The sequence below is a fragment of the Peromyscus leucopus genome, chromosome 18 (genome assembly GCF_004664715.2).
Source record: "Peromyscus leucopus breed LL Stock chromosome 18, UCI_PerLeu_2.1, whole genome shotgun sequence".
In the NCBI taxonomy this organism is placed as follows: Eukaryota; Metazoa; Chordata; class Mammalia; order Rodentia; family Cricetidae; genus Peromyscus; species Peromyscus leucopus.
This window is the reverse complement of record NC_051078.1, coordinates 46,250,196-46,311,143: the sequence shown is the minus strand read 5'-3', so window position 1 is coordinate 46,311,143 and position 60,948 is coordinate 46,250,196. Positions and strand designations below refer to the sequence as shown.

Genomic DNA, 60,948 nt, shown 5'->3' with positions numbered 1-60,948 from the left:
GTTGAGGGGGAAGCTGGGGGGTGGGAGGAGGGAGGACGGGAATCTGTGGTTGATGTGTGAAATGAATAGAAAATCTCTTAATAAAAAGAAAAATTAAAACAAAAAATCCAAAAATAATAAATTTATTTTATATATTTGGCTTCCTGAATTATTCTTTTAGGTTCAGAACAAATTTATTAGCATTTAAGAGAAAACACAGTAAGGTTAGGTGCAGTGCCAGGAGGAGAGAGAGTCATACCTTCTAAGTTGGGTATAGACAGATTGTTAAGAAAGGAAAAGGCATGCTGAAGAACACAAGTGGCCTAGTGAGCAGAGGAAAGAGCCAGTTCCTGAGTCCTTGAATGCTTATGACTACACACATTGGAAGATTGAATTGAAGGAGCCTAACTTTTGAATTAACTTACAATTTCCTTACATTTTTTTCTCGTTTCCTTAAATTAGTGAATTTTACATGTGCAAGAGCTGTAACCATTACCTAGTCACCTTTCTGCTGCTGTGATAAAACACCATGACCAATGCAGTTAATAAGGAAGGCATTTAACGTGGTGTGTGGGTTCAGAGGGTTAGCGTTCATGATAGCACAGCAAAAGAGCAGCTGAGAGCTCACATCTTGGTCCACAACTACAAGATCCAGAAAGAGCACTGGGAATGGCAAAAATCTTTTGAAGCCTCCAAGCCTGCCCCAGTGCCTGCCACACCTCCTCCTCCAAGGCCACACCTCTTTATCCTTCCCAAACAGTTCCACCAACTGGGGCCTGAGTATTCAAACAGTGAGCCTGTGGGGGCCATCCTCATTCAAACCACTGTAACCATTATAATTTCAATGCATTTTTTATATAATAGAGACCTCAGAATTCTCATTTTTGTAAATTCCTTATAGAAAATATGCAGAGTAGTAGTCTCATCACATTGTTCCTCCTAAGTCTTTTTCTGAGTGTCAGGCCCTAGAAATGCACTGTGCCATGATGGCAAAGTCTGTAGCATTCATTTGATACAGTTGGCGCAGTTGAGGTAGTGTCTACTTTGGTTTATGGTGCGTGGGGTCATGCTCTTCCAGTAGCTGTGTGGAGCGGTGGTGGAAGCCTTCCCTGCTCTGGTGCTCAGTTCTACCCACCCCCCACTCCCTGCTCCACCCCCTCCAACAGTGACTGCAGAGCATGCAATTCCAAGTCTTGACTTTACAACTTCATTTTCATTTTTGTTTGGGGTTTGTTTGGTTGTTGTTGGTGGTGGTGGTGGTAGTGGTGGTGGTGGTGGTGGTGGTGGTGGTGGTGGTGGTGGTGGTGGTGGTGGTGGTTGTTTAGTTTTTTAAGACAGGATCTTACACTGTAACTCAAGCTGGCCTAGAATTTACTATGTAGCCCAGGCTGTCCTTGAACCCATTCCAGTCCTCACTTGTGGGATATATTGTAAATTTGCCTGAAGATCAGAGAACAGAACAAGCCACTAGATTAGACATGTAAGTCAGGCAGTGGTGGCACACACCTCTAATCCTAGCACTTGGGAGGCAGAGATCAGTCTGGATCTCTGTGAGTTCAAAGCCCCCCTGGGATTATGTGAGATTGACTTAGTATAGGAGAGAAACAGAGCCAGGCGGTGGTGGCACACACCTTTAATCCCAGTACTTGGGGCTCACATGCCTTTAATGCCAGCACTGAGATGGCTGGATGGAGAAAGGTATATAAGGCGCGAGGAGACAGCAACTAAAGGCTTTTCAGCAGAAGCATCCCTTTCAGTTCGAGGTTTTTTCTGCTGAAGCCTTTCCGGCTGAGGAAAGGAAGCTCATTCGGCTAGAGGCCTATCAGCTGAAGCTTTTCAGGCTGAGGAGTCCTAGAAGCAAGAGGTGGCTTATTCCTTTGTCTCTGATATTTCAGCATTTACCCCAATATCTGGCTCCATATTTTTTATTAAAAGACCATTTAGAATTTGTGTTATACTCCCTCTTCCATCTCTTGAATGCTAGGATTACAGATGTGATGACTATTCCTTTCTATGTACTACTGTAATTTCGTGTTCCTAAATGAGCATAGCACATCTTAACCATGGATCCCAAATTCTTGTTAAAAAAAAAAAAAGTATAATAAATCCACAAATAGAGTGTTGGCGTACCAAGAAGGGTTAGATACCCTGCCCATCTGTGTAATGGCTGCTCAGTTAATTCCAGAGTATCCTACAGAACAGAATTGATCTTGAGAAGTCAGGACTCTGCTACCATGAAACTGGAGGGCAAGCTGTTGATTCCTCTAAAGCCCACTGGGCATAAACCACAAGGCTACAATCAGATTTGATGAACATTTCCTGAGTTCTTAACTGGGCCAAGCACTGGTCTTGGGGACATAATCCGTAGCCACAGGCCTTGGCTCCATAAGAGGGGTGGGGAGGGCAGCCTCAGTATATCTCAGCCCTGTGTGTGAGGTCCTTAGAAATGGGATGAGGAGGCTCACCAGCCTGGGAAGCACCGTTTTCTGCAGTCTGCTCCGACTGCAGACAACACAAGGTAGCTCTAATTGTAATTAATATGTTGTTAATGTGAATTATTTCCTGTTTCCCCGCCCACAACCCTTGTCTTGCCGTCATGTACTTGACCCTGCTGCGGCAGGCCATAAACGTTGGTTGGTTGGATGGATGGAAGAATTCTGGCTTTGTTTGCTTTATGAGTTTGAGTATGACGAATGACTAAAATGTAAAGTTCTGGGCATTTTTGCAGGAGTATTTGGACAAAGTCATCTAGGAGGAAAAGGGAAGAACGGATTTAGGAAGTCAGCCCTAGCATTTACAGCAGCAGCGGTGGAGCGGGACAGGAAAGGCAGGTTTCAAAGTTTTAAATTATTCTGGAATTCTGAATGGCTCCATCTTACAAACAACAACTTCTGAATTACTGTTTTTCTTAACGAGTAGTGATAGTCTCTAAGGGCAAAGCGATCGAGCCGCCAGTTAGCTGAGACGGAAGCGCCAGGTGGCCCCGGCCAACAGAAGCCCTATTGTGTGACACGCCGATTCCCACGGGAGCGCGACGCGGCCTGTATCCCGTAGTCTAATTGGCTCCGCTGGGGGTGGGGCGTGGCTTCCTGCTCGCCAGTTTCCCGAGCTCTGATTGGTTACCAGCCAAGGGCAGAGCCCCGGGTTCCCTGCGATCTGTTTCCAGGGTGGAGAGGCCTGCGGAGCTGGGTGGGAACTCAGAACTCAGGGCTCCCCGCTGTGCTCGCACTGCCGCCCACAGGTGAGCCACCCCTTTTCCCAGCTCACGGGGTCAGGGTTGGCAGCTGCCCCCCCCCCGAGAGCGTCCCCACACACTCCAAGGGGGAGCACCATGGGTAGAACGTTTCTCCGGATTTCAAAGGCCCTGGCTGTGCTATTCCTCTGACCAGCTTATGGTTCTTTGCCTGCAAAATTGGGATTCACTTAAAACTGTTAGATCAGAAATTAATTGGTGTTATCGAGTGGACTGTTTTAGGTATAAAAATGTACTTCACACCTCAAGATTGCTTAAGAAACGTGAAACCGTAGAGAGCAGGCGACATGACCTTTTTACCAAGAGCGTCTTCTATACAAGGCCCCAGGGCCAAGAGTAGGACTCCGTGATCAGATAGGCAGCCTTCTTTGAAGTGGAGTGTGGTCTAGTGAGCAGTAATGTGAGGGTTTTTAAATGTTCTTCATTTCCCCTCCCCTTTTCTTCCTCCCTTGCCAAATGCACACACACACACACACACACACACACACACACACACACACACCGACCTCTTAAATTCATGGTCTTTATTTCTTTAATTGTAAAATATTTTGGGTTTTTTGTTTGTTTGTTTGTTTGTTTGTTTGAGACAAGTTACTTTGCAGCCTAGGCTAACCTGGAAAACTCAAGGTAGTCCAGGCTGGCCTGAAACGCATGCCTCAGCCTTCCTAGCACTGGAATGTCTAAAGACGAGCCTGTAGAGGGGACAGATAAGGGCTGAGGAGTCCTAAGAACAAGGAGAGGAGAGCAGCTTGGAAGTCAGAGAGAACATTTTGAAAAACAAGTGGTCGAGTGATGCTGAGAGCTACAAAAGCCAAAGAAACTAGGAACTGAACTACTCGTCAGCTGATTACAGGGCAGTTGCCTTTATTGAGAGCTGTGTGAACAGGAGGCGGCGGCCCTGCAAGAATCAGCTAGAGGATGGAACAGAGGGGCTCCTGTGGGAGCCGTGGTAGCGGGAGCATCACAGGAGCAGAGAAGGGTGGGAAACCGAGAGGGTGCAGCTGAAGCTGTAAATGTGAGTGCCACACTGGCCTGTTTGTCTTTACTGCTCTCCGTGGATAATGTGTTGGGTGGGGAGAGTTGAAAAAAGTTCTTAGGGGCGGTGGGGAGGCGGGTGCCAAGGTGCATGTGTGGTGCTGGAGAAGGGCTCAAGAAGCCAGTCTCTCCATGTTCGCCTCTGGGTTTAGTCACAGCAGCAGCCTTGGTGACAAGCACCTTTGCCTGCCGAGCCGTCTCGCTGGCCTCTCTTTAGTTTTTTTGTAGGGTACAAAGCCCTAGGATATGGGTGGACTTCATCGAAAATCTTCTGGAGAGGATTCACTACCCCAGTTGTTGTAAACATTTGTGGGAGGAGTCAGGATGTCACCATGATTGGAGCTGGGAGCAGATTCAGCCCTCTGAGGGGCTGGGGCTTGTGAAGGAAGGAAGAACAGAACGTGGTAGAAGGAGAGGTAGAGATGTGACTGCATTGTTCAGTCACTGGATAAAACTTGAGCAGACGTGGAGTTCTTATGGGTGACAGGAAGTGGTTACCCGAGGTGGAATCCATTCCCGGTGATGATGACGGGCAGCAAAGGACTTGCAGTCAGAGACTTAGCTGATGAAGCCCTTGGTCTGGCAGGCCTGGCTGTGGGTTTGAAACAGTTCTCGGAGGAAAATGCTATCAAACAGCACTATAGGCTACCAGGAAGTCTTTTGTGGAAAGGCCGAATGAAGCAGCAGACTTGTCTTGTTTTTTTATTTTAAAAAAACTTTTTTGTCATTTTACATACCAATCCCAGTTCCCCCTGCCTTCCCTACTTCCACCTCCCCCCACCTCCCCCAATTCCACCCCATCCACTCATCAGGAAGGAGGGTAAGGCCGCCCTTGGGGAGTCAACAAAGTGGCATACTAAGTTGGGGCAGGACCAGTCCCCACCGCCATCCCCACTCCCCTACCCCTACCCCCATCAAGGCTGAGCAAGGTCACTGTCTTATTTAAAAACTTGGCGGGGGCTGGTAAGATGGCTAAGCAAGTCAAGGTACTTGCTCAGCCAGCCTAATAGCCGGTGTTCAACACACACACACACACCAGTAACAAAACACTTTTTGTTGTTTTGTTTTTCAAGACAGGGTTTCTCTGTGATTCGTCTTGGCTGTCCTGGAGAATCCGCCTGCCTCTGCCTCCCGAGTGCTAGGATTAAAGGCGTGCTCCACCACCGCCTGGATTACAAAACACATTTTTGAAAAGTCCATTTTCAAGTCATCCCAACCTTCAGCAATCAACACTGATCACTCCACAGCCATCAGGGGAGACAAAGCCATCTGCCACCAAGATTACAATTAACAAAGGCTCAGAGAATCAAAGAGCATGTTTTAGCAATGGAGTTTTTGTTTTTTTTTAATTAGGGATTTTTGTATATATACATAACGCTACACACAGCAGAGTATAGAGTGTTGTAAATACAGCTTTTGTATGTCCTAGAAAACCAAAGAGCTGCAGGCAGATATGGTGTACCTGGTGAGGCAGAGACAAGGCAGAGGAAAGGAATGGGCAGGGCAGCGGCAGGCTGCAGATCAGAGCTGAGGACTGAGGTTGTCGACAGGCAGTGCAGCAGGGGTTTTCCACAGATGACGATGGTCTGACAGAAGAGGAGGGCAGGTGTGCAGCACAGGCCAGGCGCTGGATGGGGAAGGAGACCGTGAAAACAAAGCCCATGCGGATGTATGATAAAGGAGGTATGATAAATTAGGGGAGACCTTGCTCCAAAGAGGTTGGAGGGTGAGGACCTGTAACACCTGCAGGTGTCCTCTGACCTCTGTGTGGGTACCCACTCTCACCGACACCCAAACAAAAAATCTGTTGTGAATAAATGTGCCTTGTTTTGACACTTGGTGCAACATGAATGGACTTTGAAAACGTTATACTAAATGAATGAAAGAAGACATTTAAAAAAATGTGTGATATGGTTTCATTTTATGACCTACCTGTAACAGGACTGGAGCTAGAAAGTGGCGTAGAGATTTCCAGATGTGAGGGCAGGAATGCGGGTTATTGTTTCAAGGGTACATGCCACTGAACCACACATTTGAAGATAGCTGAAATGCTACCTAATGCCTTTGTTAACATCTTACCACAACTTGTTAAAAAGTGACAGCTCTAACTCATGCCTGTAACACCAGCATTTGGGAGCTGAAACAGAAAGGGCTATAGCATAAGAGCCCCCCCCCCCTTCTCTCCCTCTCTCCCAAAAAAGTGATTACTTTGAAATGCTAAAAGATAGCATCTGAAAGTGAACCAGAGAATGCAATTCTAGAAGAATTATGTTGTTTTTTCTTATAGAGTTTACACATGTTAACTTTTTACGATGTATCAAGGACAAAAAGGCACAGAAAAGATAAGGCCCCAAATAACATATTAGCAAAGGTCAGCCTCATAACAAAACACTCCACTGGTGAACTGTTTTCCACATTTCAGAATAACCAAGAATTATTCATGTAATAGTGCTCGTGTTCTTTAGGATGTCATCCAGGTTTTCCTGACTGTAAGCAGAGCAACCTTGCGGCTCTCCACTCTTCTGGGATTCTAGAAAGCCACTTTAAAGGGCAAACATGAAATGCAGGCCGATGCTCAGCGTGTAGCAAAACTGGAAACAGCATGGCCGCTCAGCAGGAGTGAGCTGTAGTCAGCACACCCGCCCGTCCCGAACGCTGTTCTCTCTAAGTTCTTGTCCGGCACCTTAATGCCGCAGTGAGACTTTAGAAGTTGTAACCTACACTTATTGTTCAGGTTTCCACTTTCATGCTACCTCCTCCTCTACCTTTCAGGAGGCAGAACTTGGGTCACAGCCTGCCCATCCTTTGCCTCACCTGATAGGTGCCTCTCTGTCAGTGGGAGTGGCTTGACATGGAAATGGACGCTGATGTTCTGACATTGTGCAAGGTGAGACCCTCACAGCAAGCTAGCCACTTTATCTGGAGCCTGAGCTACACAAGATCTGCCCCAACCTTCAAGGAACCCTTGGCTGTTTGCTCAGCACTATAGACAGAATTCCCATGTGTAGCTTTGCTCTGTATAAATAAGAATTATAACAAGGAAGTAAGAAAAAGAACCCAGTCAAATATGACCAGCTGTCACCAAGCCTGGAATTCCAACTCAAGAGGCTGAGGCATGAGTGCCATGAGTTTGAGGCTAGCCTGGGCTACACATCCACAGTGATATAGCAAGACCCTATCTCAAAAATAACCAAGTATTAAGTTACCTATAAATGGTGGGGTTGTAAGTTTTCACCTGCTTGTATCCCTCAGAATTCAGCAACTCTGCAGTGAGTGTGTATTAGTTTTATGGAATTATTTTGGAAGCAGACCTACTTAAACATCTTCATTTGCCTTTTGTAAATTGCACTTCTATCTAAACTCAGGCTTTGGGATTTGTTTGTTTAGCAGAAGAAAACATTTGGCTTTAGTGCATGTGGGCTGTTACAAGAGAGCAGCTTAGACTGGTTCATCACAAGTCCAGGCTTCTTACTCATCTGTTCTGGAGGCTGCGGAGCCAAGACGAAGGTGCCCGCACAGATGGCATCTTTTATGTGTCTCACAGTGAAAGGACAGCAATCTCGTCAAAGCCAGTTTTAAGTAAAGTTTTATTCTTTGAGAAGCTCATGCACATATACAATGTGTTTTGGTCATATTTACCCGACTCCTTACCCTAACTCCTTCTCCAGATCCACCCCCTCCAAATTCACATTAAAATTCAGTTTAAAGTTCTTTCCCCACGAGACTCTGGCTCCCTGCAATTCCCAGTGATAACTACCATTTATTAGGATGAGACACTTACTGGGTGCCAGGCTGTATCAGAGTACTTGCAGTGCATTTGACTCTGGCAGCACCCTGTAAGGTGTGGTGATGTTCTCATTTAGAGAGCACTGCTCTTTTTAATGCTCACGACAAGTTTTCCTTGAGGCATGTTTGAATTATGCTGAGTCTAAAGCTAACAAACTTCAAGATCACTCCATAAGTTCAAGCCAGGGCTGGGCACAGGCAGTTCAGCTACAGAACCTTGCCCCTTCCCCAGCATGTGGTCTAGATGAGAGGCCTGAACCTGTCGAGTAACAACAGTGAGAAGGGAGTAGGCCCCAGCCCAGATCTGCCTGGGCTCCGTCATACTTATGCCTCTTTCCATTAAACCTGAAAGCTCTCATTGAAGCTGTTTAAAATATATCTTTATCTTGCCTTACGGCATTAAGAATAATCTAAAGAAAACTAAAGTGTGAGTAAAGCACGCTGTGTCTACAGGGTTAGCCTCCATAGGCACCAGCAGTGAGCAACCACCACCAGGCAACAGTCCTTCCAGAGTGACCGTCTGCATAGGACAGGTCTTTAAACTGTCATCAGCCTATATGGCAAGGGCATTGGTAGTGGCAGCGATTGGAAATGGCTGTCTTTGCATTGACCCTGTCAAATCTATACACACAGGAAGCTGCAAAGGACTAAACTCTGTGTGGCAGGGCTGACACACCAACACTCCAAGGAACTAAAATTTTACCAAACCCTAAGCCATGTGCATATTGCCAGAAACAAGACACAGTGGTGAAGGAGGTGGTATATTAATACTTAATACCATGGCACATAGACTAACTAGTTTGAATTAAAGCCACTTGAAAATAGGTGCTGGGTCATCCTGACTCTTCTGTCCCAGAGCAGGTGAAATTGTTAAGGGAAAGCACCCTCGCTGTACTTGGAGGAGTACCACCCTTCTTAAAGATAACTAGACCGAGGCTTACTGAAATACCTCAGCTTTTAAGCTCCTCAGGTAGTGGAGCTGCTTCCTGGAATCTTACTGTTTGTCCACTTCAGCGCAGCCTGTCTTGTCTTGTATGGGTTTCCGTGACATGTACAACTTGTATGGGATGAATCTGCATGCTCTCCTGTTGACCATTCTATGTTGCTTTATCACATGAAGTGTTGTAGCCCCTTACTCTGTCAGACAGTGCGGCTTCTCCTAACAGGTGGAGATGGCAAGGATATGTGGGTGAACTGTGAGGTAGTGCTCCAATCACTACTGTCTATTATAGTGGGGTAGTTTTCCTTGCTAGCTTCAATTTTTCTTACTGCTTAGAACTCAGGTTTCTAAGTATCTGTTCTAAAAGTCAATGTTCCTTTAAAGTCTTCATCTTCCTTACAGGCACAGTGTGGACATTCTCAGTTTAGGATGTGGGAATTAGCCAGTGCTGCAGCATGTCGTGGAGGTTGCTGACGGGACACCAGCTCTGTAGGCTGTGTCTTTTCAGAAAGCCGCAACCAGCTCTGAAAATCAAACCTTCAGCATGTGTCAGCTATGAAACGGACAGCCAGTCCAACAAAGAAAACATGAGAACAGTGGAAAGGCTCCAGGCATGTTCAGTTGACATCAGGAAGATCCGCAGACTGAAAGCATGGGTGCTTCTAGAAGATGACACCTACGTTGAAGAGATTGCAAATATTCTGAAAGAACTAGGCGCCAACAAAACTGTGATAGCCAGTATATTAGAACGCTGTCCAGAAGCGATTGTCTGCAGCCCTGCTGCTGTTAATGCCAAAAGGAAACTTTGGCAGACGGTCTGCAAAAATGAGGCCCACCTAATCCAATTAATAGAGCAGTTTCCAGAACCTTTCTTTACTGTCAAGGACCAGGAGAACCAGAAGCTGAATGTTCAATTCTTCCAAGAGCTGGGACTAAAAAATGTGGTGATTAGCAGGTTTCTGACGACTGCCTCTAGCATTTTCCATAATCCTGTAGAGAACAACAAGCGAATGATAGGGGTTCTCCAGGACAGCTACCTAAGCTTAGGTGGCTCTCAGGCCAACGCCAAAGTGTGGCTACTGAAGTTATTAAGCCAGAATCCATTTGCTGTGTTAAGTTCTCCCACAGCTGTAGACCAAATACTAAAATGTCTTCAAGAACAAGGTTTCACAAACTCTCAAGTTCTTCAGCTTCTGTCCAAACTTAAAGGCTTTCTTTTTCAGCTTCAGCCAGAAAGCATCCAGAACAGTATTTCCTTCACTAAGACTACTTTTGAGTGCACAGATGATGAGCTGCGGCAGTTGGTTGTGAACTGTCCTGTGCTGCTGTATTACTCTGCCCCAGTCCTAGAAGAGAGGATCCAGGCGCTGCTGAAGGAAGGAATCTCCATGGCTCAGCTAAGAGAGTCACCAATGGTCCTGGAGTTAACACCACAGATAGTCCAATACAGGATAAGAAAGCTGAACTCTTTAGGCTACAGAATAAAGGATGGGCATCTAGCAAGTCTAAATGGAACAAAAAAGGAGTTTGAGGCTAACTTAAGCAAAATGCAAGCCAAGCAGGGAAGGCCACTATTTAACCCTGTGGCGTCATTAAGTGTGGAAGAGTGATGTGGAGCTTATTTCTAGCAGGCAAATTGACCAATTCACAAAGACTTAAGCAACTCAGCTTGTAAGCACTAGTGAGTATCAATCAGGACCTACTGAGCTTCTGAGTGGTGTTCAAGTACCTCATAATCGATGGCCTCCGACTCTTGCTGTATTTTAAAATATAAAATAAATATAAATTGTGTTTAAATAACATCAGTAACTTTGATATTGAACTATTACTCCAAAACATCATATAGTGTGATAGTTCACATGGACAGTTTTGAAGGAACTGCCAAGTACACACTCTTGATGGGTACATGAACATTTTTGTTCCTAGAGCTGCTAGCAAAGTGTAATTCCTCCCCACCAGCCCTGAGTCACTGAGGCCAATACCACATTCCTCTAGAGAGAACTAACGTCTCCGACAAGTGTCGCCCATCCTCAGGGATCGGTTTAGAGCGAGCTTCTGTGGTCAGTTTGAAATCTCTTAAGGAATGCACACATTCGTTATGAACCTGAGGTTCATGAGAGTCCAGATGTATTAAGATCTCAGTTCTGGTCAGCCTCAGGCACAGAAAAGATTCCCACCTTTCCCTGCACAGCACAAGGAAGGAATGCAAACAGACTGGGGGAGGGGTATGGAAACTGTAATTCAAACTTCATTCAGGCACTTGAACACAGCTTCCTAGAAAGCTTGAAAATCTACTTCAGGTGATACACTTTTAGTTGTAGTGTTTCCATTTCCATTTCTAAATCTTGTGCCAAGATAAACATTACCCAAATCAAGACTGGCTCGCTTTGAGCAGTACAGTTTGTAACAACTGCAACACTCACTGGTTGTAATGCACACCCAGTTGACTATGCAGTGTGCACAGCTTCTGAATACAATGAAAATGCGGCCATTATCCTTTGTCCAATCTCTTAGCAAATGCAAGTCTATCTCACTATCTAAATCTGTTCAGTTCCTTAGTTGGGATACTGAGTAGCAACAAGTGCTCAGGAAGTTAAGAATACTTAATATTCTACAGTGAAACTCAAGGTACAGCACTTACCCAAAGCACTTAGGACTGCCAAGAAAAAAGACCAGAGGCAGCTTAGTGCCAGAGTGCATGCTTCACCTCAGATTCAGTCCCAAGTGTGTACTTGAAAATACGAGTGAGAGACAGCACAGGCTTCATTCAGTGTAGCACAAATGAACAGCACCACTGATCCATCTAAAGAGCTGGAGTTCATTCTACGTGTGGTGGGGAACCTCTAGAGCACTGTCCTGGCAATCAACAGTAGTGCATGCACTCGCCTGCTCTCAAAGCAGGTTTGGAATGCATTACAGGCTATGTGGTCCTCTATAGTTACCTGTCAACTGTGGGGTGGTTAGTAACAGGCAAATGACCGAGTATGGAGCTGTGAGAAGTCGGAAGTGGAGATCAACATTAGCACCACTTGCATTACTGTAGCCCTTAAAGCTATGGCTGTAGATAAGATTGCCACAAAGAGGCAGCTAAGATGTAGAGAAGTGACTAATCAACTTGGAAAGGGCATTCACTGGTTGACCTTATCAACAGTGACTGGTGGAGCAGGGAAGCAAGAAGGCTGTGTGGAGAGGGTTGATAGGACACAGATCAGTCAGCAGAGCATTGGGACGTGAGAACCTAAGTTAGTTTTGATTCTGAGAACTCATATAAAAAATGCCAATGTGATGACACTCACTTGTAATCCCAGCTCTGGAGAAGTGGCATGGGATCCCTTCGGCAGCAATCTAGGTTGTCCCCCAACAATATACAGTAGAACAGTGCTCCCTAGGTGTAACTCACTGTGCTCACACTTGAGTGAGCCTAAGCATAACCCACCAAAGTTGTTAAAGTCTTGGCCTACCCTGCAGAGACTGAGCAAACTGAGATGACAAAACCTAGACATTCTGTTTTCAGTCTTAGTTGATTAAATTCTAGTTGAATTCTACTGTTCTGTCTGCATCCAAATACCATGTTTGTAAAGCATCACCCAAAACATTGGCTATAGCAATTCCTGAACTGCCATGTAACTGGAAGTTTTAAGAAGATCCTGTTCACAAACTGCCTTTATTTCTGTAGGTCTTTAGGAAACATTCCATCTTTGCAGATCATAGTCCTTTATTATCAGATTCATGTGTTCTTTCCCATCCCTTTAATACAAAAAAAAAAAAAAAAAAAACCCGCATTATTCAATCAGCTATTTTCATCTGACATTTCACTAAGTACAGTATTCATATGCCAACATTATTAAATCAGTTATTCAAGTGGATCACACAAATTTATCTTCACTGTGCCAAAACTCACTCAAAAAAGAAGCTGAATAACAGACACTTCCAGATGTACCCAACACCCATAGTTTCTGAAGTGAGCTAGTCCTGTTTAACAGGTCACACTGCTAGTCTACGTCAATAAACTGGAAGAGACCTAAGTATACAGCTGTACACATCATCAAATGGCAAGTTTATTTCCGTTAGAACACAGCTAACTGGACGCCTGTACAGTTAGTTCTCTGCTATTGTAGAATTGTACTTTAGCATTTAAGACAATTGAGAAAATTTACCAGGTGGCTTTTCTGTAGCAGAAATTAACTATAGCCATTTCCTCAAGTGATTTTAAAGACAAGCAAAGTTGAAAATAAATATGCAAGCATATATAAACTAAGTCTACACTTAGACGAATTCAAGTACAAAGCACAGCAGAGCCTTTAAGTTAGAAATACAAACCAGCAATGAATCAATAATTTCTAAATAGCAGGAATCAAGTTCTCCAATACCATTATTTAGATCATTGAGAATGGGTCTATTAATTTTGGAATTTAAAAAAATACCATTTGTTAAGATATTCCACCAGATGTACCAACAATGTCTCAATTATATTGCATGAACTAAATGGCCATTTAATTCCTTCTAAATTTCACTCCTCAGTGATTTTAAATTTTGTGTAAGCATAAAGGTTCCAGAACATTTATAGATTTGCTTGCAAGTCCTGCTGTTATTTATGAATGCTTTTAAAATTTCTATTTTTATCCAGTTGTTGATCCACATTACTATAGAATAGTCTTAAGAGTCACAAACATTTAAAACCTGCATGTTAGGGCGACGTTCTCAGGGACGTTCTGAGGGTCTTGACTTCTTTGTGTCAAGGCACCACTCCCGTCCTCTCTCCAGGGAGTTAGAAAGGGCAGAATGGAGACAGAGTTCTAGTTTTAGGTATAAAGAAAATTAAGATTTTTTTCAGACTTAGATTATAAGATAAATGCCAAACATAATGTCAGTTATTAAATTTTCATGAAACTGAACACTAAAAGAAAAAGAAATGAACTTTTGAGGTACGTTCTATGAGAATAAATGAGCTATGATGACACATTAAGACACATTTACCATGCATATCAAAAAAACGTCAACTCCCTATCTGAAACTGGCTTGAAAAATGGTATGTCTGCATCTGCTTTGAAGGGTTATAAGAGAACATATCTTAAAAGCATGAATAAATTTTGCTGCAGATGCAGCTCAGTTGGTACAATACTGGTCTAACATGCATGTAAGCCCTGGGTTCCATCCCCAACATCACATAAACCAAGCATGGTGTTTCATACATGCCTGTAGTCCCAGCACTTGGGAAGTGAAGGCAAGAATAGCTCAAGGTTTTCCTCAGCTACATAGCCAGTTCAAGACCAGTCTAGGCTACAGAAGATCCCATCTCAAAAACAAACAAAAAAAACTCTATATAAGTCACTGAAAGCACTTATGTATTTTTTTTATTCAAAGCCAATGTATGGAGCCCATCTCATTCATTTAAAGAGTCAATCCTCATGTATTTGTGGTTGCTTTTATTATATTTTTAAAGAAATTGCTACTAATAATTTAAGACATCCTAAAGACAGAATATGCATGAAGGATTATCTTAGATGCTTCAGATAATTATAAGAACTTAAAAATTAATACTTGTTCCTTAATATAAAACTCTTCCCACACAGCTTTTGATCAGCTAAGAAATGTTCCATAGGCACTGTGGGGTGTATTAATGATGGGACCATGAACCCAACTAAAGCATATGTTCGATGTTAACTACTGACAACAGCTAACTAGCACTATCTTACCCACTGACACCAGGAAACGCCTTTACCTCAATTCAATACTCCTGAGATTCTTAAGAGGGAAAACTAGTTTTACAACCTTTAAAAGAATTCACTGATAATTATATGAACTGCACATATTTAAGGTATTAGAAAAGATGTTTTCTTTTGTAAGGCATCAATGATTAAACAAATAAAATGTTTATCTAACAAAAAACAATTAACACTATCATAAAACCTTTTATCTTCTAAACTTTTGAATTCCTGCTACTTTTCTGCCAGCTTAAATAAGAATGCCTCTTGGCCTAAACCACTATAGTTATAAAAAACTAAGACATCTGAAACTATTAGGCACATCAAAGGTACAGTTTATGTAGTTCAAGAGTCCCTTTGTAAGGGTCATATGAGTTACCTGGCACACTGTACACATGGAACTGTAAAGTCATCTACTAAGTTGAACTTTCACATTTTTAGTCAAACTGAAAGACTGAGAGCAAATATTTAAACATACCATATCTTCAGTTACAACTGAGTAAGTGTAACATTTTACCAGATAGAGAGCTGAACTTAAGTATGAGAAGCCTCCATACACTGGAATGGTATTGGTCTCTTCTTGTTTTAGATGAAGCCAGTCATCGATACTTTCAACACAGCAGTTGAGCGGTTGACTTGGCTGTAGTCTGTACTTGAGCAGTTCAATGCCACTGGCATCATATGCTGTGGAGAGCAAGTGTGCAAGTGTGCAAGTGTACCTCATCTTAGTCAGACTTGTCCTTCTTCTTTCCTGATAAGGGCACTTTGTTTACAACAGCAGAACCAACAGCTGTCACACCTCCAGCCACAGCAGACACGCCTCCTTTCACCAACCCTATTCCCATGGAAGGCACAGTTGTAACAGCTGTTTTGGTCACCTCCAGACTCTTTCCACCAATCCAAGCCACACCACCAATGGTGGCGCCAACAGCTCCCTTTGTAACACTGAAGATACCTCCAGTCACACGAGACAACATGCCTGGCTGCTGCTGTGGGTGATCTTTCATCGACCCTAATGAGAGAAAATAGTATGATGATTAAAACTAAGAACAGTACAAACCATTAAGTAACCTTCCTTACAACCAGGAGCTTCATCTGATAAGGTCCACTATCTTGAGTGAACAGTAAGGAGCCCTTGCCTAAGTACAGCTGCAGAAGTTTTATATTATACCTTGGTCCAGAGTTAAGTCTTTCGAAGCAAGGTCTCGATAATATAGCCCTTGCTTTCCTCAAACTCACAATTTTCCTACTTTTGCCTCACAAAGACTCAGATTATAGGCATGCACCAGCACACTTAGTATTGTGTAGCAATTTCCTCACAGATTAAAATCTTCTATTTTGGAAGGAAGCTGGTTAAGACACAGAATATTTTACTAAAAGGGAGATGAAATATTCCATTCTGCATAGAAGCTCTTTAAGCTCAAAAAGTAAACAAATCAAAACAGCTTCAGGAAGTTCCTGAAACTGACCAGATTCACTAAGACCCTCCCTCCCCAAGCATATATAAATAGTAAGGACTGCTGAGAGACATTCAGACAAGCTGAGGTGCCTGGAAGAAGCACAGAGCAACTTAGAAAGAACACTCTCCAACCTGTTGATCTACCTTTAGGCTATATAATATGCTCTAGGTTTCCAGCCTCTGTGAGCTGTCACTCACACTGGAATGGACTTTGTTGGTGTAACTGTCTTTGAATCATTTCTACTCCTATAAGTAACCCCAATTAAACTCACTGGTTCACCAAGTTGGACTTTGGTCTATCAGTGGTTCCCTATTGAGAGTGAGTAAACATATGTCCATATGTACCCTGAAATAATATCACACAGCATGTGTGGCTCAGTGCTAAGTCTTGTCTATAACAAGAAATACTGTAGAGACTAAACCGCTTTCTACAATATAATCCTATACTAAAAGATATATTTTAAATATCTCCCTGATTTATAGTTATGTTAATAAAATTTTACTTTAAAAAGTATGAAAAAATAAAAATATAAACATATAAATCCTTCAATTTCTTATGCAGGCTTCAATCAATAATTAACAAAATAATCATTTTCATATAATGTGGGTCTCAAGATTCTCTGGGGAATCACTAAGGACTTTGGGGGAAGGGACACATGGCAAAAAAAAAATCTCTTTCAAAATAGTATTAAGATGGCATTGTCCTTTCACTTCATTCTCTCATAAATCTATAGCTGAGAGTTCCAGAAACTAGGAACACAACAGAGACTGATTGCAGAAGCAGCTGCAAGAATGCTGTCTGTCTTCTATCACTCCAAACGGTAAAGAGATTTACAAAAATATACAAAGAGTATCACTTAGGTAACAAATCTCTTACTTGAAAGTTCTAAAATTGAGCTTTTCTAAGACACAAAGCATAAGTTCATCTTAAGGCTTTTTTTTTTTTCATTGCTTTACATTCTAACTGGGAAAATCTTACTGATTATTCTAAATAGTGCATCAGGCAGGAAATAGCCCCCAGAATTAACAATTGGAACTACATGAAATTAAAGGTTATTGCACAGTACAAGGAACAATCAGAAGGGCAAACAGCTTACGGAACAAGAGAACATCTTTGCCAGCTGTACAACAGACAGAGAACTAATACCCAGATTTTATTTTCTTAAAGTACAAAAGTCATAGACATAAAAAGCAATAGCCAATCAAAGCATTTTATATTTTATGTCCTTAGCCCTCTGGAAAATGAAATTAAAACTACTGTGAGATACCATTTCACCCAAGTAAGAATGGCTATCATCAAAACTAATAAGGCCAGATGCAGTGGTGCATGCCTTTAATCTCAGCACTCAGGAGGCTGAAGCAGGCAGATATATACTGTGTAATCTTTTTTTGTTTTTCTAAATACTTATTTTTCACATTAACATGCAAAGTATCATTATGGCATTTGCAAGCAAAATCGGTTCTGATTTCCCCCATCAACATACAAAGCTCCCAACCAGTCAGGGTTACATAGAGAACCTGTCTCAAAACAAGCAAACAAAAATAAAAACTAATAGCTGATGTTGGTGAGGATTTGAGGAAAGAGAAACCCCTGTTCACTGCTTGAAGGGATGCAAACCAGTACAGCCATTATGGAAATTAGTATGGAGGGCTCTCAAAAAATTAAAAATAAAACTATCATATGACCCAGTTATGCCATTCCTGGGCATATACTCAAAGATAACATACCATACCACAGAGCTACTTGCACATTCATATTCATTGCTGCTCTATCTACAACAGCCAAGAAACAGGACTACCCTAGATGCCCATCAAGAGATATTGAAAATGTGGTGCATATGTACAGTGGAATTATATTCAGCTATAAAAAGTGAAATTAAAAAATGTGCAGGAATATGAATGGAGTTGGAAAGTATTATATTAAGTGAGGTGACCCAAACTCAGAAAGAAGTAACTGTATGTTCTCTTTCATATTTAGATCCTAGCTTATATGTGTATATACAAGTAGGAGGAAATGCAAATAAAACCTAAAAATCTAAAAAGGAAATCAAAAGAGGGCACAAAAAAAAAGATGCTGAGGAAAAAGAGGACATGAAGGCAAAGGGATACATGTGACCGGAAAAAAACAGAAAGGAGACAGAAAAAAGGAGGTGAGAAACGGGGAATGGGAAATGAGCTAAAGCAAATTTTGCTCAAAAATGCCATGATACTTGTATGTTAAATATGGAAAATGAGTATTTAAAAATGAACAAAATATTACACGGGTGTAAGATACAGCCATTGATAGATTTGTTTTTAAAATTCAAATATTAAAACTACTAAGTATAATACATTTTAAATTTTTAAATGGTTAAAAATAAAGGATGTTGTAGGATGTTTTTTGCTCTTTTGGGGGACCCTCCACCCAGCTCCCAAATAAATCACACATGGAGGTTTATTCTTAGTTATAAATACTTGGCTTTAGCTTGGCTTGTTGCTAGCCAGCTTTTCTTAAATTATCCTGTCTACCTTTTGCCTCTGGACTTTTTCCTTTTCTTACTTCTGTGTATCTTACTTTCATTCTTACTCTAAGGCTGGCTGGGTGGCTGAACCCTGGTGTCCTCCTCCTTCTCTCACTCCTAGATCTCTCCTCCCAGATTTCTCCTCCTATTAATTCTCTCTGCCTGCCAGCCCCGCCTATCCTTTCTCCTGTCTTACTATTGGACACTCGGTTCTTTATTAGACCATCAGGTGTTTTAGACACTATCACAGCTTCATAGAGTTAAACAAATGCAACATAAACAAAAGTAACACACCTTAAAATAATATTCCCCAACATTTCCTCCTTTTTGTCTAAATAAGAAAGATTTTAACTTTAACATAGTAAAACTATACACAACAAAAACAGTTGTCAAGTAACAATTAATTTACAATATTCAGTTCACTTACATTTAGCACATTCAGAGAAAATAATGCATTATCTACCCTATCTTAGTGAATCCCAAGTTTTACACCTAATTTACTCTCTATCATAACTAAGGAAAACTGCAACTATAACTATCTAGTCTTCAACTCCATCAAAGACCCAGAAAGAGGAATTATCTAACAAAAGAGACGTTTGGCTGCCTGGACAGTCACACTAAATTCCTCTGCAACATTGGTGCATCCATCTTCAGCCTACAGGCCCACAGTATCTGGCAAACTTTTCAATGAAGCAGGAAATTTGAAAGACTCTCCCAACTATGTTGGCATAGTTTGTCAGTCCCTTTTCCTCTGTGTCCTGTTGAATGTCTGGCAGTTCCTTCTGTGAATCAGGAATGCTGAAGGACCATCCCGCCTTGTTTTGGCAAAGTTCAGCAGTCACTTTCCTGTGGGTCCTGTATGTCCAGTTTATACAACATACTGTTCAGCAATCCAGGCAAGAGCAGCTTCTTGCCCAAATGGCTAGTCTTGCCACATTGAAAGCAAACGCCACAAGGAGTTTCTTCATTGCCCATCATCTTTGAAGTAAATTGGTGCTGCCAGGAACAGATGTGTCTCATTGTTATAAAAAAGCCCTAAGTTAACTAAATATTTTAAATGCCATATTCTGTAGGTCTCTGAAAGTTTTGAAGACCATCTATCTATCAAAAATATATCTCTATATGATCTGGAAGGAATACCTAACATAGCTATAATTTTGATTGTTATAAATGACTAACCACTAACCTATGATTCCTGATTATCCTATATAGTTTATAATAATAGCTTTCAAAATCTAGAACTTCACCCTGCATTTCCAAATGAACTGCATAGGCACAATACCTCAAACAAAAATAGAAACATACATGCGTTATAACAAAAATAACCTTAAATTTTTATAAATACACAGAAATCCTTGAAACAAGAATAGAAACATATACACAGTCTTTAAATTTGTATCAATATTCTATATTCCCCTAAATGATAGCAAACATCCATAACCCACCAAATAACCAAAAACCACTCATAACCCCCAACTCTTGGGAATGTGGGCATAGTCTTCTCTAGACTGCTTCCTGCTGTCTATGGGCAAAACAGCTTTAGGGCTCCAGGGAGAAAATTTGAGATAATGACCAAGTCCTGGGAAGACCAGCTAGAACCTCTGTTGATAGATACCACCTGTCAAGGTTCAGGAGGTCTCCCCTGGTCACACCTGCTCACTATTATCCCTGAAGGAGTCCACAGTCTCCTGTGGGGACAATACTCCAAAGCATTTTTTATTTTCATTTGAAAAACACATTTTTTGACTCTTTTTAAAGTTAAGATAGCCCTGAAGTATCTAGGTTGGTTCAGTTTTGTAGTCCTGCTCACAATCCCATGTCTGTCAGCAGCTGTCATTTGCTCAACATTCAAAAAATTCAAAATCAACACAATAACATACAGGATCCAGACTCCCTGTTATTTCCCATCTCTACATGGCTTTTTCTTTTTTATTATTTTATTTCTCTATTTAAAGACTTTATTTTTAAACTATTCATTTTTTTTTCCCTATGGCTATACCCTTTTTCTTTTATTAAGCCTACACACTTTGTTAAACACACTGTAACCTGTTTAGAAGCTTTTCTTTTTCCTCCTGGACCTCTTTTAGCCTTTTTTACCACATGAACAAACTTTAAACTGCTAAGCAGCATGGACCTCTGCCTGCGGCTTTGACAGCTGACTCCACCTACTTCTTGGGGTCAGGAAAGTCAAGCCTAAAGCTCAAAACCAGGTCGAAGGCTTGTCTGACCAGGAACTGCATTCAACCTTCTTAGAGCTCTAGAATGCTGATGCTTGCACTGTAGCAGGCATTTTTACTTAGATTTTTGTTTTTACTTAAGATATAAGCTGCTCAAGGGCTTGCCAGCAGGCAGAAACTCTTAAAGGAGCCATATCTTTTTTTTTTAAAGCTTTCTCAGGCACTATGGAAATTCAAGCCCCACATTGGGTGCCAAAATGTTGTTTGTTTTTGCTCTTTTTGGGGACCCACCACCCAACTCCCAAATAAATCACACACAGAGGCTTATTCTTAATTATAAATGCCTGGCCTTGACTTTACTTGTTTCTGGCAAGCTTTCCTTAACTTTAAATTAGCCCATCTATCTTTTGCCTCTGGGCTTTTCCCATTCTCTTACTTCTGTAAGTCTTACTCATACCCTGTGGCTTCCCATGTAACTGAGTGGTTGGCCCCTGAAGTCCTCCTCCTTCTCCCTCCAAGATTTCTCCTTCTATTTATCCTCTCTGCCTGTCAACCCTACCTATTTCTCTCTTCTGTCTCACTATTGGCAGTTCAGCTCTTTATTAGACCATCAGGTGTTTTACACAGGCACAGTAACACACCTTCACAGAATTAAACAAATGCAACATAAACAAAAGTAACACACCTTAAAATAATATTCTACAACAAAAGGACTTAAGATACAGTTAAGCACTTGAATATATTAGTTATAAAATTTTATTAAATCCTAAAAAATAAAGCAAGGAGCTCTGTGTCATCAGACATGCCTGTAATTAGTGTACTGAGGAGGCATGAGGACCTCAGTGTAACGTTAACCCAGGCTACATAAGATAACCCTGTTTCAAAAAATAAGTATGTTTAACTTTATTATAATACACAATCTTTTCCTGAAGATGAGGATAAGGGAATAGTGGCACATACTTGTCAGATAGAAACCCTGTCTCCAAAAGACAACAAAAGAGGTGTTTTGTTTTGTTTTTCTTTTTTTGAGATAGGGTCTCACTATGTAGCCCTGGCTGTCCTGGAACTCACTATGTAGACCAGGCTGGCCTTGAATTCAGAGATTTGCTGCTTCTCCCTCCCAAGTCCTGGGATTAAAGGCATGCACCATGACACCTGGTTTTAAAAACCAAAACACAGAAATAGAAAACATACATTGAAAAAATATATATCTGTAAATTATGTATTAAACATATACAAATTGTTCTTTTTTTAAAAAAAAAAAATAAAGCAAAAAATTGAGCTAATAATTTTCAGGTTATTTTTCCACTAAACTAAATTAAAACAATTAGATAAGATAGTTCCTCTGTGTATGTGGGCAGGGGGAGAGGTCTCACTATGTAGCCAAACTTGGACTTGATACCTCTGGCTTCTGCCTCACAGTGCTGGAATTGCATGTGTGAGCCACCGTGGAGGACAAGTGCGTCCACCTTCTCTGAAGCTTACCTACAAGATTTTTATGTTATTTTTAAATTTTGGAGGTCTTTTGTTTTTATATCTTCCCAGAAATGTGATTTGTGCTTAACACTGTGGGAAGAAAATGCAAAACATAGAGTTCGGACATCTAGCCTAGGGGCTACATGCAGCCCTAAGGAGGCTGTTGTTTATGTTAAGCTTAGAAAGTCTATACCAAAAACATGAGTAAAACATGACTACAGGCATTTTCTGTACAGAGTCAGGACACTGAGGGACAGGAGGTAAACAGTGTTTCCAAAGCTTTTAGAAGCTAGTATGAGAGTAATTCATGTTACAATTTTCAAGCTAAAATAGTTTGATTTAGAAAGACAAATTAAGCAGAGCCCAAGATCATATATGAACACAAAGAGGTATCAATTATAATGTAATGAACAATAGGAATTTTTAAAATCTCAAGTCTTGGATTAGGTGTAGTTGTGGGCAGGACATCAAAAATAAACAGTCCATCCTGTATGTCCCACACCTTTGTAAATGAAGATGTTTTTGCTTGTGAAATGGTCTTAAAATAAAAGTGCAACAAAAAAATAAACCTTAAATAATGGAAATTGTGTCTAACCCCCCAAGGTCTGTGCTTTCTTATTAAAGGCTAAAAACATTTATTTCAATTATTTTTGGACCGTGTTTATTGACCAGATAAAAAGTCTATGATTCTTTATATTTAATTTTTTTAAATGATCATAGCTTTAATTTACCAGTACATTCCTTTCATTCTTTGTGTCAGGCACATGCTTACCTTCTGGTGGTTCATCACTAAGATAAGATGGAATTTCTTGATTTTTATCTGCCTGATTCATGATCACCTATAAAACAAAACATATTTCAGAGTAAGACTACCACTTCTCACATGCTGTATTAAATTAACTTAAGCAATTTTATTTAGATAGAGAACATTTTTAAATATCTACCACAAAAGTACCTCATCCTATCTCCTATTTCAAACTGTAGAGTTTACAAAGGACTTGAAATTATACCAACGGACAATAGGAATTTTATCAGAAACACTAACGAAGAGCAGCAGCGATGATACAAGTTTTCCTTTGTTTTTTTTTTTGTTTTTGTTTTTTTTTGTTTTTGTTTTTCGAGACAGGGTTTCTCTGTGTAGCTTTGCGCCTTTTCCTGGAACTCACTTGGTAGCCCAGGCTGGCCTCGAACTCACAGAGATCCGCCTGCATCCCGAGTGCTGGGATTAAAGACGTGCACCACCACCTCCTGGCATCCTTTGTTGTTTTTACTGTGGAACTTCAACTGAAAATTGCTAGTGAAAGAGAGCTGGACAATAATAAAAATTGGAAAAATAAAATCTCTCTCTATACAGATAAATACCTAGTGTGAGTCAGCAAGACTTGAATGTTTTTTGTTTTTCTTAGAGTTATATACAGAAGTAGTGACAAGCCGGGCAGTGGTGGCACACGCCTGTAATCCCAGCACTGAGGAGGCAGAGGCAGGTGGATCTCTGTGAGTTCGAGGTCAGCCTGGTCTACAGAACTAGTTAGTCCAGGACAGACTCCAAAGCTACAGGGAAACCCCGTCTCGAAACCCCCCCCCCAAAAAAAGTAGTGAAAGAATTGAAAAACCTGTGGAAAAATAAACTATGTTAATTCTAAGTAAAGGTATGAAAGAACTTTAAGAACTAATAAGCTGTGCTAGGATGAAGAAACTATGGTTAGAATTCCTTTTCCCAATTCCTTCATAATCTGAAAATATCTGTTTTTTTGGTTGTGGTTGTTGTTGTTTTTAAATGAACATGACTAAGTAAAGGCAAGACAAGATTGGCCTAAAATTGTTCTTTATAATATCCTATCTTGCTTGGAGAGAAAATAAGGACTGATTCCAGCAGTCAACTAAGTATTCGTCCTGTGTCTCTACAGCTACAGTCAACTAAGTGTTCATCCTGTGTCTCTAAGGACTAAGTTATTATGTCTATGCATAAACAAGGATACTGTGAGGAGGCCAGGCTGAGGGTTCAGTCAGTCAAGTGCTTACACAGAAGCACTGAGGACCTGAGTTCTGAGTCCCAATACCCACTTTAAAGAAAAAAATTAAAAGCTGGGCACATGCTTACCCAGAAGTGATGGGAGACCATGTCTCGAAAAAAGTAAGGTGGAGAACTAACTGAAGAATACAGCAAATACTGACCTCTGGCCTCTACATGCACACACATACTTGTGCTTGCATACCTGTAGGCCATCAAACACACACAAACATGTACACACCAACACAAAATGAAGAATTTTAAGACAATGTGAAAAGAACAATGAACTTATGAACTTTAGAACACTGATTAATAAGTAGTGATTAAGCTACACAATGTCCAAGGTACAAAGGGCAATCAATCCCTGCCATAGTGAAACAGTCACACTAGTGGGGGACGATAATATATGAATACTATAGTGTATGTCAAACAGTGCTAAATGTTCCAGAAGTGGAGGAATGGAACAGACAGAAAGGGGTGTTTTACATGGATCATCTGTGAAGGCTTCATTTCAGGTGCATCCCCCAAAAGTAAGATATCAGATATTTGGATGAAGGGTCCTCAAGCACAACAAACAGCAAGAAAAAGGGCCTGAGGTGAAAGCTTATCAGGAGCAGCAAGTAACAAGAGCTAGTAAAGCATCAAGATACTACATCAAAGGGTGACAGACATGAAACCAAAGAATGGGGTCTAGGGCATACAGGCCCCTGAAGGCAGTGGTAGAAATTGGCTTTTAGCCAAGTCAGGTGGAAAGTCAATAGGATGCACTGAACAGAATAATGAGGTGTTCTGAATTACTTTTATTAAAACAGGTGTGGTGGGGTTCAGGCCTGTATTCATAGCACTCAGGAAGTTAAGGCCAAAAGACCAGGAGGAATTCAAGGCAATCCTTAGCTATCCAGCTATGCCCTACCAAAAAGAAAGAAAGGAAACAAACAAACAAACAAACAAACAAACAAACAAACCTTCTGAACTGTGGAAAGCACAAAGAGCAGGAAAGCTCAAGCAGTTGCACAACGACCTGTACACTATTTCAGTAACTCACGCCAAAATACAGCAAAATGGTGGCCTGGGTATGGGAAGCAGAGCAGACTGTAGAAAGTAGAGACTTTCCACGGTAATTTCAGTTTCATGTGTTATATCTTGCTATGGCTTTACAACCTAAATCCTAAAACAGACTTCTGTGGGCCTAAAATCCAACAACACAGATCATGTGATTGATAAATATCTTCTAGTTGCTCTGGTCAAAGTCCTGACTCAAGACACTTAGTAGCAGCACTTGATCTGGTCTGATTTGTGAATTTAGCACATCATTTCATATGATTAAAAAGAGTAATAATATAATCTTGTACAAAAATAAAACAAAACAAAACAAAAGAGTATCACTTGGTAAATTACTCCAAGACGAAATTCCTGACTAACTTGACTTAATTAGAAAACTCCCACAAACTAGAAAGCTATATTTATTTCCATTTGTATCTATAATCATGGTAAGAACATAACAAATTTTATAGCATAATGTTCAAGACTCTAGCATTAGAAAACCTAAGTCTGAATCCCAACTGATATAAAATATATGGCAAAGGAAAAAATAAGAGATTTAAAATAGTAACTAAGATATTCCAGTCCTAATCCTAAAATGAGAATATAACACACAAATCTATATAAATATACCTATATACATAGAAATATGTGGCTAACTGACTGATGGTCAACAGATCAATAGAAGCTATAATAATCTATACAGAAATTTGAAAATTACATGCAAACATACATCTTATTTCTTTTTTCTTTTTAGGCAGAGTCTCCTATGTACCTCAAGCTAACCTGAAACTCAAATCCTGCCTCAGTCTCACAAGTGCTGGGATCACAGGAATATGCCACCACCCCCAGGTTCATCTTACGTATTTTAGCTGTAATTCAAAAATATGTGTGAATGTGATTCCAACTGTATTCATTTCAAAAGTGTCCCTATCTCATAAATCCCTACTAATGGCATTACATTTTCCTCCTACTAGAGAACACTTTTAAAAAAATTATTTTTCATATTTTATCTATGTTTATCTTACATCCAATATAGAATATCACCACATATAGATCATAGCTGCTTTATAATAGCCTACAGACATGAACATTAATATAAACATGAACTGATTTCATCCATCTGTGGATAGGCAATGAGCAATCACGTGCAGAATAACAATGCCAGATCTGTGCTTTAAAAAATTAGCTAAGAGTTCTTGTCCATAACCAGGTGAGAAGTCTCTGCTACAAGTTTCCAATACCATTAATTCTGCCATGCTTTTCTTGCTATTATATACCCTACAAATCCTTGAGCAAAACTAAACTCCTCCTCCCTTTAAAAAAAAAAAAAAAGCCACTAGCTAAAATCTTTAACACATCTAAGGAAACACCAGCAGACTGAATAGACACCCTACAGAAAATACATCATATAGAGGCTTAATGTCCAGAATCTATAAATAAAGTTAAACACCGAAAGAACAAATAAGTGGGCAAGTGAACTAACCAATTTCCAATATATGCATTAAAACGTACTCAACATCCTTAGCCATCAAGGAAATGCTAATCAAAACTGTAGATTCCCTCTCACCCCAATCAGCATGGCTGTAATCAAGAAAACAACAAACAAATGCTTTCAGGGTTAGGAGAGACTAATGGGACCCTGTATAAACATCTCCTTATAGATCTCTAGGCAAGCACTCTCTTCTACTCTACCATTTTTACTTTACTGATTCCTCATAGCTTTTATTATCACTTAATATATATTTAAGTGTATCCCTATTAGAATGTAAACTCGTGAGAACAAAGGTTTGGGTTTTGTTCACTACTTCCTCTTCAGATCTTTCATGTCTAACATAGTCAAATACTTGAATTTTTGTATAAAGCCAACTTAGGTATTAATACAAGCTTACGGGAAAGAGCTAGGGTGTTAGGTTTCTAGTATGAGCAACCAAGTATGCAGAAATGATAATGAAGACAGGATATATTAGAAAAGAAACCATTTCATCAAAAGATGAAGGACTTCTGAACAAGTTGTGTTCGAACATCCACAGGAAGTTTTATGAGTACCTTCAGGGAATCCACAGAAGACATTCATTAGGCAATTGTACTTAAGAAGCTGAGCCAGTCTGAGACAAGCTGATTTAGACAATGGCGTTGTTAAGTGATAACCATCTATAGAGGGTACTTGATGTGATCACAATAATGAGTGGTGAGAATGGACTTAGAGCCTGCATTAGACTGTATTTAAGAGCCATTTGAAGAAGAGAATTTATCAAAACAACCCTTCAAATGAATAGACAGTATTCACTGAATAGTTAATATAGCTTCATAGAGGGCAAGAAAGAAATTTATAAGATTCCTAAAAACTTAATGCAGGCATTAGAATAATTTATCAGGATCAAATGCTGGAGGGAAGTGTTAATTACCACAGAGATTAGTATAGAAGATACTATCAAATGATAATGCTCACAAAGACTGAGTCCTGAAGTTTTAACTATGATTGAAGTAGGAAGCCAGGTGTTCTGCAACCCCTGGAGACGGAAGCAGGACTACCATGAATTTGAGGCCAGCCTGGCTACAGTGAGCTCCAAACCAGCCAGAGCTAGAAAACAAGACTGCATCTCAAAAAGAAAGAAATATATAAAAGTTACCCGTTACCATCCAATCCCCTGGAACAGGAGTCACAGCTGATTCTGAGCCTCTGTGTGGGTGCTAGAGGTTGAACCCCCAGTCCTCTAGAAGAGCAGCCAGTTCTTTCAACCACTGAACCATCTCTCCAGCCCCACAAATTATTGATTTCTATACAAGCCATTCTGTTCTGAACTCACTGAGTCGTTGGTTTAACATACACTTGAACCCTATGTACTGCGTCCTGTTATGCATTTAGACACACACAGGTACTACTCTAACCCAGAACTAACTAACTCACATGGGAATACACTTTCCAAGCAATTACCACTTTGATCACTGCTTAAGAAACAAAATATAGTATCTGTTTTTTAGGAGCTCATGATGCATACAAGTTAATAATGCATACGAGTGTCTAGTTATAAAAGAGGACAGTGATGACAACAGCCTTTAGATCAAAGCAAATCATTTATTTTATAAACATAACCAGTTCCATCTTTTGGTCCTGACATGGACAAACCATTATAACATCAACTATATGGACTTCTTTACTACAGACATGACAGCAGATGCAGCAGCAGAAAACTTTAATGGGAAAGGGATAATTCTTATCTAGTACAAAATACTACAGCAGCTGGCAAATATATTGAGCAAATATCAATACCACTATTCCCTAGAGAGTAGTTTATTCCAATAATAGAGACAAGTAACCAAACACCTGTTTGAAACATTTTCCTCTGTTGTGTGTGTGTGTGGGGGGGGGGGTTAAGAAAATCACTTGTGAAGAAATGTTGTTTGTGAGTTTCAGTAACATTTTATATAAAACAGGTATTTTGAAAAGCCTGTGAGTATAATCCTCTAAAGTCACACAAGTTAACCGTATAAAGCTCAACTACAAAATACAGTGTACAACACTTTACCTTCAAAGTCACTTCAAAACATGTTACACAAGTAAAGTAACAGTCTTGCTATATAAGAAAAAGACTGAGCTAGGCATGGTGGCTCACACCCATAATCTCAGCTCTCATGAAGCTATAGTAAGACTACCTCTAGCTAGGCCGGCTAGCTACATGGTAAGGTCTAGACCAGCCTAGGCTATAGAGTGAGAGCCTATTTTGGAGAGAGGGAGGGAGGGAGGGACAGAGGGAGGGACGGAGGGGAGGAGGGAAGGAAGGAGAGGAGGAGGGAGGGAGGGAATTCTGCATGTGCTCTACAGAAACTGCCACATCCTCACTCTTTTGCCAACTAACTTTGAGGAGTTTCAAAATTACACATACACTAACAAGCAGTGTACAAGAGACACCACCTTGCTGTCTATGCTTCTGTGGCTAACAATACTGACCACCGCCTGTATACAGAGTGGCTCCTGCCAACTAAGTTAACAGCAAATGGATAGAGGAAAGGCAAGAGTTTGTCAAGTAAGAAAAATGTATCAGTGAAAGTTTTAAAATCACACATAAAGAGACAAATAACAATATAGTCTCAAAATAGAAAATTTTAAGTGTTGTCCTTAAACGAAACATGACATAGGATTAAAATATTCTGCCAAGCCAGAAAACCAGTAAGTACATCAGTCATCCTCACTAAAATATACTTCACTGCTTCAATAGACACTGGCACCCCTACTTTGTGCCAGAGCTTGTTGAGACAATGAATGAACATACACACAGAGACTCTGCTCTTAATTGTATGTAATCTGATGCAACACCATCAGGACGTAGGCAAAGAGCAAAAAAACTCAAGGATGGAAACAGGAAAGTTAAGATTTTCCCAGAAATAATAATTAAAAAAAAAAAATCAAATACCTGACTTGTGAGTGTACTTTGCTAATGTAAAAATCATTTAAGCTATATAAGTGCTATAACAAAGACCAAAAAAGTGAAAATAAAAAATGAAAGCATATCTATATGACTTTATTAAACATTGCTAAAGCAGGAGTGGAAACACACTTACCTGTTGGCGTGATAGCCCTTGAGGGCAACAACTAGTAGACGTTTTAAACCCTAATCAATAGCAGATACAAATAACCACAATGTTCCTTTTGGATTAGCAGTGTTCACAAAGACAATATCAAATAAGATTCCACTTCCTAGTCTAGGTGTTCCTCACTCTTCCCAGAAGCCTATTCTCCCCCTCACTGATCCACCTTTAGCCTTTAGGCACAAGCCTTTTTTTTTTTTTTTTCTTTAGCAGAGGGAGTGACGTGGCAGGAGAGGCAGAAAATGACCCTAGAGGCTAGCGCTGACTTGGGCACCTCCTTCCTCCTCTCCTTCGCTGTCCACTCAGCACACCCTAGCTCCTGCAGAATCCCCAATGTAAAACGAGTTGGAGAGAGACATCCAATCTGATCCGGAGCTTCCACTCCGGGGCCAGTCTAGAAGCTGCGTGTGCCCGGCAGGCTCGGTTTTGGATTAAGCCTGGGGTGGGCAGCGACTACACTGACGGGTGCTCCTGGACTCCCCAAGTCGTTCCCTGACACTGCCAGCGCCCCCTCCATCCCCACACCTGCGGGTTTAGAGCCGGCGTGGGAGGGGAGTTCCCAATTTAGGACGAGCAGCGGGAATCTCCGCTTGGAGCCCTGGACTTGAACCCACCCGGCCCGTTTATCAACAGGTCACAAGTTAAGTGGGGCGCGGAAGCGGGCTCCTTCTCGGACGCCCCCACCTCGTCCTCCTCGTCCACGCCAGCCTGACCCAGGTCAGACCGAGGCTTCCAGGAGCGAGTCCCCATCTCCCAACACCGCGTCCGCGAACTCGCGGCCCCAACCGGGGTGACCCGGCCGCACAACCTCCATCCAACGACGCCCCTCCCCTCCCCCTTCCCGCCCAGTGCCCCCCAAAAAGGCCAGGCTGGGGCGGGCAGGCCCGGGGGCGCGCAGGGGAGGTGCAGACGGGCTAACGGAAAGGAGCCGGAGGGCGGCCAGCCAGGCCCGCACCCCCCACCCCCGACACTCACCGCGGGGTCGGGGCCAGAGGTGCGGCCGGGCGGAGGGAGGGAGGGAGGAAGGGAGGGAGCGGCGGCGGCGGCGGCACCGACGACTGCAGCGGCGGCCGGGGCAGCAGGGGCCGTGACGCGGTCCGTCCGGGGCGGCTGCAATCCGGATGCTTCTCCTCCTCCTCCTCGGGGCTCGGGAGCTGGCGCAAGGCTGGGTCCCGGGCGGCGGCGGCGGCGGCCTCCGGCTGCGGACGTGGCGCCTGACGCGACCCGCCCCCTCCGCAGCCTCCGGAGCTCCCGCCCCCTCCCGCGCCGCGGGTTCCTCCGCGCACGCGCGCTGGGCGCCCCGGGCCCCCCCCCCACGTCCCGCGCCCACCGGTCGCTCGGCGCGCGCAGCCCTCCCAGCAGCCCCCGGCCCGCCTGCGCGCGCCTCCTCCGCCGCCGGGGGGGGGGGGGGGCGGGAGGTCTCCCCGCCCCCCTCCGCCCCGGCGTCCAATCAGAGCGGGCGAGGGGCGCGCGGGCGGCCCCGGCCGGCCCGAGTCTGCGGGCGCGAGGGGAGAAACGGTTATGGGGGTTTAGAGCCGCTCCCCCGGTCAGCAGAGTCCCCCTCTCAGCTTCGCCCCCGGGGCGCCATCCTTTAGCGGGAGTGCCGGGCGGGGCCTCTGTCAGCGCTGCAGGAGCCCGGGGGACGGGGCACCGGGAGAGGCGAGGCCTTGCTGCACGGTGTGAGCTGTGTGGTCCCCTGGTCCCCTGGCTCCTGCCCTTCCTGCAGCCCGAGGGCTTGGGAGTTAAACATCTGCCAGGCTTGCGCCCTCATCACACAGCGCTTCAGGAGGTGCCAAGGCCTTGCAGGGGGCCTTGAGCTTGGGTGACGGAAAAGGTTCGTTCTTGGTGGCGAGACGTGAGCTGGAAGGGAGAAAAACTGTCCCCGTGTCCCTCCTAACCAGGGCTCCTTCGGGGTCCTGGGACGGAGGCCGCCCAAGAGGATGCTGTCTGGGGAGTCCTGCAAGTCCAGCCCTGCCTCGGCTGTGGTGGGAAGCGGACACTGAGCTTCAGAGGGACCTTGTACTAGCCGACTATGAGGCTGTTTGGGGGAGCACAGGAGATAGGTCGCTCAAAGGCTGCTGGACTGGCTAAATGCTGTTAGCTTTTCCTTGAACACGTTTAAGACAAGACAGTAAACGCACTTTAAGCTTTTTGAGAGGATAAGAAGACATGGTGGATGTAAAGGGGCTTTATAAACTGTGAAGTCTTTCCAAGATGTGAGATTTATCTTTTCACGATCTAATTAGCAAGTGGAAAAAAAACAGGGTGCAGGACTTCAGTTTTTAAATGATAGTTGGCATGGTGTAACTGGAGAGTAAGTGTTGACAGGACTCAGAAAAAGGTCTGCTAAGAAAAAAATCCTGAGAGGGAGCTAACTTTCCTCTGGTTCTTAAATAGAATGGACTAGAGTATGACTTAATCGTTATCAAATTAGCGAATTAAATCCATTTAGATCACTGTGCTGAAATTATGATAATCTTGTTTTACAGAACTTAGTTGTATGATTAGGAGAGTCTGAACTGTGGTGTTTACCAAGCATTATCTTTTACTGTCACGGAATCCTGAGTTAATAGGATTTTAATAGGTGACTTTCAAGACTGAAAATTACAATGTGCAAAATTACACTTTATAGGCCGGGCGGTGGTGGCGCATGCTTTTAATCCCAGCACTCGGGAGGCAGGCGGATCTCTGTGAGTTCGAGGCCAGCCTGGGCTATCAAGTGAGTTCCAGGAAAGGCGCAAAGCTACACAAGAGAAACCCTGTCTCGAAAAACCAAAAAAAAAAAAAAAAAAAAATTACACTTTATAACTTTCTTCCCAAAGTTGACTTATGGTTTTGCTAGTTATTAAGGCTATAATTCAAAGCAATGATTCACTCTATTTCATAAACTAATGAAGATACCGGGGAGCTTTTGGTTCCTTCTGAAACTATAACTATAGGTAATCCTGTATTTCTTAGAAATCTGACCCCGGTCATTTCTTACTACCTCAGTCTCCTTTTATCTATAAAAATGAATAGCATTGGCCGGGCGATAGTGGCACACACCTTTAATCCCAGCACTCAGGAGGCAGAGCCAGGTGGATCTCTTTGAGTTCAAGGCCAGCCTGGTCTACAGAGCAAGCTCTAGGACAGGCACCAAAACTACACGGAGAAACCCTGTCTTGAAAAACCAAAAAAAAAAAAAAAAAAAAAGAATAGCATCTCATTCAGTTCTTACCTACTCCTGTCTATAGGAGAATATCTATGAAGATCTTGATGAGATTGTTTCTATCTTGATTTCAGATACCTTGATGCAACCAGAAGAAGCCCCAGTGAAATAGACCCTATTTATTTTATAGCCTGATCTCCATTGTAGTTTTGTTGTTGTTTGTTTGTTGAGACTGGGTTTCTCTGTGTAAGCCATGACTGTCCTGGAACCTGCTTTGTAGACCAGGCTGGCCTTGAACTCAGAGACCTGCCTCTGCCTCCCCAGTGCTGGGATTAAAGGCGTGCACCACACCCAGCACCATTATAGTTCTTCATCTTATTCTGTAATATCTTTATTTCTAGGTAGTATCTTGAAAAAAAATATGTCTTCAAATGAGTTCTTAAGCAAAATTTTCAACACATTATAAATTGTAGCTGAGCTTATGACTCAATTTAGAGCACTTGCCTAGTATGCCCCAAACTGCACCACCACCACCTAAAAAAAGTAAACTCGCTTAAGTGGCTGAGTTTTACTCTAATTGGTTACATTCAGAGAGTTATTTACCTTATTGAGACACTGGAGGAATAACAAGTGACATTACTTAACAGGGTGGGGTGGTTCAAAATGTTAAGACCAGAAAGTAGCAAGACAGAAGACAGAACTGTGAAAGCAGACATAAGTCATTTATATGCCAAGAGCACTGAGGTTGAAAAGGTGGTCCAGCCTTCCACCTGTGGGAACCTGGTCCAATTCTGTGCACTCCGCTCCTGTGGTGGTCCAGCCTTCCACCCGTGGGAACCTGGTCCAGTTGTTTGCACTCCGCTCCTGTGGTGGTCCAGCCTTCCACCCGTGGGAACCTGGTCCAGTTGTTTGCACTCCGCTCCTGTGGTGGTCCAGCCTTCCACCCGTGGGAACCTGGTCCAGTTGTTTGCACTCCGCTCCTGTGGTGGTCCAACCTTCCACCCCCTGGGAACCTGGTCCAGTTCTTGACACTCCGCTCCTGTGGTGGTCCAGCCTTCCTTCCACCCGTGGGAACCTGGTCCAGTTCTTGGCACTCTGCTCCTGTGGTGGTCCAGCCTTCCACCCGTGGGAACCTGGTCCAGTTCTTGGCACTCCACTCCTGTGTGGAGCTCCCATCACCTTGGCAATGTTTCCATTGGACTTGATAAGACAAATTACTCAGTGTAAGGGCAACTTTTTTTTTTTTTTTCTGAGATAGGGTTTCTCTGTACAACTCTGGCTGTCGTAGAACTAGCTCTATAGACCAGGCTGGCCTTGAACTCACAAAGATAGCCTGCCTCTGCCTCCCAAGGGCTGGGGTTAAAGCCATTTGGCACCACAGCCCAGCAGCAACACACTTTTTTATGTTTCTTGTGTAATACATTCTTTTGGTGTTTTGAGATTAACTGAATGATAGCAGCTTTGAATAGGTTACCATCCAATGTAAATAATAATGCTTTCCTATTCTCACATTCTTTCTGGTGTCCTGGCACAATCACTGAAACTGTTCTTTGTTTTTCCTTCCCTTGACTCACTATCCCTTCTAATTTGTGATTTGACATGAGCTGTTAGGTTTTGTTATCTCATTTCTGTCAATAATGAGGCAGACACTTCTGTACTCATAAACAGAAGCAGATCTGTTAATTTAGTCTATCTTTACAACTGTTGAAGATAAAATTCTGCAATCCAATTTTGTGACCTCAACCCAAGTTCTTAACCATCATATTCCTGTTTTAAGATGAGATCTCTATCGCTTCTGGGCCTTTTGGCTAAGATCAAGTGTAAGATGAGATCTCTACATAAGCCAGGTTGGCCTCAAACTTTTGATCTTTCTAAATGCTGGGCTTAAGGTAAGTCACTACATTCAAATTTAACCAGTATATTCTGAGAGGAAAGCAGTCCCTGAAATCTAGCAAATGTCCCATTACAAAAGAAGGCTGTAATGTTGGTAGGAGCTGGCCTGACATAACAAACCTTGGCATTTTCTAGTTAAAAAACCTCAATCAGTAATGGTCAAAACAGAAATAAGACCACTTTCTAATACTTGAACAAAATCATGACTACTGTCCAGGTCACCAAATAGAATACACAAAGTGAGAATGACAAACTAGTAAGTGGCTGTTGTTTCTTCACTGCTTACAGTTTTACTCACTCTAGCCTTTCCTCTTTATAGGTAACATTTATGAAGATAACGAATCATACAATCATCCCTGCTTCATCACAAAAGTAAGGCAAGAAGGTTCTACTTCCTTAAACCCTCCTTCAGAACATCTAACTCAATCCTAAATCTAAATAGCCCTGCTTTACATCCTATGACTGAGATGCCATCTGACTCACTGTGATATGTGTTCTCCATTTCTCTGATGAGTGATAATCTCAACCTGTCCAGCTTGAAGGAATTCTTGGTAGTCTTTGGCTAAAGTACACTGGCAATTCTTTGTGTTATCTGTACCAACTATTTCTATGGAGTGGAAAACATGCTGTGAGGTAAAAGAGTAGTGGAACTGGGAAGAGTGGTCCTAGAAGACAGCCCAAGCCCTCTTCCGTTTGTACAGCCTGATCAGCTACTGAAAATCCTAGCTTCATATCCACCACCCAGTGGACAGCCTACACAGCTGCATGGGCAAGCATCTCCAGGCGCGGCCCATCCCGAACACTCCTGTTCTTGGCACATCCAGTGTGAGGTCCCCCCAGCTATAAGGCACCATGTCTGAGAGGCTCAACTGCCACTACTGCCAGGATTCCTTGCAGGGGAAGAAGTATGTGCAGAAGGATGGTAACAACTGCTGCCTGGAGTGCTTTGACAAGCACTGTGCTAATACTTGTGAGCAATGCCGCAAGCCCATAAGTGCAGATTCCAAAGAGGTGCATTATAAGAACCGCTACTGGCACAACACCTGCTTCATTTGCAACAAGTGCCATCAGCCCTTGGCCAATGAGACCTTTGTGACCTGGAATGACAAGATCCTGTGCAACAATTGTGCCACTCATGTGGCCATCCCCAAATGCAAAGGGTGCCAAAAGGATATTGTGGCAGGAGATGAGAATGTGGAGTACAAGGGTACCATCTGGCATAAAAACTGCTTCACCTGCAGCAACTGCAAGCAAATCATTGGAACCCAAAGTTTCTTCCCTGTAGAGCAGGAGTTCTACTGTGTGGCTTGCCATGAAGCTAAGTTTGCCAAGCATTGTGTGAAATGCAACAAGCCCATTACATCCGGAGGAATCAGTTACCAGGATCAGCCCTGGCATGCTTCGTGCTTTGTATGTGTTTCCTGCTCTAAGGAGCTGAGTGGGCAGCGTTTCACTGCTGTAGATAACCAGTATTATTGTGTGGATTGCTACAAGAACTTTGTGGCCAAGAAGTGTGCTGGATGCAAGAACCCCATCACTGGGTTTGGTAAAGGCTCCAATGTGGTAACCCATGAAGAACATTCCTGGCATGACTTCTGCTTCAACTGCAAAAGCTGCTCTGCAAATCTGTCCAACAAGCGTTTTGTATTTCATGAGCAGCAGGTGTATTGTCCTGAGTGTGCCAAAAAGCTAACGACCTGACAAGGGCTCCTATCCTGTAACATGGCATTTGAACCATGATCTGTGTTCTTACTCTCTCTGCCCTGCACCAACATAGGGGAACAGTGGGCTTTCACCTCTATCAAGTTGCTCCTCTGTCTTTTCTTACATTTCACAGTATTATTCAGCTAAGGGCACAAGTGATCATATTAGGACTCAACATAGAACAACCTTGCAGCAAAAGTAATTTCTCTGTTGCTGCAATGGAAAAACAAAAACTTACTCTTCTACATGTTTCTTATAGATCAGAAAAGTAACCATGTAGCCACATGATTTAAGCAAGAAGCATCAGCAATAAAGCCTCCCCTGAGACGTTTCCAGGCTCAGTTAGGATCCACTGTGCAGTCACACAACATGCAAGAGGTGTAGCAATTGCTCCAACTCACTGCTTACCCTCTTCTGTGAACAGAAAAAGAACTTTCCAGAATGCATGGTTTAACTTCCTCATCAAAACTTTTGTGTTTTCACATTACATGAATTTCCAGAAAATAAACATTTTGAGCCAGGTGGTGGTGGTGGTGGTGGTGCACACCTTTATCCCAGTACTGGGGAGGCAGAGGCAGGCGGATCTCTAAGTTTGAGGCCAGCCTGGGCTACAGAAACAGTTCCAGGATGGCCAAAGCTGTTAAGAGAAACCCTTGAAAAAAAGACAACAAGCATTTTGAATTTAGCTGTAATTCTCAGCTGACCTTTTCCACATTCCACATACTGACTTTCTTCTGCATGTTTCTTATAGATCACAAAAGTGCTAACCATGTAGTGATTAGGGACATGGAAATCAAAGCGATGGTGAGGGGTTAAAGATGGCTCGTTTGATATTTGCTTGCCATGCAAACATGAACACTCCTGTGAAAAGCTGTCTAGCACTAGAAGATAAAGGACAGCTATATTGGTGGTGTGCTTTTGTGACCCCAGGGCTGGCATCTCAGAGACAGGCAGATCCCTAGGGCTCATTGACTAACCAACCTAACCAATCAGTGAAGAACAATCCAGGAAGATGCCAGAAGTAGATCTGTATCCTCTGCATGTGTATATTTGCATACACTCACACATACATGCCCCTCAGTGAAAATCTACTTGGTTAATTTTTTTAGTCTAAATACCATTAATGGAGAGAAGGCAAAACACTTAATAGAAATGTAGACTTGAACAAACACTTGGAAAAATGGCTTGAGAGTTTATTTACAAAATTAATAATACACTTACATTATGACCCAGATATCCCACTAGATATCAACTCAAGCAGATATACATATATACAAAAACAAAACATAATGTTTTATAACAACTTAAAATTAGAAATGTCTAAGTACCCTATAATTAGTGAATATATAAACAGATGTTGATACATATGCTCAGTGGAATCTACTTGGAAACAAACTACACAAAATGAATAGGTACCATTCTCAGTGAAAGACTAAAGACCAAAAAGTATACATACAGTATGAATTCATATATATAACACTGTTGAAAGACAAAAACCATAAAAAAAAAATTTGTTGATAGGAAGTAGGAATGGTTGACTAGAGGGCCTTGAAGGATTTGGGGGAAGCAGTGGAACTATTCTGTTTCTTGACTGTGATATGAGTGTACAATGTATCTGTCAAAACTATGCTAACAAATTAATGATACTTCAGTAAGCTTGATTTAAAATAGAAAAAAGCTGAAATGGGAAAAATACAGTTGAAATGATGTGAGACCACCTGGCACCATGAATATTAAGGCTCTTCTAAAAGTAGACATCCCCTCCATGCTCCTAATGGACAACCCTTCACAGGAATATCAATAATGCTGCTAAATTTTAAAACGCTCCATTTGCTCTTAGATTTTTGCATAATTGTTCATCAGATTTGACCACAGTTGGCTACTTTCTGCTCTCAAATGCCCGTCTATAGAAACAGAGAAATTTGAGTACCACTGTTGGAGTCTGGCTCTATCCTAGCATAGTGAAACATAAGAGATGCTACAGTAATTCTACTACAGGTCCTGTTTTCCTGTGGACTACTGCCTGGGCTTTGTCCACATTCCATTTCTGTAATCTTCCTTGTTACTTAAGGAAGTTTTCTTGTAACCAGGATAATCTAACCAAAATACGGAGTATTTTTACATATTTCCCATGTGTTTAGCACTTGATAAAGGACAGATATTTTAATGTTAAAGAGCTTACTCCGTTAAAAAAAAAGACATGTCAATAAAGCATTATAAATTATATTAAATATGATACAAATAAACCCTAAAATGAGTAGTCAAAAAAAGTTGGGATTAAGCCAGGAGGTGGTGGCGCACATCTTTAAGCCCAGCACTCCAGAGGCAGAGCCAGGCGGATCTCTGTGAGTTCGAGGCCAGCCTGGGCTACAGTGTGAGTTTCAGGACAGCCAGGGCTACACAGAGAAACCCTGTCTTGAAAAACAAAAAAAAAAAAAAGGTGTGATTGAATGAGTGCATGAAAGATAGTTATGGGGGACCAGAGAGATAGCTCAGTGGCTAAGACCCCTGGCTGCTCTTTTTAAGGACTAGAGTTCAATTCCCAGCAACCTCCCCAGAGGCTCACAATCATCTGTAATTACAGTTCCAGGAGTTACAGTGCCCTCTTTGGCCTCCAAGGATATAGGCATGCACATGTTACATATACATCCACGCAGGCAAAACACTCATATACCCAAAAAGTCTTTTTAAAGATAGAGGGGTGGAGAGATCTCCCAGTCTGCAAAGTGCTTGCCTTGCAAGCATAAGCACCCAAATGCAATCCCGAGGGCTCATTTCTGTTTTTAACCACAGTGCTGGGAAATCAGAGATGGAAGAATTCCTGGGGCCCATTGACAGTTCCCAAGCCAGTGTCAGTGTCTCAAAAAAAAAAAAAAGGACAAGCATCTGAGAAATGACACCCACCCAAGGTTGTCATCTGCCTGCACATGCACTTACACAAAGATAAAGCTATAGATGTGAGTTGAAAAAGAATCTGGATAAGAAGGGACTTAAAATTTCGAAGGCAGACATCAAGATATAGCACTAACTTCTCAAACATTCCACCCTATTGCTATCATAGCCAGCTTTGTCATTATCTTTTAATAAGTGTAAAAGTCGAGCTGGATAGTGCTAAGTCACCACAGAAGAACCATTACTGTTACCCACATAAAAAGAGGACTGACATGAGCCTCTGCATAACCTTGGAGCAAACAACTCCAAATGGTCAGAACTTACACAGCATTAGCTTTATCAATGGTGTCTTAGGGTTTCTGTCAACTGAAAATGGGCATAACTCACCCAGCATTAGCTTATCAACGGTGTCTTAGGGTTTCTATTGCTGTGAAGAGACACCATGACCACAGCAACTCTTATAAAGGAAAATATTTAACTGGGGTGGCTTACAGTTTCAGAAGTTCAGTCCATTATCATCATGGCAGGATATGGTGGTGTGCAGGTATACTTGGTCCTGGAGGAACTGAGAGTTCTACATCTTGATCTGCAGACAATAGGAAGTGAATTGTGTCACTAGGTGTGGCTTGAGCATAGGAGAACTCAAAGCCCACCCCCACAGTGACATAATTCCTCCAACAAGGCCATACCTACTGCAACAAAGTCACACCTCCTAATAGTGCCACTCTCTAAGGGGGCCATTTTCTTTCAAACCACTGCGTTCCACTCCCTGGCCCCCAAAGGCTTGTAGCTATATCATAATGCAAAAATGCTTTTAGTTCAATTTCAAAAGTCCCCATAGTCTATAACAGTCTCAAACTTAAAAGTCTAGTCAAGTTCAAAGTCTCTTCTGAGATTCATGCAATCTCTTAACTGTAATCTGCTCAGCATATCATGTACTTCCAACATATACTGGCATAAGAAATACATTACCATTCCAAAACATAGTGAGGAAATACTGGACCAACTCAAGACCAAAAAACAGCTGGGAAAATTCTAAACTCTGCCTCTCTATGTTTAATATCAAAATATTCTTCAGCTCTCCAACTCCTTTCAACTTTGTTGACTACAACACACTTATTTCTCTTAGGCTGGTTCCATTCCCTGTTAGCAGCTCTCCTTAACAGGTATCTCATGGCTCTGGTATCTCCAACATCTTGGGGTCTCCAAGGCAATTCTGGCTTCATCACAGTTGCACATGATGGCCTCTCTAGGCCTCCATTCAGGGACACCCCTGACACATGCCTAGCCTCAGCAGCTTTCCTCAATCACTCCTTGACTATAAAGCCAGAACTATGTGGCCGAAGCTGTCAAGTTCTGCTGCTTACTGGGATTGGAGCATGGCACTCTTGTTCAATTACAACTTCACCTGCTATGGGATAATCCTTTCCTACACTGTGAAATGTGTTGCTCTCAAAAGTTGATTGGCCAATGGCTAGGCAGGATTTTCAGGAGAGAGAGAGTGTGCTAGGAAGAAGAAGGGTGGAGTCTGAAAGAGACACCATGAGAAACAGAACAAGCAGGATGGGAAGTATAGACATAAGGTAAACCTTTGTGCATCAACATAGATTAATAAAAAGCTATAAGAGCTAGCTAAAAATGAGCCTAAGCTATCGGCCAAGCATTTATAATTTAAAGTTTTTTGTGTGGTTATTTGAGAGCAGCTGGTAGGACAGAAAAGTCTACCTACCATTCACCAGCTCTCTGTCTTCCTTGATTTCCTTCACGGCCTAAGATTGGTTATCTTGGAACTTGTTCTGTAGACCAGGCTAGGCTTGAACTCAGAGAACTTTCAATTATATCTTCACCAGCTTTCTGTTTTCAATGGTTTCCTTCACTGCCTAATTTCTGCTTAGCTGTTCTGGAACTTGCTCTGTAGACCAGGCTGGCCTCAAACTCAGAGACCCACTAGCCTCTGACTTCCTGGTGCTGAGATTAGAGGCATGCACCATCACACCTAGCTCTAGGCTTCTCTTTAATTCCTTTTCACAGGTTGGAAACTTAGCTGGGTGGGATCTTGGGTACCACTTGTAAGCAAAGGCATGAGAGTCTGTGAAAAGGGTATGAAGGATTTATTAAGATATAAAATGAGGAGAAAATGCACCCACGGATACAGAACAAAGTAAACAGCCAGCATGGTCCTCTGTTCTGCCTGTGAGTGAATGGAACCAATCTCTGACCACCACAAGATAGGTCAGGCATGCCTCTATCCTCAGTTTTAAGCAGTCACATAAACAGCTAAGAGGTCATGCCCTAAGGCTGGTACTCCAAAGCTATTGGTTGAATCAATACCCACTACACTCCCTTTATTTCTTTTCTTAATCTGTTTATTTCCTTGAACACAAGATGTAGCTCCTTTCCACTTTCTGGTGTCCCTTTTCAATCTCTACATCTTATATTTTTACTTCCTCAGCTTGCTCCTTTTCCTTATAAATCTTCATTAGAGTTAACACCAATAACTACATGACAGAGTCATTACCAGGCTATTTTGAGATTTTCTCTGCCAACAGAATTAATCCAAAAACTCTTCAATTTAGCCTCAGGCAGACTTTTCAGAGAAGGGCACATTCTTCACCAAAACATGCTAAATTCTCTGAAACCTCTTGATCCAGGCCCCACAGTTCAAATCACACTCAGCACCACTGTCTTCCATGCTCCTACTTGTATGGCCCATTAAGCAGCACTTAAAATGTTCGACTGCTTTTCTATTCCATGATCCCAAGGTCTATATTCCTTCAAACAAAAGCATGGCCAGGCCTAGCACATCAATACCCCACTTCTGGTATCACCTTCTGCCTTAGTTAGGGTTTCTATTGCTGTGAAGAGACACCATGACCGTGGCAACTCTTATAAAGGAAAGCGTTTAATTTGGGTGGCTTACAGTTTCAGAGGTTTAGTCCATTATCATCATGCAGGGACCTGGCAGCATGCAGGCAAATATGGTGCTGGAGAAGGAGCTGAGAGTTCTACATCTTGATCTGCAGGCAACAGGAAGTGAGACTGTGACACTGGGCATAGCTTACATATAGGAGACCTCAAAGCCCAGCCCCCAAAGTGACACACTTCCTCCAACTAGGCCATACCTAATCCAACAAAGCCTACACTTCCTAGCAATGCCACTCCCTATGGGGGCCATTTTCTTTCAAACCACCACAGAGAGGAAAAGGTTTATTCCGCTTACACTTCTACAGCATTGTTCATCACCAAAGGACAGGAACTCAAACAGGACAAAAACCTAGAGGCAGGAGCTGATGCAGAGACAATGGAGGAGTGCTGCTTCCTGGCTTGCTTCACATGGCTTGCTCAAGCCTGCTTTCTTATAGAACCAGGACCACAAGCCCATGGATGGCTCCACCTACAATTTTCTGGGCCCTTCCTCACCAATCACTATTTAAGAAAATGCCTTACAGCTGGATCTTATGGAGGCATTTTCTCAATTGAGGCTCTCTCTCATAATTCATAACTCAAATTGACATAAAACTAGCCAGTACAAATGGTAAAGGGATAAATGGGGATTGGTGAAAAACAGCAAGATGGAGCTTTATTTTAAAAAAAGAAAAAAATCTTTCAAAACTAACCCTCAGAGTCTTTTGTTGCTGTATGCAGTAGCTGATTGTAAAGAAGGGACATGGATGGTCGTCTTGAGAAGCGAGACTTACTGATGTAAGTTTTTTTTTCATGTGATCCCATGTCATGAAAACTCCCAAGTGAACTTTAAGTAAGAGATCTTCTTGGTTTGGCCTCTACTTATGAGCAGTTTCCCATCATCTCCTTTAGGCATTGGAGTCTGCCTTCTAAAAGGCATGGTCTTCCTTGTACAGTAAAGGCTAAGTATCCCTAGCATCTTGCCTCGAGTCTAGTTGGTGGGGATGGATTTCCACTAGCCTGAAACACTAATAGAATCTGCAGAGGCAAATGAGTCAAGGATGGTAAGAACTCTGTTTTAGGGTATTTTTTAAGTCTGCCCTTCATATTTACATTGAAATGGGGAGGAAGCAGCAGCCAATCCTTAAATGAGTGTGAAGAAGCCAACATTAATACCTCCGAGCTGAAATTTACGTCAGTGATGACTTGGCCTCCTTTCCTTCCTTGCCTTCAGGGCACATCCTTATATGAGTCTAATCATTTCTTTTCCAAGAGAACAATTACTTCCAGCACCTCCGTGCTGTGCTAGTTAATAGCCCCAGAATACAGCAGTCATACAGCGGCTGTTTCATAGAAGGCTAGATTATAGAAACAACAGAATTGAAGGAGAATATACAGGGCAGCACTTCTACACTTAGAAAATACTTTAGCTTCAACTTCTTTGGTCTCCTATCAAGATTTCCGGAGCCTTGAAAGGATGGAACTTGAGTTTCCTGGTAACATGATTAGACAACAGGGCCCGGACACAGTCCAGTTGCTAATAACCACTTTGGTTTTGCATCATGATTCTGCTGCTTTGGTCAAGTTTGCTGCTGCTGTTGTTGGTTTGTCTTTGTTTTTAACAGGTGTATATGTTTGTGTGTGTGTGTGTGTGTGTGTGTGTGTGTGTGTGTGTGTGTGTGTGTGTGATCCTCAGTAATGCTGCTCACCTCCTTTGAGACAGGGTCTCTCAATGGCCTGGAGTTCACCAATTAGGCCAGACTGGCTAACCAGTGAACCCCAAGGATCTACCTATCTCTTCTTTCTCATTTCTGGGATTCCAAGCTTAGCAAGTTCACATGGATTCTGGGACCCAAACTCAGGCCTTCATGACTGTGAGGTCTGAGCCATCTCCCTAGCTCTGGTCAAGGTTCTTAACTCATCAGGACTTCTTTTCTCTCATTTCAGAAATGGGAGCTAATAGCCCTCATCCCCTAGGAGTGTGGTGATGATTAAATAATATAATTGTGTTAGTCAGCTTTCTATTTCTATAACAAACACTGGAGATGATCCACTCATAAAGAGAAACAATTTGTTCTGACTCATGGTTTGAGAGATTCTGGTCAATAATTGGTTCATCCTGTTGTTTCAAGCTGGAGATCAAGCACATCATAGCAGAAGCATGTGTCAGGGAAAAACTCTCAACTCATGTCTGTGAAGCAAATGAAAGGAAGAGGAAGAGATAGAGTCCCACAGCTCCTGTCAGGGGCAGACCTCAATGACTTAAGACCTCCCATTTGGCCTACATTCTGAAGCTTCTTCCAACTACCAGTGCTGCCTGATGAGCAAACCTTCACCTTATGACTCTTTGGGGGACACTTGGGATCCAAATTACAGGAATAATGTGAAGGGAAGGGCAAGGTGGAGCTCAGTGGTAGAATGTTTGACCACAGAGAAAGTATTCAGTATAAAGTAGCCATTTTCCGATGACGGCAGGGAGATCAGTCTGGTTTTGCTAGTTATTAACTCTTTTCTTTCTACCATAGAGAGGCCTTTCAAGGTCAACTAGACCTTTTTAGAGATAAATGCTTTGTCTTTTACAGATGTCTTCACTTTTCCTTCCCAAGCTTCCTGCTTTTTATAACTGAGTTCATGACAACGTGGACAGGGTGAATGGATTCTTGAACCCTCCCCTCAGACCTCATTGGTCTTCTGGACTTCCTCTGACTTTCATGTTAGTGCCTTTTCACCCTGACTTCTAAACTTTGTAGAGCCCCAGGGTTCAGGTGTAGACACCTTAATCAAAGTGATTAGTTGCCGGGCGGTGGTGGCGCACGCCTTTAATCCCAGCACTTGGGAGGCAGAGCCAGGCGGATCTCTGCGAGTTCGAGGCCAGCCTGGGCTACCAAGTGAGCTCCAGGAAAGGCGCAAAGCTACACAGAGAAACCCTGTTTTGAAAAAAACAAAAAACAAAACAAAACAAAACAAAAAGTGATTAGTAAATTCCATCCATTACATTGCCCCCATCTTAGTACTATCAATTTAAATATTCATGTTCTGGCTACTCTTAAATCTATAGCCATAGTCCATGTCTTTGACCTGAACAACAGATTTCAGGTATAACTGTCTACCAGAAAGTTTCCACTGAGGTCTATGATTGGCATTTCAAACTTAAAGTACAAAATTCTTGACCTTACTCCTCAAATTTCATCTTCTATCAGACTTTTCCAACACAGTTGATGCAATTGCATCCTTGTAACTGCTCAATTAAAAATCTTGGAGTGATTCTCTGGTCTCTCTTTACCCACACCTTTTATCAACTCTTTGAGGAAGTCCAATTACATCCATTTTCAAACATATTTTGCAGACTCGATCAATTCTCCCCACTTTGGCTATTGTGACTTAGGCTCCTACTATTTCTGTCTGGACTATAGTCACAGCCTCCTAAACAGTCTCAGTACTTTTTTTTTTATACTCTGTTTTCAACAAGGATTCAATGTGAACTTTTCAAAAGCTACATCAGATTACATCAACTCATCTGCTAAACATCTTTCTGTGACCTCCATCGAATTCAGAGAGCCAAACCCCTATGAGACTTGGAGACTTGGTACTCCTTCCATCTTATCTGCCCTTGACTTGTCTTCTACTTTGCTCCTCCTAAATGACCCTGCTCTGGCCATTATGGCCTCTGATAGCCTTCATACTCAACAAGCATTCTTCTTACTCAGGGCCTTCATACTTGATTGTTCAAAATCATATGTGAAATCACACATATGAAAATGGTTACTACAAAAAAGGGGGGTTGGGGATTTAGCTTAGTGGTAGAGCGCTTGCCTAGCTAAGCACAAGGCCCTGGGTTCGATCCTCAGCTCAAAAAACAAAACAACAACAAAAAAAAAAAAAAAAAAAAAAAAACCAACCCACAATGCTATGGTGCTTTAGTGAATGCCTATTGCTCTCAGAAGGCTGAAGTCTGAGGCCACCTGGACCACATATGGCAAGAGTCTATCAAAAACAAAAAAACCCTCAATAATAAACCTTGGTGAGGATGTGGAGAAATACGCCCTAAAGACATGGCTAGTGGGAATGTGAACAGGCATTTTGGACAGGTGCCTGAAGGTGCCGTTGGCCATGTTCAACTAGCTTGCCTTAAATAAGATTTCTTTAAACAATAACAACAAAACCACCAGCTTTAGCTGGTGATGTATTGATTGGTGAAAATGTAACATAGGACAGGAACCCAATCTTACATTCCCTCTGGGACAGTGTTTGATAATTCAGTATTCTCGGCAACCTTATGAATGACAGAAATAAAGATAACTAACTGTATATATCCATACAAAGAAGTATTACTTATGTGCAGTACACTATGTACAAATTTCAAAAACAGTATGCTACTCATGTAGGAAAAATGAGAAGTTGAGACTCAGTGAAGCATTCTAGCCCATAAATATATAGAATTTCATAATTTTGTTACTGATCAAAAATACCAGAATAAAAAAATACCAGAATGCATACCAATAACCCACAAGTGAATTCAGAATGATAGTGGAGTTTCAGCCCACTTTATCTGAAATCAAAACTCCAGTTGTTATGTCTCATCCATGTTTAATAAACAGAAGCACTTTTCAAACATGTGTTAGTAATCATATGGAGTTGATCCAAACATCTTTCTCATAATTCTCTGTCCAGCGTGCTCTGGTGTCTTGGTTTTCATCATTATCAGGCTTGCTTGGATGCTCTGCACTTCGCCTCCTGTGGTTGCCTCTGGGGTACGTTTAGAATAATGATTAGTTACATGCTTGAACATTCTTCAGTAATATAAATGGGTGGTTTCCTATGTGTGAAAGAACCCAGATGCTAAGGACTGCATATTGTATTTTTTCACTTATATGAAATGTCCAGAAAAGGCAAATCTAGATTGACAGAAAGCAAGTCCACAGTTACCTAGGACTGGGGGTGGGACTAAGGATTTACGGCACATGGGCATGAGGACCTAGTCAGGGTGATGCAAATGTTCTAATAGTCGATTGTGGCAAAACGGTTGCACACTATGTAAATTTACTAAAGCTCATTGTTTTGTACATGAAAAACAGACAGGAATTATGTAAATTTTGTTCATCAAAGCTGTTGATTAAAAAAGAGAGGAAATATTTGGGTAGCCACACAGAAAAACCTTGAGCCACTTAGAGGAGAAGAAAAAATGAGTTTTCCATTAGTTTCTCCTCTCATTTCATGTCTTCAGCAGTGTGGCTTTGTAGCACGAATCCTAATTGGTCTTAATAATAAAAATCTGGAGCCAGACATCGAGGTAAGTGCTGAAAGATCAGTAAAGGAGCCTGCCACTAGACAGACTTCACTTCCACCGAATCCCCAGCCTGAAGGGCTGAGCTCCGGGCTCCACCCTGCTTTATCACTTCCTCTCTCCACCCAGCCACGTCACCTCTGTTTCCTCCTCCCAAGTGCTGGGATGAAAGGTGTGTGCCACCACTGCCTGGCCTCTATGGTTAACTAGTGGCTAGCTCTGTACTCTGATCTCCAGGCAAGCTTTATTTGTTAAAGCACAAACAAAATATCACCACACAGCTTTATCACTCTATTAATCAAAAGTGGGGCCTAAAGTCATGCAAGATGACCCAAGCCTGTAATCCCAGCACTCAGGATCCCAAATTCAAGGCCAACCTGGACTATAAAAGTAGTGGAAGCCAGGTAGTGGTGGCACACGCCTTTAATCCCAGCAAACAGGAGGCAGAGGCAGGCAGATCTCTGTGAGTCTGAGGCCAGCCTGGTCTATGGAGTGAGTTCCAGGACAGTTAGGGCTGCACAGAGAAACCCTATCTCAAAAAAAAAAAAAAACATAAAAAACAAGAAAGGAAGGGAGGAAGGGAGGGAGAGGCAGATGTTAGAAACTCTCATGACCATCAGAATGAGGCAGAGGTGACGATGCATGTCTTCCAATGCTGGCTTGTAAAAGCCTCACAGCTCCTTCAGAAGCTTACTGAACTCTCTTTCCTCTCCTGCACGGGTACTGAGTCTCAGAACTCAGTACCAACCTGTGAGAAGCACAAAACCATATGGAGAAGCCGTGTCTTAGGGTTTCTATAAACCCTAAGGATAAAAAACAAAGATCAAAATCACCTTGGGGAGGAAAGGGTTTATTTCAGTTTACAGTTTCACATCACAGCCCATCACTGAAGAAAATCAGGGTAGGCACTCAAGCAGGGTGGAAGCCTGGGGGCATGAACAAAGCAGAAGCCATGGGGGAATGCTGCTCACTGTGGCTTGATCAGCCTGCTTTCTTATGCTGCTCAGGACCACCTGCCCAGCGTGGCACCATGCCTCTCACATCACTAATCAAGACAACACCCAACAGACTGGCCTGCAGGTCACTCTTATGGAGGCATTTTCTCAACTGTGATTTCCACTTCTCAGATAATTTTAATCTGTGTCAAGTTGACAATAAACTAACTAGCACAGGCCATAGGTACACACACTGCTTCAAGGACCACACCCAAGCCCAGCACTTTTGAACTTTTCCCTGCCAGACAAAAACTGAGTAGACAAGCTTTCAGATTGTTCTGCACCTGATTTGTTTGTCACCCAGAAGCTATGGCTTTCCTAACTGCGGCCATGGGTGTTGTAGAATAAGACAATCCCTTGGCTGTGGTTAATGCAAATTCTGCCCCTGTAAGCATGGTGGACAGCTGTGTTTTCTGTCAAGTATTTGGAGTAACTTGTTAAGCATCAAGAGGCAACTACAGAGCAGCAGCATGCCAGAGTGATGCTGTGTTCTAGCTTGGTATGCCTCATCATATTCCCTTTAATAACTTGTTTAATCCAGTATCCCATAAGGCTAGTCTTTCCTTAGGACAGTGTGAGACATTGTAAACATTTCCATTTTTCACCTATTTTTCAATTGATTTATTTTCTTATTTAGATGAATACAGACTCGTGGATTCATATTTTATTTGATATTTTGTTATCCACTGTTGTTATTGGATGCTCATCGGAGCCTAGACTTGAGTAGTGAGAGTCCCTTCTGGTTGGCAGAACTCTGTATTATACATAGATACATAGAGAGGTGTGTAATGTTTCTCCTCCAGTACCTCTGATTCCAAATTGTCAGCACACAGGTAATGTGGGGTTCCTGCCTTTCCACACTGTGTCTTGCTGACAGCGGCACACCCGTTACTATTATTCTTGCTGTGCTCACTTGACTATTCCCACTCCGACACTGTTTCCCTGCCTCCTCTTCTGTGTGGGCACTCCTCTCCCACCAGCCTTAGCGCCACAGAGGTGACAGAGGGACAGACAGACAGGACGGAAAGACAGGGTTGGGGAAGATGTGCATGTGTGGCTCAGGATTTCAGAATGGCCATGGAATGTACCTTGCCAGTGCCCTTAGGGTCTTAGACTGAGTTTTGTGCAAAGTGAAGGAAAGAGGAAAAAATAGGAAGAAAGAAAAAAGAAAGAAGTGCCGGATGGTGGTGGTGCACGTCTTTAATCCCAGCACTCGGAAGGCAGGGCCAGGTGGGTCTCTGTGAGTTCAAGACCAGCCTGGGCTACAGAGTGAGATCCAGGACAGCCAGGGCTACACAGAGAAACCTCATCTCAAAAAATATATAAATAAATAAAATAAAATTTAAAAAAAGAAAGAAAGAAAAGAGGAAACTTAACAATTTGGGAGGCTAAAATATATTTTTGACAAATATACAAACAAGTTTACGCTTTAAAATATCAAGCACTTACATCCATTTCTGTACTAAACTATAGTCACTTTTTTTTTTTTTCTGAGACAGGGTTTCTCTGTGCAGCCCTGGCTGTCCTGGAACTCGCTCTGTGGACCAGGGTGGCCTGGAACTCACAGAGATCCGCCTGCCTCTGCCTTCCGAGTGCCATGTCATTCTCAGCCTTAAAATCTTATAATCTGGGGTCATGGTAACATCCAGGCCCAAGCTGCTGCTGAGGGCCATGTCTGGACCTGTGGTCCTGCTGCAGCTGAGGTCTGTGTTGATGTATGTGGTCTGTATTACCACAGGGGCTCATAAGAGTCCTGCATGTTGAGGTTCAAGGCGCCATGCTGAACCAGGCCCGCCCCTCACGGGCCTCACTCCTCACAGGAGAGCTGGCTCCACCCCTCACCATGGAGGCAGAAAAGATTACTCCATTCCTCACTAGAGGTGAGTGGTCCCAGCATTCAGGACAGACCAAATCGGCTACTGCCCAGACCCACATCTGGGGCTTTGAGCTGGCCCACCCCAATATCTATGCCATCTATGACCTTCTGGTGTCCATAAAGGGAATCATAGCCGCAGGATCTCCATGACTTGGGACAACAGCAGGATATCCTAGAGGAATTTTGGTGAGGGTCCAGTTTTGATGGTGTACCAGAAACCAGAGGCCTTGAACCTGACCAACAACTCATTACACAAAGAACATTTGCAAGTAAAAATGTTTGGACAAAAGGGTCAACTGTGTGACACGCCACGGCTCCCAAGGCCACTAGGACAAGTGAAGAGCTGATGGAGAGGAGGGAAAATGGAGCGGCGAAGTGTGTTTTGTTTGTTTGTTTTTGTTTTGCTTTTTTGTTGTTGTTTTGTGTTTTTTGTTTGTTTTAATTAATATTTTTATTTTTTATTGTATCTTTACTTCTTTTTAAATTTTCTTTGAGGGGTAGATGCTACAAAAGGTGAGGAGCAGATATGGAGGGACTGGGAAATGAGGGGATTGGGGTGCATGGTATGAAATTCCCGAAGAATCAATGAAAATTTATGTTCAATAAAAAAGAAATTAAAAAAGAAGTCTTAGTCACTTCTTAATGAAACTTTTGTCTTTGTTTACAAATACAGTTAACAGCTCAGCTTGCTCCCTTGCTCTTTATACGAACACATACGCTTAATCACATCTTAAGCGTCTTGATTCAAAACACATAGACAAAGACATCAAATTTGTCATTAAAATGCTAATAAAACCCACAATTTCAACAAGATAAATAATCAAATAATAAAATCAAAATAAATAATAAATTAGAGAAAACTTTATAATGCACCAGAAGTCACATTTCTTATAAGGACTTTGTTTTCCTGAAGTACTGAAGTGCATTTCCCCCTCAGGATGGCCTCCCGACAAGCGCTGTGACTGAAGGACAGGTGTGGGTAAGGAAACTGGAGCTCTGTTAGGTTCTGCCCCTTAGGCAGAGCAACTTGTCTCAATGTAGGACAGCTACACTTTACATATGTATTGCCCTGGATTTTTATGTTAATGTTAGTTTCCAAAAATAGCAGACTTTAATAACTCAGTGACCCAGGTGTCTAAAAATAAGGCAATATAAGTGAAATTTAAAAAGAACAGTTTACTAATCAAATCTCAAGAATTTATATGAACCATCTAATGAACTCAACACATAACAATACTTAATGTTTTCAAGTGTTTATTTTAAAGCATAATCTAAAAAATATTTATTAAACAACCATCTATATAAGACCCACCTATTTTTTCCCAAAGATATTTTTAATAAAAATATTAATTATAAAAAAATCTTATAGCCAGGCAGTGGTGGCACACGACTTTAATCCCAGCACTGGGGAGGCAGGGGCAGGCAGATCTCTTGAGTTCGAGGCCAACCTGGTCTACAGAGCTAGCTCAGGACAGCCAGGGCTCCACAGAGAAACCCTGTCTCAGAAAACCAAACAAAATTCTTGAGGTCGGGCATGATAGTACACGCCTTTATTCCTGGAACTCGGGACAGAGGTAGGTGGTGCTCTGTGAGTGTGAGAGAAGCCTGGTCTACCCAGAGTTCCAAGCCCAGCTAGAGCTGCACAGTGAGACCTGGCAAATAAGTAAATATATAATAAAATGTTGAAATGGTTTATGGGTACAGTTGCAGATTCCATCAATAACTCACATCATCTTAAGTAGTAAGTGTATGGTGTTAGCTCCCAGCGGCCTGGCTTTTGGCGGCTGCAGCTTACGTCATCAGCTCTCTCCAGGGGCAGGGCCATTTCCGCTGTCCTTACAAGCTGCACACTTCCCTTTGAGACACTACAGCCCTTAGAAGTGTTCGCCAGCCACTCTTCTCTCTCTTGCTCTCTTGTCTGTCCTGTCTGTCTGCCTGTCTGTCTCTCATGCCCCCCCCCCCCCGCCCCTGCGCGCTCTGTCACTCTCTCCCCTCCCCAATAAGCCTCTTGCACTCACCCTGTCGAGCCTGGTGGCTCTCAGCCGCCCACCTTCGCCCGCCTGCCCGGGGTGCTCTGTTTCCTGTCACTTTATCATTACATATGGTTTCATAAATAAATTCTAGCGAAAAGCTGTTCATTATAACTAATTAAAATGCTCTCCCTTAGCTTTCCATATAAAACAAATAAAAATCACATTTGAATTCTTCAATGAATGAGCCAGGAGACCAGGTAGCTGCCCTCACACCGCCCTCACTCTCTCAGTTCCTTTAGCAGACACCCCATGACTAACACACCTCCTCCACCCTCTGTGCACTCGCCAGCATTATCCCCATCCTCCTCCCCTCTTCTTTTCCTTATCGGAGCCCCAACTCAGTCAGGGACTCCCTGCTGGTTCAGAGGCCACACAGGCCACCAGAACTTAATCCCCCACCTATGGTGCTGACACCTTGTTCAGCCACACAGTCCAGACAACCGGAGAAAAAACAAAAACCAAGGAACAAAACACCCCCATCCAACAAAGACAAACCCAGAAATCAGCACCTAGACCTATACTCACTTCAAAGGCAGATGCCTAGATGCCAGCATAAGAACACAATTAACAGCCAGGGCAATATGTCATAACTAGTGTAGTTGGACCTTTTCATTGGGACCATTGGCTCCCCAATGATGACATTAATTATTAATTATGGACGTTTGGCCAATAGCTTAGGCTTGTTTCTAACTAGCTCTTATGACCTAAATTAACTCATATTTTTGAATCTAGGTTCTTTTACATGGCTTGGTTACCTTTACTCTGTTCCACCCATGCTGCTCCCTCTTCATGTCCTGGCGTCTCCACTCTTCTTCCCAGCATCCTCTGTGCCTGGAAATTCTGCCTAGCTATTGGTCATTCAGCTTTTTATTAAACCAATCAGAGTGATATATCTTTACAGTGTACAAAAAGATTATTCCAAATATTTGCCCCTTTTTGTCTACATAAAAAAGGAAAGGTTTTTAACACAGTAAAACTATATACAATAAGAAAAAATATCAGGTAAGAATTACATTTACAATAACCAATCCATTTATATTTGGCAAATTTGGAGATAGTACCATGTTATCTATCCTATCTTGGTGTGTCAAAAGTTGTGTACCTGATTTATATCCTATCATAATTAAGGAAAACTTTAGCTATAACTGTATCTAGTCTTCAACTCTATCAAAGCCCTGAGAAGGATATAATATTACTTGAGTAAACAGGAAGTACAGAGCAAGCAACTTCCAAAACTATAGAAATGACAAAAACAGCTGACTGATGTTAGTTATTTTGCCGTGTTCTTACCCTGCAAGGAAATGTCACGAAACACGACAGAATCCGCTAAGATTCTTATTAAGAGTTTTATTAAGATGAAAGGGACAGAGAGTGCCCAGGCCTGTGGAAGACACGTGTGTAGAGAAGAAGAAGGAGCCAGGAATATGGCACTGGCTTATAAAGGCACCATGTAAAGTCACGGATCCTGGTCACATGAGACACCTTGACTTGGAAATGGCTATCTTGATGTGGAACTGGCTAGGCAGAAGTGTCCAGGTCTGCCAGGCATATGCAAACACGCCCAACCATGGGGGCATGTTGTGAACCCATCAACTGACTGGACAGTCAATCACCCAAGGTTCCTCAGTAACATTGAGGCATCCATCTTCAGCCTACAGGCCTAGATTATCTGACAGACTCTTTTGTGCAGCAGGAATTTTGAAGGACCGTCCTACCTTGTCTTGAAAAAGTTCAGCAGTTGCCTTATTTTGTGTTCTGCTTATCTGATTTGGACAGTTTACTGTCAACAATCAAAGTAAGGGCAGTTTCTCGCCTAGTGGATAATTTTGCCACAATGAAAGAAAACTCCATATGGAGGTTCTTTAATACCCATAATCCTTTTTTGAAGTAAATTGGTGCTGCCAGGAGCAGACATGTCTCACTGTCATAAAAAGCCTTATGTTATTAAAACATCATAAATGTTTTCTGTAGGTCTCTGAAGTGTTCAAAGACTACCTATCTATCTAAAATATATCTGTTTAACCTTGAAAACATACCTAACATTACTACAAGTTTGTTTGTTATAGATGACTAACTACATATCTTAATTATCTTAAACAATTTGTAATAATAGCCTTTAAGGACTAGAACTTTACATTACATTTTAAAATGAGCTACATAGGTACAATACTTTGAACAAGAGTAGAAAAATATGTACAGTATAACAAAAATAACCTTAAATTTGTATTGATATCCAAAAATCCATACTGATTTAAAATATTTAAGACTAGTAGTTGCTTTTTAGTTTAAAAGTAGATTCAATAACCTACCCTTTATCCTATCATTTCTATACTGTATCCCCCTTTTTTTCTTTAGAAAGAGATCCCTGAATCTAACCTCCTTTGCTCAACTTTCTTCCTAACCATGACCACCAACAACTTTCAATTAACTTCTCTAAATGATGATAAACATCCATAATACATTGAAAGACCAAAAAATTACCCACCCTACCTCTTGGGAATGTGATCATCCTGTTCTCTAGATTGCTTCCTGTTACCTGGGGGTGGTGGCATTATTAGGGGACCCTGAGAAAAATTAAGATAATGGCCAAGTCCTAGGAGAGTTAGCTGTCTTGTTTGTTGCCAGTCTCTGTGTAATGGGAAAGTGTGGGGCTTATCTGAAGTCCTGGCTGGAGTAGTGCATGAGGGTGGACCATCTCAGCTGGCAGCCTTGAAGCTGTTCTGGATGCAGAACTCTGAGGGAACTGCAGCAGAGGTACCCTGAGAGGCTGAATCACCTGGGCTACCCATTCTCACTGGTCTGGTCCCCTTGTGTCACAGGCCACAGGAATATGAAACACAACTCTAGCTGTATATAATAAAACTATATCTTGATAGGTCATGAAATCCTTCAAGAGGGAAGCCATTTATCAGGGGATATTTGATGCTATTCAGCTTTTAATATTCAGTGGTTTCTTGCTATGAATTTCTTGTGCTCATAATTTCCCCAAGAACAGTGTGTATGAATCATTCCTTTTGCATGTATACTCAAAGTACTTGGATAAGGTCATGTAGACAAGGTCTTCTGCCTCCGGGCTCCCTGATCCCTTTTTAGCATTTGAATTGGGTATCTGCCTTTTGCAAATATCTCCTTTAGCTACATACAAAGATAGGGCCAGCTCCAAACAAAGCACCCAAGGACAACCAGACCACTCACTAGATGCCTGAAGCCCCTGAATTAAGGTAAAACATCCTTTTGGAGACATAGCCTGCCTCCTAGGCCAAGCTCCTGGCTCCTAGGTGCATAGCTTTGCTTCTTGTACAAATCAAGCTCAGATCTCCCCTCCTCTTACAGTCCTAGAGCTACTTCTTAGAACAAAAGGTTTTCTTCTTATCAGGTGTGTTAAGCTGTGATGCAGGCTGTTAACACTCCTCCCCAGCCCTGTCAAAAAAACTGCAGCATAGGAAGACAGAGGCAGTTGTATTTCAGTGACTTATAGATTTCTTTACCTATCACCTGTAAATTTGTAGTTTGAGCACATTTATGATAGACTCGTAATGTCTTCACATAACCACATGTGAGGATATATTTCTAGCACATACATTTTTTTTTCTTATTTATTCCAGCCCTTATCTAACTCCACCTTTACTCACTCCCCCTTTGGGTTGCAAATGAAGCTAACCAGGAAGCTTCTGGTGGGGACCTTGTAATTCTTGTGTTGAATTGTAAACATGAGAGTTGTTGCTGTTTTTGGAGAGATATAGACCTGTCCCCTAGAGAACCAGAGAGAATTATGGTGGCAGACAAATAAATAAGTCAGACAAAAGAGCTCCGAGTATTTAGATTCATTTCCCGCTGTTAGTAGCATCTCTTCTGGGCCCCTGGGAAGGAAATTAAAGAGGCTAGACCTCAAAATTTCCAATACCCTTACTCTAAAAACACACAAACTTTTAAAGTTAACATACATATCTGCATTACCACAAGTATTGAATGTGTGGTGTACACAAGTCAGTTAAAGACTTTATTTTTTTATTTTTTATTTTTGGTTTTTCGAGACAGGGTTTCTCTGTGTAGCATTGCGCCTTTCCTGGATCTCGCTCTGTAGACCAGGCTGGCCTTGAACTCACAAAGATCCACCTGCCTCTGCCTCCGAGTGCTGGGATTAAAGGCGTGTGCCACCACCGCCGGCTCAGTTAAAGACTTTTTTTGTTCTATATTTGAAGAGATAAAAGGCATCTGTCAACTTTATAAGTCCGTTTGGACTGCATAACCAAACTGTAATATAAATCTTTATTCATGCTATATAAAAAGATGACATTTAATAATAAGTCATGAGGACTCTGTAGCCAATATGGGAGCCCACAGAGGCTCCCTAGTAAGGCCTTACTCAAATTAGAAAGTATGAGCTTGATTTACCTAGCAGGGCTGCATAATAGGATGATTTGGCCAAAAATGTGGTTACCAGGTGTTTGGGAGAGTCTACACTTGGTTGTACATTGTACTTTGATCTTCAAAGGGGGGAGTCTTTTGCTCCCCGCCTTGCTGATATATAAAAAACCCATCATGATTAAACTCAAGGTGACTGGTTATTGACCCAGGGCCCTCCCAAAGCTCTTTGTCTTTCTCATTATCTCTGTCTTTCTCATTGTCTGTGGTGTATTTGCATGTGCTGGTATTCTAATTGTACTGAAATGTGATTTTGATTTTATGTTAATAAATAAAGTTGCTTGGGGGTCAGAGCTATTAGAGCCATAGACAGAGTGTGGCGGTGGTGGCACACGCCTTTAATCCCATAGTTCTCTGTGTGTTCAGGGATACAGCCAGCATTGGAGACATATGCCTTTAAGACCTGGGGGGCTGTACATACAGACAGTGACGAGGCAGTCACGTGTTTGGGTTTACAACCAATGAGAAGGCAGAATGACTATGAACCTACTTACACACAGGGAAATAGCTCTCTTTCGGGAAGCTGGGACACCGCAGGAGGAAGGGTGAGATTTTAGCTCTGACCTCTGACCTCTTGGCTTTCTCTTTTACATTGGTTCTGTGTTTCTTATTTAATAAGACGGTTGGTTACATCTATAATTGTCTACATCTATATTTCTATCTAATACTTTCTCATTCCTCTCTCCTCCCCCAGGAACCCTTAAACAGGTTGGAACTGGACTCTGACGAGCCAACAAGATTTATCATGTCTTATCTCATCTCCAAACTATTCCCATGCAGAAGGATCAGCCTACATATCACTTGTCTTGTAGTCTTTCTTGGCTTTCATCCCCGTCTGTAGCCAAGATAGATACTCAGGAAGTCTCACCTGATCATTTCTGATCTCTATTAACCTGGAAGGAACCCATATCCTTTCGTTTCCTGTGGAAACAAAAGCATAACCTCTTCCCCAACGTAATATAGTTTTTGACTTCCATTTTAAAGTTAAAGCATTCCTCAAGTATATAGCTTGGTTTAATTCAGCAGTCCCTTCCACAATCCAGCATCTCTCAGCAGCTGTTCTCTGCTCATTACCATTCAAAAAATTCAAAATCAACAAAGTACCAGATAAGGTCCAAACTCCTATGTTATAATATTTCCCATCCTTACATGGACTTTTTTTTTACTTTATTATTATTTTTTATTTTACTTCTCTCTTTAAAGATTTTATTATTTTTAAATTTTTTATGACTGTCTATACTTTTTTTTCTTAAGTCTATATACATTATTAAACACACTGTAACCTCTTTAGAGGGTTTTTTTTTCCATCTCAACCTGCTTTACTGCATATCTGTAGCCTTTTCTATCTGCATGAGCAAAACCTTAAACCACAGCTTAGCTCAGCTCATGGTGCACTGTGGGCCCAAGCCTGCAGGCCGTGGCCGGGAGATACTTCTCTGTGCTGCGCCTGCATGAGAGACTGCGGGACTAGGAAGCTGCATTTTTTAAGCGTTCTCAGGTCTTACATGGAAATACATGCCCCCATGTTGGATGCCATTTGTAGTTGGACTTTTTCATTGGGACTGTTGGCTCCCCAATAATGACATGGAGACATATTATTAATTACAAAAGCTCAGCTGATACCTTAGGCTTATTTCTAAATAGCTCTTATAACTTAAATTAACCCATATCTCTTTATTAAAAATTTACTTACTTACTTATTTATTTATTATGTATATGGTGTTCTGCCTACATATATGTCTTTATGTACCAAATCTCATTATAGATGGTTGTGAGCCACCATGTGGTTACTGGGAATTGAACTCAGGACCTCTTAACCTTTGAGCCATCTCTCCAGCCCTAATCCATATCTTTTAATTTATGTTCTTTTACATGGCTCAGTTACCTTTACTCTGTACTGCCCATTCTGCTTCCTCTGCATGTCTTGGCATCTCCACCCTTTTCCCCCCAAGCATCCTCTGTACTGGAAATCCTGCCAAGCTATTGGTTGTTCAGCTTTTTATTAAACCAAAGTGACACATCTTCACAGATGTGAAATAATCTTCAAAAAGTTTATCACAATACACGATAGCCCAGCTATCCTACCACTGCAAGTCCTAAATATTCCAACACAGCTGAGGCACAGGGAAAAGATTTTAAAACCAACTTTATGAAGATGATAGAGGTTCTTAAAGAAGAAATAAAAAAAATCCCTTAAAGAAATAGCAGGGGAAAGTTGAGGAAATGGATAAATCCATGAAAGAAAGCCAAGAAAAACAAACAGTTGAAGGAAACAAAGAATAAAGAAAATATAACCCAAGGGAAATCTGGAAATGGAAAATCTAGGTCAGCGAACAGAACTACAGATGCAAGCATAACCAACAGAATACAAGAGATAGAAGAGAGAATCTCAAGCATTAAAGATATGATAGAGAAAAATGTTAAATCTAAAAAATTCCTGAAACAAAACATCTGGGAAATATGAGACACTATGAAAAGACTAAACCTAAGAACAATAGGAATAGAAGGAGGAGGAGAATCCCAGCTCAAAGACCCAGAAAATATATTCAACAAAATTATAGAAGAAAACTTTCCTAACCTAAAGAAAGAGATGCCTATAAAGGTACAAGAAATTACCAAATAGATTGGACCAGAAAAGAAAGTCCCCTCACCATATAATAATCAAAACACTAAGCACAGAACAAAGAAAGAATTTAAAGCTTCAAGGGGAAAAGCCAAAGTAACAAATAAAGGAGATCTATTAGAATTGCACCTGACATCTCATTGGAGACTCTAAAAGCCAGAGGGCCTGGTCAGATGTGCTACAGACTCCAAGGGACCACAGATGCCAGCCCAGGCTACTATACCCAGCAAAACTTTCAATCATCATACATGGCAAAATAAGATATTCATGATAAATTCAAAAAATATCTACAAATCCAGCCCTACAGAAGATACTAGAGAGAAAACCCCCACCCAAGGAGGTTAACTACACTCATCAAAACACAGGAAATAAATAACCTGACACCAGCAAAACAAAAAGGAGAGAAGTGCAAGTGCAAACACACACACACACACACACACACACACACACACACACACACACACACACATCACCACCACCAACAACAAAATAATAGGAATTAATAATCAGTGGTAATTAATATCTCTCAATATCAATGGACTTAATTTGCCAATAAAAAGACACAGGAAAAAAGAATGGTTATAAAAACTGCATACAAGAAACATACCTCAACATCAAAGTTAGACATTATCTCAGAATAAAGGGTTGGAAAAAGATTTTCCAAGCAAATGAACCTAAGAAGCAAGCTGATGCAGCCATTCTAATATCTAACAAAATAGACTTCAAATCAAAGTTAATTAAAAAGAGACAGGGACAGACACTTCATACTCCAAGGAAAAACTCACCACCAAGATGACGTTTCAACTCCTTTTTTATGGGTGGGTGTGTGTGGGATTTGGGTTTTGTTTTTTTTGTTTTTTTTTTTTTGGTTTTTCGAGACAGGGTTTCTCTGTGTAGCTTTGCGCCTTTCCTGGAGCTCACTTAGTAGCCCAGGCTGGCCTCGAACTCACAGAGATCCGCCTGCCTCTGCCTCCCAAGTGCTGGGATTAAAGGCGTGCGCCACCAACGCCTGGCGGGATTTGGGGTTTTTAGTTTTTGGAGACAGGGTTTCTTTGTGTAGCCCTGGCTGTTCTGCAACTAGCTCTGTAGACCAGGCTGGCCTCAAACTCACAGAGATACACCTGTTTCTGCTGGAATTATAGACATGTGCCACCACTGCCCAGAGAAATAGAGCAGAAACAAGAAAATAAGACAAGATAATAAGAAAACATTTGAAAA

At 42.0% G+C, this 60,948-nt stretch overlaps 3 protein-coding genes across 5 annotated transcripts; 2 read left to right on the top strand and 1 right to left on the bottom strand.

Annotated features, from left to right (window-relative positions):
* The first annotated feature begins 3,105 nt into the window (after positions 1-3,105).
* Positions 3,106-10,795, top strand: Mterf2 (mitochondrial transcription termination factor 2). Of its 3 annotated transcripts, none has more exons than XM_037196901.1 (3): positions 3,106-3,220; positions 7,040-7,154; positions 9,396-10,795. In XM_037196901.1, the coding sequence occupies exon 3, from the start codon at positions 9,449-9,451 to the stop codon at positions 10,601-10,603; it is 1,155 nt and encodes a 384-aa protein (XP_037052796.1). In that variant the 5' UTR covers positions 3,106-3,220; positions 7,040-7,154; positions 9,396-9,448; the 3' UTR covers positions 10,604-10,795. The 3 variants fall into 3 exon arrangements, with proteins under 3 accessions (XP_037052796.1, XP_037052795.1, XP_028739473.1); XM_037196900.1 differs by lacking the exon at positions 7,040-7,154 and adding an exon at positions 5,843-5,950; XM_028883640.2 differs by lacking the exon at positions 7,040-7,154.
* Positions 10,796-13,021: 2,226 nt separating this feature from the next.
* Tmem263 (transmembrane protein 263) lies at positions 13,022-31,190 on the bottom strand. Its single transcript, XM_028883641.2, has 3 exons — positions 30,929-31,190; positions 23,084-23,150; positions 13,022-15,710 (listed from the first exon to the last, which is right to left on the bottom strand). Exons 2-3 carry the CDS (start codon positions 23,142-23,144, stop codon positions 15,424-15,426), a joined length of 348 nt encoding a protein of 115 aa, XP_028739474.1. The 5' UTR covers positions 23,145-23,150; positions 30,929-31,190; the 3' UTR covers positions 13,022-15,423.
* A 256-nt stretch (positions 31,191-31,446) lies between these two features.
* Positions 31,447-37,222, top strand: LOC114703003 (four and a half LIM domains protein 1-like). The gene is made up of 2 exons (XM_037196899.1): positions 31,447-31,787; positions 35,314-37,222. Exon 2 carries the CDS (start codon positions 35,847-35,849, stop codon positions 36,693-36,695), a length of 849 nt encoding a protein of 282 aa, XP_037052794.1. The 5' UTR covers positions 31,447-31,787; positions 35,314-35,846; the 3' UTR covers positions 36,696-37,222.
* The last annotated feature ends 23,726 nt before the right edge of the window (positions 37,223-60,948 follow it).

Excerpts from the sequence above, each read along its gene's own strand:
- Tmem263 (XM_028883641.2), bottom strand. The coding sequence starts at position 23,144 with ATGAATCAGGCAGATAAAAATCAAGAAATTCCATCTTATCTTAGTGAT. Across the intron at positions 15,711-23,083 it reads TAGTGATGAACCACCAGAAG|GGTCGATGAAAGATCACCCA; the intron begins GTAAGCATGTGC and ends TTCTCTCATTAG.
- LOC114703003 (XM_037196899.1), top strand. The coding sequence starts at position 35,847 with ATGTCTGAGAGGCTCAACTGCCACTACTGCCAGGATTCCTTGCAGGGG.
- Mterf2 (XM_028883640.2), top strand. The coding sequence starts at position 9,449 with ATGTCGTGGAGGTTGCTGACGGGACACCAGCTCTGTAGGCTGTGTCTT.